Raw genomic sequence first — 71151 nt, forward strand, 5'->3', positions numbered from 1 at the left:
CCCGCATGGTACACGGAGGTGACTGGGTTATACTCAGTTTTAATAAATATTAGATCAAGCACTTCAAAGGGCCGATGTTGTCCTGAGGGAACCAGTGCCTCACCCTGATATGAGAGTCCTGTCAGGGAACAGACTCTGAGAAGTCATAGTTTTAAAGGGCACCAAATCAGGACATTTAGGGCAAATCTTAGTACAAGCACCATCTTTTGCATAACCTAAAACATGTCTCAGCATCTTTCTGGATCTTTACGTCTTCAGTTGATGGTGAACACCTGTGGTCAGGACGCCCACGCTTCATTCATTCAGCACAACGTCTACTTCACAAAAGGTTAATAGAATATGTGAGCTTGAACATGGAAGTACATGTGTGAATAGAATGAATTTAAAAAAAAAAGGAGGAATCGTGTCTGCAGTTTAAGAGAGGAGAGTCTTAGGAGAACCATGAACCTTGCTCTCACTTTCTAGACACTGACATCAACCCCCGTGCCCTTCTTTGAAAACCAGTGACTCTCATAACGGCCTAATCCCAAGGTTTTTAACAGCTCTGTGATTCTCTGATGAGAGCACATTGAAAGAGCTCATCTTATTTATTTTTTTCAGTATTTCCTAGCCAAACATGCTGTCTGTCAAGAATCAAAATAAACCACCTGTTGACCCAAGAGGGTCCTGAGGATTTGGCTGCCAGGATAGTACAGCACCCAGGAAACGCTTTGACATTTGCAAATGGCGTGGAACACTAACAACAAGATCCCCACACCATCGAGGGGGCGGGAGGTAGAGCAAAGCTCTGCAGGCTCTTTTTACCTCTTTGCAGTCAGTGCCCACAGGACAGGTGGCAGCTTGCTGTTGGGGAGGCCAGGGTCTCCAGAGTAAAGGGTTCTCTCTCTCTCCAGTGGCGCACAGACAGCTCTCACCTCATTGTGAGCCTCACAGAGGTGAGTGACTGCCACTTGACGTCAAATGTTCAAAACTGGGAATCAAGCAACTTACTGTAGGCTTAACTCGGGGTTTTTTCATGGCTTCAGTGTGAGCTGCTGAGGTAGGCGATAGACAGCACACATTTTCAAAGTCAAAGAATAGAGGAAAAACAACCCATCATCCTACTACCCGAAAGCAGCCACTATACATATTTTGTTAGTTGTATGCTCCTATTTATATCTAGTCTATTTTCTATAAATATTTTAAAATACAGTAGCAAATGTATTATATGGACCTATAATAGGTACATATGTATGTATCCAGCTTCATTCTTTTACCATTTATGTTTGTTTGTTTGTTCGTTTGTTTGTTTGTTTGGAGACAAGTCTCACCATGTCACTCTGGCTAGCCTTCACTACGTAGATTAGCTTGGCTGGACTCAACAGAGAGCCCCATGCCTCTGCCTCCCGAGTACTGGGATTGAGGCCGTGGGCCACCCCACCCAGCCCATGTAAATTTTTCAATGACAACCTTTCAGATTTAGTATTTTATAATTTACTTAATACCATTTCTACCAACCCGGTCATGACAAGACCTGTAGATTGTTTAAAGTTTTGCTATTTGATGCAAAGCTAACAGATATATTTCTTCAAAGATTTTGCTTTCCTGCATGTTCAATTACACCTAGAGCATAGATTCTTACAAGTGGGGCACTGGGTCAAAGGGCATGACTGTACTTTATGATTGTTGACACATGTGACCAGATAGGTTTCTGGAAAAGTCATGTTAGTCACAGAAGGACTCAGTCTCACAGCCTTTCTCCAAGAATTATTTAAATGTTATATATACAATGAACGTAAGTGTTGGTTCAAAGACTCGAAACAGTTGACATAGAGGTTGGTCGATGTGGGAAAAGCTAGAGGAGGGAAGGAAAGAGACACTTGACTTGAATAAGCTTTAGAACTCGAATCCACTGCTTACTGACACACAGCTAAAAACTTCTGGGTCATTTTAAGTCATTCTGCATATCAATGCGGTGATTGTCGGTTTACTAAAGGAGACACTGTGGCTAAATAACTGATTTAGTGTAGCTCCAATGGCACGTAGCCATATAAACTTGCGAAGTGGTCTTTGTAAACTATTTCCCTTTCTGGATTTTCCCCAAACATAGAACTTGTGAGAAAAAAGATGAGACTAGAATTGGGGGGGATATGCTTAAAGAATATATCATAGTTGTATGAAAAACAGCTTTATATAGCTCAGTTTGATCAAATAAAGATCAACCTAGAGGCTTTCCCCATTTAGACTATGAGGTTGTGTGGGGTTAATGAAGGGAAGCCCATGGTTGGGAGCTCAGTCCACAGCTCGTTTACACACCCAGAATTACAACTCTGATGACCCACAGTTCCACAGGAGTGACTGAACAAAACCAGACACTCTGCAAAGATGCTGAGGACTTTTACTACTTCAGCAACAAAGCCCTAGGTCCTGGGTGTCCCATATGGACTAGTGGCAGGTTCTCCGAGAGTTTTGTTTCCATGGAGGGTTTCCACAGAGAAGAGCTAAGCGTGTGGATTGATGAAAAGGCTTGGGTCATCTGCTCCTACAGCTCCACTTGGCCTTGGCCATCTCCCTAGGGTTCTCACAGCTCTTTATCTAGATGGTGGCACACAAAAACTATGTTGCTTTCAATTTAGGAGCTAGGAGAATAAACAGAAGACCTGGGTGAGATGGTTGATGGCTCTAGTCACAGAAGCCTGGGAGCTGAGGCAGGAGGATCATGAGGCCAGCCTGGGTTGTAGTGAAATCCTGTTTCAAGGAACTGAATGAATGAATGAATGAATGAATGAGTATATATTATAAACAATAAATAAACACCCTGTCCTGCCTCTATTTTGAGGGCTAATAAGAACTTATCTGAATTTGGTAGAGGCTTAATGTAAAAGCACAGATAAATATTCTGAGTTACAGGCTTTATTTCTAAGAATAATTTTGCATTAACAGAAAAGTGAGGAAATGGTCCAGAGAGTGACCCTGGACCTCGCTTCCCCTACTTTTGGTAATTAGTAACAGCACATTTCTAAACAGCATTGTCCGTTGCTATCATCGACTGAGTCTTGCTTAGGTTTCTCTTCTGACTTTTCCTGTTCAGTGATCCCATCCAGGATGCTCCTCTATTGGACTGCCATGTCACTCAGGGTGCTTTTGGCTGTACCACTTCCTCTAACTTTCCTTGTTTCAGACAACCCTGATGGTTTTGAGGACGCTGGTCAAGTGTTTTGTAGGATGCCTCTACTAGCATGTTGGATATTTTTCTTATGATTAGATATGGACAATGGAAAAACCCACAAAGATAAAACTCCACTTTCATCATATCATAGGAAGGGCACATAATATCAATACGACTTATTATTGTTGGCAGTGCCCTTGCTCACCAGGCTGAGATGGGGTTTCATCTGAACTCTCCTCTGCTCGTTTTTAGATACCGTATCTTTGGGGAAAGGTTCTATGAAATCCATACTTAAGAGAGTAGGGGTTTATGGGCCAGCAAGATAACGAGATGGATAAAGGTTCTTGCTAATAAGCCTCATGGCTTTTTGAGCCCCAGGCCCCATAAGGTAGAAAGAGAAAACTGACTTTAGCAAGTTGTCCTCTGACCTACACACACACACACACACACATACACAAATGAATGAATGAATAAGTAAACAAATGAATAAATGTCTATAAAGAGGTAGGATTCATACTTCCCCTATGTAAATTATTTAGATTTTTACATAGGGTATTTGTCTTTTCTCTCCCATGTATTAATTTTTAAAAATAATTTACTTACATTGTATGGACTTGTGGATGCTTATTCTATATTTTGGATAATAATCTGAAATGTTGTTCTATTTCATTGCCCAAATTTGACCATCTTTGTACAGGAGCTCTGCACCAGTGTCCGGTATATCCTGGGAAGTCTCCTGACTGTAGCTTTGTTTTCAGAATTATGTACTTCATGCACTCCACAATGTTTCATTTTTATTTAGTCTATTTCCCATCTTGGTTCTAAATGCAGCCCTCTCTCCTTCTTTCTTGCTTTCTTGTTATTAAGAAATATTAGGCTGTTGGGCAAGGTGGCCCTAATCCCAACACTCGGGAGGCAGAGGCAGGTGGATCTCTGAATTTGAGGTCAGCCTGGGCTACAGTAGAGACAGCCAGGGCTGCACAGGGAAAGCCTGACTCGAACACTAGAAGTTAAGGTTTGAGTACTAGGTACACTTGCTGCCGGTCATTGCTTCAAGGCCAAATACAGTTCAGATCTTACATTTTAAAGACCAACGCGCACAGGGTTGTGATGCAACTGCCTTTTCATAAGACGCCGCAGACTTGTTAAGAGTAGCAAATCATGGTACTGTGTAACTCTATGGTCCTGAGCATACGACCTGTGCATTATGGCCTTCTTTCAGGCTTGTGGGCACACCATTAACAGAACGCCACTAATGCTGACATGTAAAACAGCTTTTGTATACCGGACTGCCCACCCTATTCCTGCTTTCTCTACGAACACTGCAGTAAGCGTAGAGAGTTCAGGGTCCGAGCACGTGCTTTGGGTCCAGCTCTGTGACAATGTACACGGTGAATGCATTCTGTCCGAGGCTCAGCTTCTAGTCACAGAAGATCAGGGACACTGGCTTGGGTAATGGGAAGGACTCTTCCACTCTTAGCATAGTTCTCAATGGTCTTGGGCTGCAGGAATATAACTGGCTTCACTCCTCCTTACACACAGGTCTGGTATTCACATGGTCTAAGTGACGGAAGGTTGGTAGAGTGAGCATTGCTAAAAAACCGGGAACGACTTTCTTTTCTGACGATGACAGGAAAAGGTGACAGATTATTTAAACAATCAGGCCGAAGAGGCTTTAGGCCTTTCTTTTTAAAGACCGGAGAACAGCAATAATAATAGAAAGTGCATGTCATTCCTTTCAAGTTTGGTACAACAGCGTCTGGAAGCTGCTTGCTTGCTTGCTTGCCCATGCTTCCCAAAAGAAAAAAAAATAATAAAGAAAGAAACCCTGAAAGGCAGCAAAGCTTCTGGTGCCTGCCACTTCTGATCATGAGTGAGGGAGAGCAAGAGCATGGGGTCTCAGAAGCTGCTCCTTCTGATCCTTAGCATCTGAAACCTTCCCTTGGCTTTTGGACTCACCCAGCACCATCAGAGACTTTGGTCTACAACTGGTTAAAAATTGATAAGGTGAGGATTCGAGGACTGCCTTCCTTTACTCCGCAGCTTACACTTTAACCTCCTGCTCCACCCCAGACACAGACACACAACGGACCCTTTCTATCCCCCATTCTAAAGTGCCATAACTGCATGGCCAGATACAGCGCCATAGAAGTCACAGCACATGGGCGGCCTGTACATCACCGGGCTATTCTCCCTTCACATGGGCGAAGAAACTGAGTCCTGGTGGTGCCTTTGCCCCTCGCCCTGTGAAAAGTTCCAGGCAGAATTGTAATTAGGAACCAAGAGCTTTGGGCATCCAGCCCAGCCTTTTCTTCTTCCTCACTCTATGTACCTCAGAGCCAGGTTTGTGTTCTTTGTGTGTGCACAGGCTACATACGCACCGCACCGGCATGTAGGGCACATGCACCCAGCCTCGGCAGCCTGACCTCAGGGGACAGTTTAATGACTTGACTTTCAGGCAGCTGAAAAAGTTTCTGCGGGCGGAGGCTGAAATAAACAAGAAAAGCCACTGTGGAGATGTGAATGGAAAAGTACCAGCCCTCCCTCCCTCCGCACATTCTTCCTCTCTCCAGCCTTCCCTGCCACTAAGCCGGCTTCAGATAGGCTTGGGCACGGTCAGGTGTACAGAGGGTGGTGTGGGGAAGAAGAAAAAAAAAAAAAAGGCAGGCACAACACGTAAATCAAGTTTTTCCACTCCTAGCTTCAGGTAGTAGTGAGAGCAGCCTGGTAGGGCAGGAGAGCCGCTCTGAGTTTACAAATACTCAAGTCCCTTCCTCCCCACATCCCTCTCACTTTATGGTCCAGTTTCCGCTTTTCCTCATGCTAAGGTTTCGTAGGAAGTGAAAACCTTGCTATTCGAAACAGTGATCGAATGCAAAACACCAAGTGATCGCGTGTTCCCATCCCCAGCACTTCTCTATTTTAAAATCCAGATATTCACGGCCGTCTAAAGTGAGGAAAACACGGACACTCAGTACTGTGATGGAAAGTTCTAAGTCAGGCTGGAAGAGTTTGCCAAAGGGGAGAAGATGATGATGGTGACAAAGAGGATGATGAGGATGATGAAGGAGGAGGAGAAGGAAAAAGGAGGAGGAGGAGGAGAATAATGAATGAATGCGTGCATAAATGAATGCACGAACCTGCTTTGAGCAAGAGGAGAAAATGAAATGCGGCCGCATCCTCTTCACAAGGTGGTGGCTGGGAATCTGCCTAGGTCTTTCCTTTCCTGTCTCAGTATCTCTACATTTTTGCTCAATTTCCTGCTTTTCCCTCAGTCTCCCTGAACTCTACGACCCCTCTAGTCTTTAAAACGTACAAAAGCCTTCTTCTCCTGTGTTTAACGATAATATACAGAGATGCTTATAGCAGGTTGTTTTTGTTCGTTTGTTTAGTTTGTTTTTCGAAGATGGGTTCTCATGTAGCCCAGGCTGTCCTCCAACTCTCTATGTAGCCAAGGATGGACTTGAACAATTAATCCTTTCCCTTCCTCCTCCCCAAGTGCTGGCTGGAATTACAGATTTTTGCCTGGCTTGTTTATAGCAGTCCTAAATAAGGGGTCTGAAATAGAATAGAGAGGCAAACTTTGGCAAACACCATGCCCGACTCCTCGAAAAGCAGTGTTGAGTTCTACAGCAAAGGCTGTACACATAACAAACCCAAAGGACCAAACCAGGTCCCTTAAGCATGACCTGGAGTTGGTTCTCAGAGCCAGCTACAGTTTACATGGGGCCTAAGGCAGCCTTAACCTTTCTATGTTCTTCAAGAAATGGGGTACACACCCCTGAGCCCAGACCCACAGGTAGCATGAGCTTCAGAAATGGCACAGGGCCATCAAATCACACAGATTTACTGACTCTAGGTTAGCAACGAGGGCCAGTCTAGCCTTCGGGAAGAAGGACCCGGGGGAAAGATTATCGGTAAGGCTCCTTCTCGTTCTAAAATCTACAGTCCTGTGATATGACAGTTTAAGAGACCCGTGGAGGTCCCAGAAGGTCCTGACAGGTGGGATGCACTTGCAAGCCTCCATAACAAGTGGATAGGACAGTGTTTATCCCAAGTATAGGTTCCTTTTCAAATACGACTGAATTGTGGGAAAGGTTTTGTGAAGGGAACCCCGTATGAAATGTGTTCCGGTCTTTAAACGCATGTAATATTAGTACCAGGGTACTTTATTTTGTAATAAAGCTTGCATTTACCCAGCACCTGCGCTCAGAGACCCATTCCTATGCTGAGTCTGCGGGTCAGCATGGAAGCTGGCCTGGCCCTCTATTCTGAGCATTAGCAAGCAGGAATCATTAAATCATCGCATTAGTTGATACACAGTGTTCTCAAGTCTGCAGAAATAATTCTTAGGAAGTCAGGGCATGGGATCACTTGTGTAGGTTCCATAAGGATAATTTAAAAGAATCTGAATATATTCAAGTCCTTCTCCCCCTCCCCACCCCCAATAATAGCACTGTAGAGTTCAGGGAGCCCACATAGCTGGAAGTGATAGGGAAAGACTAATAATGAGAGAGGGACATTCGGGAAGAGATTAAATTGGTATAGAACTTGATAAAGTTACTTTCCCAGGAATTGAAGAAATTGAAAGGTCAGTGCACAATATTCTTCAACATTCATGCAGTAGAGGGAAGAGAAGCTCCTCTAAAAGTAGGCGCCTCCTTCCATTCTGGTCGTTTCTTCCAACACCAACACTTTGATGTGGGGTAGCAGTTGAGAGAGAGAGAGAGAGAGAGAGAGAGAGAGAGAGAGAGAGAGAGAGAGAGAGAGAGAGAGAGAGAGAGAGAGAAGGAAAAAACAAAAACAAAACACAACAAAAACCCACCGCAGTAATACAAACTGTGGCGCATGGTCCCAGAGAGGATGTAAGGCCTCTGGTGATGGGGACAATTATCGATAAGCAGGCCCGGTGGGCTCTTGCTCCAGAAACTTGAGAGAATCGAAGCGGGCTTGAGGTAGGAGAAGGGTAAATTTCTTCCCAGCCCCCACTCTGGCTGGCTCTACCGCCTGAGGGAGCACATTTCCCTTTGCTCTGCAGCGCCCCCATGGGGCTAAGAGTGGAGTGGCCAGGAGAACTCAAGATGCACAGGACAAAATGAGTGTATGTTTAAAGCTTGGGGGTAGGAGTCAGGGGAGGAGGCACACGTCACTTTGACAAGAAAAACAACCAAAATAAATAAATAAATAAGTAGTTCTATTTATAGGAACAACAATACATCAAAACCATACGATTGCTGTTGTAAAGCTACAGAAGCTGCTGAGAAACCTGAAGTACTTACTGCTCGGAAAAGGTAGACAGCTAGCTACACAAAGCAAATCACTTCAGCAGAACCGGGGTGTCATTTTGGTCCAATGGGATTTAGTTAATACTCTAAAATGAGAGGGAACGGGGACTCTGAATACAAAAACCAAAAGCAGCTACGGAGCTTCGCGGCAGCGTGGGCCCCATCTGACAAAGTCATGAGTCTTGGAAGTAAAATGTTGGTTTCCACAATAGTGGTAGGATTAGGCCTGTGTATATTCCTCAAAAATCCTTCACAAGACAGGCTTTTCCGCCGGGGCTGCAGTAATCCATCTGCCAATACGTATTAAAATATCCAGATTTCTCAGGGACAGACAAGGGATTTTGTAAGTTCCAACCCCTGTGGAAAACAATCAGCTCCTTTGGACCGTCTCCGTCCTAAAGCCTGTGACATCACCTTTTGAAGTGGTGGTGTGACTCCAACAACATAGCTGAAACTTCTCAAAGGACCGTTCAAGGGGGGCAGAGATCCCCCCGAAACCTCTAAACAATCAGCAGCGCTCAGAGCTCTGCTCACATCTCTGTTTTTAAGCCCAGATTTGGGGTTGTGGTCCACAGATAGTCATCAGAAATTAATATGTGAAGACATTTTGCAGAACAGAACCTTTCAGAAGTCATCCGTGATTTAACGAGCTGCTTGAAGGACATTCACAGCAAAAGCCCAGAACAGCCTGACCTTTGAAAGCCTCTTTTGCTCCAAACACTTTGGGTTAATTCTTAAGGAATCCGAATATTCTTTTCCCCTCACACCCTTCTTTCAAGAGACAGACATAAAAGAAACAAGAGTCTCCCTCATTCAGGGATGAGTAGGAGGGCAAAAAAAAAAAAAAAAACCCAACCAACATTTAAATAGGGAAACTGGCAGCTTTGAACAAACAAACCAGGGCCCACAGTAAAAGGATTCTGCCCAGCACTCGCCTTTTAAAATAAAGGAGGAAAGAAGGGAAGGAGAGATTTCCCCAGCTGCTCCTCCTCTCTGAGATATCCGCTCCAGAGCCCAGAGGACCCGGCTGGGCTGCGTGCAGGGCGGCTAGTTGTGGCATCTAGCTGTGGCATCTAGCTGTGGCGTCTAGCTGTGGCACAGCCTGTTCTCAATACACGCAGTATCTGCGATCCTGGCAGCCAGGCCTTTAGAATTCCCTCAGGCTGATCCCTTCAACACATACTGAAGAGGTTTTTTTTTTTTTTCCCCCAACGACCTTGAAACGAACCCAGGGGGAGGGGGGGGGAAGGAAAAAAAAATGTTCAAGACCTTAAGAAAAAGCAAAACACAAACATGTATTTGGCTTCAGAGAATTTTGTAGCAGACAAGCAAACACGTACCCCCATACACATTTCTAACATCAAGCAATTTCCTAAGAGTCAACAGTAACAGAAAGAGTAAACCCACCACTTGCTGTCCTGGAAAGAAACAAACCAAACCAAACCAAATCCTTTTACATCTCTTTCAAGTGCAGGAGAGCCCTCCCTTCAGTAAAAGTCCAAGAGGGAGAGAAAGCTACCCCAAGGGCGGTGTGTGCTGTGGTGTGGAGTGGGGGGGGGGGGGTGGGGGTGGGTGGGGGGTGGGGTGGAGGCTGAGGTTGTCATATGTGGCCAAAAAATTTAAGCTTCTGTCAATGGTATTAGGGTTGAAATAATGCATACTTTAAATGCCTGAACGGTTCAAAAGGGAAAGAAAAGAACACAGAGACAATAAAATCAACGGATGACGGCTCCTACGATTTACATAACACCACAAACTTGCAAAAGGCAAAAATCAGAAGCAAAAAACCCTCTAAATCATCAAAATACAACAAAAAGCAATCCCAAGCCACCACCCCAAAAGAAAAAAAAGAAAAACCCTCACCCCCGCCCCAACACACTTTGTCCCAAATAAAAAGAAAACAAATGAACCCACCGAAAACTGCTTGGCAAATATTTTTCTCGTGGTGCCTAATATTCTAGCTGGAAGGAGCTGTGGTATTTATTGTTTTCTCTTTCACTCGCCTCTCTAAACCTGCCTCTAACATACTTGTTCCACCGGCTCAAAATCTCTCGCTCCCTTTTGTGTATTTAGCTCGAGGAGCCGAGTTTATGGGTAGGAGAGGAAGAATTAGCCCCAGACCCCGGGAAAGCGAAGCGCACTCCCCCTCTTATGTCACCGAATAGCAAATTAGTTCTCAGAATTCCAGAGGCCGAGCTTTGCTACAGCGAAGACGCCGACGTCACGGAGGAGGAGCCCACGTGACGGCGGCGGAGCGGACCGTTCCATCGGCGGCCGGGGACAGGGAGGCTCGCCTGCTAGCCGCGCTCGCCCGCCGCGGGACCCTCGGCGTTCCGGGCGGCGGGGCTGCGGGGAGCCCGGTGCGCACCGGACGGTGGCCTGCGGCGTGGCTCCGAGGCCGTGCGCCGGCCGGGAGGGCGCCGCGGCGCGCGCCGTCCTCCCCGAGTCCTCCCCTGCTGCGGAGCAGTGGTAAAGCCCGCAGCTCAAATTCCGAGAATTGAGCTCTGTTGATTCTTAGAACTGGGGTTCTTAGAAGTGGTGATGCAAGAAGTTTCTAGGAAAGGCCGGACACCAGGTGATTATTGCTGTTGCTGCCGCCGCCGCTGCCGCTGCCGCCGCCGCCGCTGTTGCCGCTGGTGCCGCTGCCGCCGCCGCTGCTCATGATCATTATTTTACCTTTTAATTCTTTTTTTTTCCGCTTTTGCCAAATGCTTTGGCTCCAAGTTTCCTATGTGTATCTATTGATATAAATGTATCTATTTATTGATTCTAGCTGTCAGGTGTTAAAATAAATGCCGAAGATCAGCCCCACGTCTCTCCCACTGTAGGATCTAGCTTTACGCATACGTATATTCTTCTTTTTGCTGTCTTGGAGCGCCTCGGCCGCCTCGGGGAGGCTGTGCCGCCCTGCCCGGTGTTGTTTCGGTGTTTGGAGACGCTGGGGCGCGGGGCGGCGGGCGCTGGGCTGCGCGGCCTGGGAGGGCGGACCGCGGCGGCCCCGCCGGCTTCGCGCGGCTTGGCTTGCTTTCTCTGCTCGCTTGCAAACTGCCTTCCCCGCCGCTGCCTCCCTCCCCGCTCAGTTCTCCCGGTGCCCGCGTTGGCGGCTATCCACCGGCCCCGGCCCCTCACCAGTCCCTTGCCTTGCAGCCGAGCCGGGAGTCGGCATTGGGGGAATGCAAGCCAACTCCTCGGCTGGTTGTTTTATTTTCCCTTTTCTTTTTGGTCATAAAGCCAGATGAAGTAGCGTGTCTGCAGTTTCCTTTGAGAGCCGTGATCTTCCCAAGGAGAGACAGAGTGTTTTGGGGAGGCTTCGCTTGCACGGGGGGGCGGGGATGTTGAATACTTTGAAAATTATTCTTTCTTGGTTGTGAGTCGAGGCAGTCGGGAACCCGGGTGCGCTCGGTCTGCCCAGCCGGAGGAAGGAGGCTTGAAGGCGGGACAGGGATTTTGGGGGGTGGGCGGGAGAGGGGTGCGCGGTTTTTTGTTTTTGTTTTTTTTTGTTTTTTGTTTTTTGTTTTTTTGCACCTGCGGCGCTTTCAGCGTGCGGGACCCGAGGGATCTTGGCCAGCCAGCCCAGAGCTCCGAGGAGGTGGCGGGATTTCTGGCGGCCGCGGTGTTTGTATTTTGGGTGCTGCGTGACTGTGTTGGCTCTCAGCGATAATTCCCCTCCCTTTCCTAAATGTAATTTCATTCCCCCCCCCCCCCCTTGGTGCAAGCTGTGTAAAAAGGCAGCTATGGGCCTGGGCATAGCGGATTCCAGGCTTCAGATTCCCAAGGTCCTTCTTTTGGGCGAAGGAATTAAAACAGAACCCCAGCCCGCGTTCCTGATGTGAAAGACTAGGAGAGGGAAGAAGGGCACTTGGTGACTCTTGGCTGGGGGACCCCGGACAGGAGGAGCGGGTGCGAAAGGGAGATCTTTGTGAGTGATTTTGCAAAAACAGATTGCGAGGTTGGTTGGATTTGCAACCTGTGGCTCTCCTGGAGGCAGTAGGAACGGGGGAAAGCGGCGGCGGCGGCGGCCCGGGGCGGGAGTGGGTTGGGAGTTGGAACCTAGGAAATCGGCTGCCTGGGGGGCAGCAGGAGCTGGAGGCCAACCCTGCCGGAAACAGTGAACGTTAAATGTCTTGAGAACTGTGGGTTGCGTTGCCTTTATAATACCGTGTTGTTGGAGCCCTGGCGAAAATGGAACTAGTGTTGCAAAAAGGACTTTTAAAACTCCCCCATGAAAAACAACAACACCAACCAACATTTCTTTCTTTCTTTTTTTTTTTAAGAGTAAAATAAATAACCTCTGTGTTGTGCTCCCTCCCGTAGAGATTTTGGTGCTAGGGATAGTGAGGGATAACCTCAAACCCGGTGCTGGACGTCTAGAGCTGTTACAGGGTCCTTGATTGTAGTAGAGACAAGTACCGCATCCCACCCCCTAAAAAAATAAGTGACTTTATCTTTGTCTTTTTCTTCCCAAACATTGTATAGTTCCCAGGAGGAAAATATTGCTATGGATGCAGTACTATCCACAAAAGAGAGAGAGAGAGAGAGAGAGAGAGAGAGAGAGAGAGAGAGAGAGAGAGAGAGAGAGAGAGAGAGAAGAAAGAAAAAAAGAAAGAGGGAGAGGAGGGGGCAAGAGAAAGGGATCTTCGGAAGGGACTGTTTAGAAATACAGTTTGTGGCTCTGAGCTATGCCACTGGCTTCCTCTGCAGTTCGCTGGTTTCCCTTTTTCTTTGCGAGGTGTTGTGTGTGGTTTTAATAAATAACTTTAAAATAAGGGAGGGGGCAGCATGACCCATCCGGAGACAGGTATCTATTTTGCTCACTATTTACTACCAAGAGCCTTTGGCGCTTGAGCAGGACCTCGTAAATCTGCAGCCCAAGTTGAAGTTCATCTGGCCCTAGTCCACACGCTATTCCTGGAGGTAGCAAACACGAGCTCAGAGAAGTGAGGTGAAATCATAGTCTCCTTTATATACCGATTTTAATAAAAAGGAAAGATATTTGTCCCTGGGGGAAGAGGAAATGGAGAGAAAACACCAGGAGATGGACATTTCTCTTGCAAAAATGACTGCAGTTGAGTCCTGGGGCCAAAATAGAAACCTGTAGATGGACAACCCCCACCCCCACCCCCGTTTATAAATAGAAATTTCCAGTATCCTATTTGGAAGAATTTCTTTTCTAATACTTTGAGGCGTTGAGTGATTTTAAGGGTCTGTTTGGTGCCGACAATAAGGCTGGATGCTGTTCATGACAACTGAGACAGCGAGGAAAAGCGGGTATTCACTAATTACCCTGTTCCTCTCCTCAGTTTTGAAGGCTTTACAGCAGTATTTTCTTGAAAAGACTGATTTATTCTGGGCTTGGTGGTCAGGAATGGCATCCTAGATTTCTAAGTTGTCGTTTACTGAGCCCCGAGGAGGAGTTCCAGTTATGGGTTGAGTAAATGCCATGACTAGATGTCAAAATCCTTCCTTCCCTCTGTCCCCTGCTGGGGATATCCCACTCTGTTGTGAAAAGAAAAAAAAAAAAAAAAAAAAAAAAACCTTCAAGTTTCAGGGAGGTGGTGCGGCAGCGCCACCCCTTGGTGGGCAAAACTATTGGTAAAAGCCAAATACTCGAAAAATAATTGTGAAATGACCGTAATTAGGCATGTGGTCCCAACTCCCTCTGAGAGATTTTCAAAAAAATTTGAGAGATGAAACCTTTAAAGAAAATACTTTGCAGTTAACCTCTTAAAAGAGGATAGAAACACGTCGTTTTCCAAACCAGCACAGTGTCAATAATAGGCGATGCCCTTCCCGTAATTTAAGGACACCCCTGCAGGGGTGGCACCGGTTGGGGGGTGGGATGGAGTTGGCTCTGAGCAGCGACTTCTCGGGGGCGGGGGGGCGCTGATGCAGCTCTTTCCCGCTTCGGACTTGACGGCTCAGGGTGCCCGAGGTCTGCGGACGGTCTGACTTTGAGAAAAGGAGGAATGTGTTGGTGCGGAAAACCCGTGGGGCTGAACGTGCTGCAGTTTTTTTCCCCCGGGGGCTGTGGTTGGCGTGTGCCGGGGTGGTGGGGAGAGGTCTGTGGGGCGCAGGGTAGCCGCGGCAGGCTGGGCTGCAGCCGCGGGGGAGTCAGAGCCGGGCGGCGGCGGCGGCGCGCGCTGGTGTCCTTCACTGCGCAACAAGTGGGACCTCGGCGGCGCGCGCGCGAGGGCCCTGCACGGTGGCCCGGCTGGCTGGCCCTGCACGGTGGCCCGGCTGGCTGGCTGGCCTCCTTTCGCTCCTTCCGACCCTCCCTGCTCCCCATTTCCAGACCAGTAGCACCCCCTGGAGAACGTGTTCGGTTCGGTTCCCCTCCCCTGCCTTGCTCAGTGGGCCAAGGTCTTAGCTCCGATTTCCCCCTTTCTGGTGGGGATGGTTCATGAGCTTACTCCCAACCTTTGCCCCCCCCCCGCCCCGCCCTCTCCTCTCTTTCTCTCCCTCTCTCCTCCCATCCCTCCTTTCCCCTCCCTCAGGGTCTCTCCCTCCCTCCTTTTTGCAAGAATTTCTCTCCGTACTTTCAGGTGTCATTCGTTTTGAAAGTTGAGTGTAGCCAGCTTTGAGCGAGGGGGAGGAGGGGAACAAATAACCAAATAATACCTGAAAGCAGCTCCCCCCCCCCCCCCCGAAACAACGGTGCGATGTTACCTAGAGGCATGAGCACCGGGAGAACGGAATTACATCTGCTCAACCGCTAAATGTTTTCCGACTTCAGTTTGGGAAGCATCTCCCCTCACCCTACCCCCACTCCCCAAGAGACAGATAAAAACCCTCTAGTGAAGCGGGGTACCCTGTGTGGAAGGCTGTGCTGGCCGGGTGATTCTTGAACGGACCGAGTCCGCCACCTAGTGGTCGGCTGTGGTCAAGGTTCCTGCTCGGAGTGGTGGTCTGATCCTGATCAGATACCAGGACCGACGGGAAGGGCATTCTCCAATGGGGATGGCATCTGACCTCAAAGTGGTTGACAAGACAGATGAAACCCATAAGCCCCCGCTGTCCGCATCCACGATCGCCCAGCCTTAACTATCTATCCCGACTAAGAAACGGCCCTGTCTTTGAGGACGTCTGTGGCCTCTCCACAGAGAAAGTTGGTTAGCAGAAAGATGTCAACCCGAAGCGCTCAGGAGCTTTAGGATTTACAACTTCGTCGTTGCTGTTGTGGAATGAGGCCAAACAGTAAGTTTCTGAGTTCCAAAGAATTCATCCGGGGAGGTTGTCCCAGTGCACGGTGGACAGCAGTTTAACCTCAGGTGGCGGAGCCACCGCTGCGCACTGGAAACCGTTCCCTCCCAGTCTTTAGCGTGAGGCTTTTGACAGTAGACGTGGGAAGATTACCGAGGTGCCGAGGGGGTGGGGCATCTCAAAGCTGCAGCACATGCTTGCACGGAGAGTAGGGTGGCTGGGGGCGACTTCGTCTAGCTGTCTCCAAGTTTGAACTCTCTCTCTCTTTCCATCCCGTTTATCCTTTACTTAGTGGCAGGAGAGAGGAGACAGAGGGGAGCTGTGAATAAATAGAGCATTATTCTTTGAGACGTTATGCCCCATCCCTTGAGTGAAGTTCTTTCTCCACGCTCCTTCCCGAGATGGCCCGCTTGCCCTGGCGCGCTGGCGACCTCTAGCGGCGGCCCGCGTCCTCCCCGCGGAGACACAGCTGTCTTCCCCCGCCCCGGCCGGCCGGGTGGAATCCAGTTCATCCTCTATCACTGCGGGAGTTGTCCCAGGCCGCCGCGCGGAGAAACGCGCCTCTGTTCGGGTTGGAAACGAATCTGGGGACGTGTCTGAAGCGCGGTCAAGTTTGACTCATCGCTTTCCAAGGACAGTTAGTGCCTTCCATCTTCATTAACGTGAATAAAGACCTTGGCTGACTTCTGTCCAGATCGAATTTTAAAAGGCATTGTTTGCTTGGGGGGAAGATCATGCCTCTCTCTCCTGCCCCACAGTACTCCCCACCCCCACCCTACCCCAAGGCCGATCCCAGTCCGGTCAGGATCGGGGAGGAGAGCTCTGCTGAAGGACGTAGTTTGCTGGCCTTGCCTGCAGGCCTTCGGGAGGCTGTCTCGGCCAGGTTCTTCAGCTCTTCAGCTCTTGATGATAAAAACACATCCCTCTATTATTTTATTTTTATTTCCTCGAAGTTTGCAGCCTTGCAAGAGCTCTGAGGCAGGACACGTAACAGAAATGAAAGTCAGGACATAAAGTCCTCTGGTTAGCTCACGCAGCTGAGGAGGCCATCGCACACCCCCATCTCTTCTTATCTTAGGTTGTCACCGCCGCCCAGGGGCAGGAGCACCAATATTGTCCTCCCCTGCCTCCAGAACAGAAGCAACACTTTGACTCTACCCATTATCGCCAGAACGGGGTGGCTAGACCTAAGTAAGCGTCCTGTTAGGGAAGAGCGCTTCTGCTGGAGCCCAGAGGCAGATTTCAACGCGTCAGCCCCACCTCCCCACTCCGCTGTAGTCAAGCTCCTTGTCCCTAGACAGTGATTTACACTTTCAGGATCCTCTTTAGAGTCTTCGGCGAGCTATTGGAGTTATTAGATTACCAATAATCCAACAACCATCCTGGATAGAGAGGAGTGGAAAGGCGTTCTCCAAATCCAGACGCGGGCCAAACTAGGTCAATGGGAAGGAGGGGCGGGGCGAGCAGCCCGCTGCAGTTTCAAGCCTTGATGGAGGGCTCCCTCTAGCGGTAGGCCGAGGTAAATACACCGTTTGTGATGATGGCACTTCCAATAAGTGCAGTGACTCCTCAGATAACTCACTCCTGTCCCATATAAAATCCCCTTTTTGTCGCGTTAGCCCAGGGCGAAGGACGAGGAAAACCCACAACAGGATCTTAAGACCAGAGAGGCCCCCATCTCTGGGGTGCTAGGCTGACCCCGCCTCCGCCACCGAAAGGATGTGCGGTGCAGAGATGCAACCCGCTACTTTAGGACTGGACCCAAGTGGTGCAGATACGGCCCCCAAAGCGCAAGGCGACCGAGAGCACTTAGTGGGTGGCCACAGGGGGGGATTCATTCCTGGGAAGGCGAGGCAACCCTGCAGTGTATTAGTCGGCGCAGTCGGCGCCTTTACCGGGTCTCTATGGTTTCAGGAAAATAAGATTCTGGAATCCCGGAGCCTGTCTGGCTTCAGCCTGGTAGCTCTGGCTCTAAAGAAGACTGGGCGGAAACCTCCCCTTTCTTGCCAACGTAGGCGGAAGGGGCTTTCAGTTTAGTTTTCTTTCAGGTTTAGTGTGTTGGTTTTTTTTTCCTAATTCGGCCAGGTCTCGAAGGATGGGGATCCTTAGTCCCGGGGACTCCAACTTTTTGACCTTGACTTCTTACCTACCCATTCCCTTCTAAAGTAGAGAAAAAGGTAGCAAACAAGAAGACAAAAAGAAACCCCGAGGAATAACACCAAACCCCTAGGACAAACAATACAAAACCAAAGCAAACAAACACCAGCGCACCCAGTTGCCAGAATGGGGCAAACTGGAAATCAGGAGGCCAGCCTCTGTCTCGAGACTTGTCTCCCGGCTCTTGGGCTCCGCACTCTGCGTCTTTCAGATGGCTGGGGTCAGGGATGGGGACCAGGGGGACTCGGGCCTGGAAGCCGGAACCCTTGTGGATGGCAGATTTAGGGGAAAGGGTGGTCCGTCCCCGGCCAGCACTGCGCAGCCAGCAACCCGGACTGGGCTGTCAGGCCGCGGCTTCCTGGAAAGTTACTTCTCGTTGGAGCCCGCGCTGGGCAGGAGTGTTCTATGAAATCCTCAGAGCTGAGGTCGACTACGTTCCGGGAATGAGAGGGCTGTGCCATTCCCCTCGTGGCCCCCTGCTTTGACAGAGTAACAGGAAAAAAAAAAAAAAAAAAAGCACATAATACCGACGTGCACGAAAACATTTATTTGAATGTAACCAAATTAAGGGCCGTTACAGTCCTACCACCCGGCCCTGGCTGCACCTTCCGGGGCTTCGAGGCGGATGGGCAGCGGTGCCAGCCGATCGCCAGGGGGTGGGGCGGTCCCAAGGAAGACAGGTACACCTAGGTGCCGTGAGCGAGTCTGTGCAAGCTTGCCAGGTGGCGGGGCTGGGGTTTGTGCCGGTGCGTGTGAGCAGGCGAGTGCGGCTGCCTAGTGCCACCCCCGCCGAAAAGGGAAGGGAAAGGATGGAGTCTTTCACATTGGCTCCTTTGCTAGCTCTTCCCCTTGCCTCTCTGATCTCTCTCTCTCTCTCTCTCTCTCTCTCTCTCTCTCTCTCTCTCTCTCTCTCTCTCTCTCCCCCTTCCCTCCCTCTCCCCCTTTCCCTCCCCCATCCCAGTTCTGCTGCCTTCTTTGCCTGTTTTTTTTTTTTCTCTCTCTCTCCCCTCTCCTCCCCCCTTTCCCCTCCCACTGGAAGCTCCGTTCGTGAAGCTTTCTCATTGAATGCACACGAGGAAAGCGCCCAGGGAGGAAAGGATGCAGGGGTGTGTTAGTCATCATTTAATTCTTAGCTGGGGATTACTGCAGCTGGACCCGGAGTTAGAGCGGAGATCCAGTTCTGGTTCGGTTCTCCTTGCTGGCCTGATTCTCCTTGGGGTTGTTTGCGTAGAACATTGTTGTTGGAGAATGGTTTTTGAGAACTTGGGCAAGGACTTGTTCCTGGAGCCTCAGTTTCCTTCCTAGTGAATCCTGGCCGTTTTAAAGAGAAGGTACAATAAGGGGTGGGAAAGGAGTGAGTGATTTGTCAAACAAATAAGCCCAGTGCTAGTTTGGAGAGCTGCCGAATCGGCGGCGGCGGCGGCGGCGTCTGGAGGGAGGGAGGTGGCATTCAGCTCAAACGTTAGCCCCCACCCGGGCAGCTGTGTCTCCGGAGACCTGCCGAGATCTGGTTGGCTTACAGAGAAGTGAGTCCTTAGAGAGGAGTGACTCCATAGAACTCAGGCTGCCCCTGTATGTGCGTGCGCTGTGTGGAGGGAGAGACAGGCTTAAGGCTAAAGAACAAAAGCCCGAGACCAGCCGGACAGTGGACATAGCAGGACTGCCTGTTTTGTTTGCTTCGGTCTGTCCTCATCTGGAGTGAGTCACTGCCACTTGTCATGGTGAAATGGCAAATCTGGGCTTCCTGTGGTTCCAAAAGTCTGTGACTGGAAATCCACAAGTGAGCTGGTGGTTATGGCTCAGCCCAAGTATTCCAGAAGAGGTTTGTGGATCTCTTCTTCCGTGGGGAAGCGGGAGAAAGTTAGTAAATAAACTTCACGTGTCTTTAGCATTTGTTTTCAAAAAGAGACTGTTCACTGAACTTGGGTGAGGTTCAAGTGAAATCTGTTTCCTCACTCTGAATTCGGATGGGCTCAGGAAGAAACCGGCTCTTCTGTCTTTTTCTGTCCTCTCTCTTTCCCCATTTCCTACCCCGGACCCACTCACTCACACGCACGTATTAACCTTGACACTGATGAGGCTGCCTGACTGGCACTGGGGACCACAGAGAAATAGCTGAGTGGTCACAGACCCCAGGAAGCCTCTCATTGTAGAGTGCTCATTTGGTAAGACTCAGCCCCATGGAATGGGGCAAAGTTTGTGTGGGGGAAGGAGCTTGAAACTGAGATTCACCCACCTCAGGGTGCTGCTGTCCTGCGTGTTCCACAGCACGTAGGCCGACTTGGAAAGGGGACAGGAATCTGAGCCAGAAGACCTAGGGCCAGGACATCAACTATCTACGTGGCCCAACATGACCTCACTGGCCTTAGGCTCCTTTACCCGGAAAGCAGCTTTGGAGGGCTGTGCTGTTTAAATGGGAGAACAGAGTTCCAATATATTATTGTTCTATTCCGCAGCCCACATCTGATCATAAAGGAGAATCTTACACCTATGCTCCTAATGATTTTTGTTTAAGAGAAACCAATTTGGAAAGAACACATACTTCATTAAATCTCTTTAAGGCTCCCTGGCCAGTTCTCAGCTAAACCACACAGCTAAATCTTTCACCAGCCAGGAGAACCCCAAACTTGGAAGCTATGGTCAGTCCTCTGCCTAGTTTTAGACCTGGAAACAGAGGGAGGGGAAACTTTGAAAAAGAGGGCAAAGATACTCAAGGAATGCGCAAACATGATGTCTCGGGCTTTATTCTGTAGACTTGGTATTCAGCCTTAAGTGTTCCAGGGAATCAGGAGATACTGGCTGGCTGTTTGTCCTGAACAAGTCATTTGAACTCTGAGTCTCAATTTCATCACCAGTGAAATAAGGATAAAGATATTGGCCCTATCAGCCTTGTGGAATCATTCTAAGACTTGAAAGATAATATTTTTAGCAAGGGTTTGAATAGCATCCAGTGTTTTTAGGTCCCTGAAGAATCATTATCATGAATATTGAAAGAACTACTTATTTTTTTTTTGTTTCCCATAAACTCAAATGGACTTTTGACGTGTATATTTTTTTTAGCCCGGGGAAAGGAAATATATGTGTACAGCTATATGTAATTAATGTGTGCAGTGGTATTCCCAGCACCAAGGCTAAGGCATTGTGACCGGCTGGCTTTGAGTTGTTTCTATAAGCACAGAGATGGAGTGTGTTTGCTAGCTTGTGGGAAAACTGCACCAGCTGGCAGGCCACAGCTATCAAAGCAAAGCTAACTACGTGTGTCCTAAATTAAGACCGGAGTGGACAATCTTACACTCATTTAGTCAATCTCTGTTTGCTCTCTTCTCTGCAGTTTTAAAGCAAAATTTTGGACTGTGAAGCAAGGCATTGGGTGAGTGAATTAAATTATATGCTATAAGATTTGTAGATAAATTATTTTTTTGGATTTTACCCGTGCATGGTTTTTTGTTTTTTTTTGTTTTTGTTTTTTGTTTGTTTGTTTGTTTTGTTTTTAAGCTTGCCACCTTTCACTCGATGAACAAAGGATAATTAATTCTCTCCATAGTGGTCTCAGTCCTCACCCCTCTGTCCTGTGCTAACAGACTTAACACCATTGCACGGTGTTACTCACTCATCCCCTTGTTCCTTCTTAGTTCGGGCTAACCTGATCGCCAACTCTGCCAGTGCTGGGCTAGTGCTAAGTTTTCAAACTATTGAACAAGACAACTCACAATCCCAGAGCATGGGATGGATAATGAAATGACAGGCTGATAAAAATAGCTGCACCTTTTTTTTTTTTTTTAAAGAACCTATTATGGTCTAGGCACATATTTCTAATTTTAAATACCACATAGGTATTGCTGTTCCTATTTTGGAAAACCCAAACCCAGAAACGGTAACAGCATGCTCCACGGTACAGAGCTGGTGAAAGGCAAAACGAACTGGGTAACTCTCCAAGAGTGGTTTTCTCCGTTGCAACATACTCACGGCCTCTCAATGCTTGGCAGCGTCTTTAGTGTGTGGGAAAAACACTTAACAAACAGTCCTTCCCTTCCCCTTTCCTCTAAAGAGCTTTCTACCCCAGCGTTTATTCTGCCCATTTGACAGCTATGAATCGTATTGTCCAGAGATGGGCTATGAGTTGTCCACTAGATACCTGAGTTGCACTCTACACCTTAGCATGCTCAGCAATCTGTTCGGTGCTCTTGAGAAGCAGGGAGTAGGTTCTCGAGGACTAACAGGAGTTTAAACTTCTGTTCAGGCGAAGACAACATGGCCTCACCGGCTGACAGCTGTATCCAGTTCACCCGCCATGCGAGTGATGTTCTTCTTAACCTTAATCGCCTCCGGAGTCGGGACATCTTGACTGATGTTGTCATTGTGGTGAGCCGTGAGCAGTTCAGAGCCCATAAGACAGTGCTCATGGCCTGCAGGTGAGTGGTCTTGGAGTGAGGGGTGACTGCGGAAAAGGGGGCGCTGGAATTGGCAGCCAGCGAGATGAATATGTAGGCTGTTCCCTGTGTCTGAGGTGACATTCTCCTAGTCTCCAGATCTCAGCACATGGCTTGGTGTTCTGGACTCTCAGAAAACAGATGAAGGAACACACCTTTAGAAGAGAGTTTCTGTTTCAAAGGCACAGTGGGTGAAGAAATGCACTCTCAAAGACACGATGTGTCTGAGGCCAGCAGGGAGACACGTGCTGGTTACTAAAAGAAATTCAGTTAACTGGTGTGAGGATGCAAAGCAAAAGAGAGTTTCTAAATGGTTTAAGCAAGCTTGCCATCTTTTGTCCTTCTATGTCATAACTGTGTTTTATTAAACAACTATTTTTTGAAGCAGGATTTAATATAGAGCTAGCCTTGAACACATTACCTAGCCAAGGCTGGCCTTGAAATTCTGATTCTCTCACTCCAAGTGCTGGCATTATCGGTATGAACCACCATGCCCCAATTACATTATTAATTTATACTGAACTATATTTCCATGGTTTAAGCACAGAGTGCATAAGACAGCTAATTTTTCATAGTTTCCCAAATTTCAAGATTCCTGGGTGACATCATATTAAGTCATTTCTAAGTTCTCCCTGCCAGCTGACTCCTGTGGATGGCACTACGTCTCCATTTTGTAGATAATGAAAGCAAGGCACAGGTCTGTGTAATGATGCACAGCTCAGCGTTGCAACTAGAGAACGTAGCCAGTGTCTAATAATAGCACTTAAAAAAATAATGTGAAGGGCTGGCTGGTGAGATGGCTCTGAGGGTGAAGGCATTTGCTGCCAAGCCCGATGACCTGAGTTCAACCTCAGGCCCAACATAGTGTGAAGAGAGAATTGACTCTCACATGGTTGTACAGATAGAAAATAATCAGTGTATACTGCTAACATTTTTCATTCTTGCCGCAACCCTATTATTCTCCCCTGACTTGGCAGATAAGGAAACCAAGGAACAGAGGAGTTAAGGATATTAGCCAAGGTTGAAGAGTTGCTTATTGGGGAAGGGAGGTCTGGCTCATTTCTGTCAACCCACCCAGAAAGAGTAGAGTTGAGATGACAATCTAGTCTAGAATTCTAGTTTTAACTGACTAGACAATGTGACCTAAGGCATGGCTTGGATTTGACTTGAATCTTCTAGGAATAATTGACATTCTGGTAATCCTTGGGCTTTGAGAAAGGTGGTGGAATATATATGGACGTGTTATTATTTGTTACCCATCCCTAACTCACTCCTCGTGTGGTAGTAGACTTTTTAAAATAAGGGTATTGTGGTAAAGGAAGGGAAATACGAACCATAAAGTCAGATTACTGACTGCAGATGAGTGCTAAGTTAGACAAGAGGAGAGCAGGGCTGTGATTCTGAGAATACCTCCCATACTCTGCTACCTCAGTTTCCCCATTTATAAAGGTGGAACTTGGTGGTACATATCTCACAGGATTAGGGAGGATACAGGTTAATGTAAACATGCAAAATGCTTAAAGAATTCCTGGGCTTTCTACAAGTAGAAGTTATTAGTAAGTGCCGTGGAGCTTCGGGCTCTGGGCTCTGGGCAGACAAGGCGCACAGGTGCTTTGTGACCACTACAGTGGCACCTTTGTTTGCTTTACAGTGGCCTGTTCTACAGCATCTTCACCGACCAGTTGAAATGCAACCTTAGTGTCATCAATCTGGATCCTGAGATCAACCCTGAGGGGTTTTGTATCCTCTTGGACTTCATGTACACGTCAAGACTCAACCTGCGGGAAGGCAACATCATGGCTGTGATGGCTACAGCCATGTACCTGCAGATGGAACATGTCGTGGACACATGCAGGAAGTTCATCAAGGCCAGGTGAGCTGCTACCTAGGTAGACGCTGTGGATACAGAAAGGGTAGTTCTGGATCAGAACTCATGCGTGCCCTGACAGCCTCTATGACACACTCTATCCACCTTTCTACAATGATGCTCATTTCTACCTTTTATTCACCGACTCTAGCCCAGATGTGCTTATCCTGGGTACCCCCTGCCTCCCACCTCTGCCACATTTTCTTTTAGTCTCTTTCTTTCCACTCACCCTGCAAGGCTAGAACTGGATGCCTTTGCCATAGAGGTTTTTCTGACTTCCTCAGCTCATTCGTGTTTGGCAGGCAGCATTTTGCTTTTCCTGATGACTTTCTCTTAACATTTTTATGCCTATGTTAATTCTCCTGTAGGTTTCTATTGTAACTGTTTATATATATATATTAGTTCCCGACCAGAGCATCAGCTGCTGAGTTTACGCGGCTGCGCTTCTCTTCATCTCGGTCATTACGCTCCTATTGGGAGGGCACTTAATGAATTGAATTGAGTTCACTTGGTCTAACCCTTACCCAAGGGGTAGGAGACATGAGCATCACCAGAGGGTGAGGAGCCCGAGAGCCAAAAAAGTCGAGAGACTTGCTAAATGGAGCAGCTACTTGAGGCCAAACTGTTTCAGAATCACTTGACTCAGCAGCTTTAGGGAAGCCGCCTTCTTTCTTAACAAAGAAGGGATTTCCAGTCTGTATTTGAACATTTCCAGGGACTAAGAACTCCTGTTCTCAGAGCCATACGGTCTACCTTGGGTAGTTGGAAAGTCCCCCTTTGCAGCCTCTTGAAATCTGGCTCTGGTAGCCCTCACTTTCTGATCTAGCTCTGCGGAGAAGGAGCATGTTGAGCTGCCCTACTTTTTCACCCACATAAGTCCCTTTAAGTATTTGCAGCCAATGTTTTTGTCTCCAGTGGGTGATAATGGCGGCAAGTTCATCATTGCCATCATTTGGGAGTACTTTATACAGGCCAAGCCTTGTGCTCCGAATGGTTAAGCAACTTGCACCGGGTCAGAGCTGGGTTTGCAAACCAGGCCAGGCTGCTCCGGAACCAGGGCTTCTGCACTCCTCACTGCCTCCTCTCTTCCTTGAACTTCCTGGTGAATCCATTGAACCTACAGGGCAGGACTTTTAGTGGATATCCTCCGAATGTATAGTACCGACATACACACACCCTCCCCTCCTTCTTTCCGTGTGTATAAAATGTCTGCTTCTCCCTGCAGGATTTTGCTCAAGCAGTTTATCTCCTTCCTCCAAATGAGATAAGGACTTTAAAAGCTTTATGTAATCCATAAAATTCTAAATCATCGGAAGAATTATAGTTTCCAAAGACATGCATACGTCTGTGCCTCACACTTACAAGGTCATGTCCAGTCAGACACAGAGTATATGAGTAGCTCATCTTCCTTGGTTTCCCCAACTGTCGCTCGGATTGCTAGACTGCTGAGTGTTAATGCCCTGTAATTGGGTTTCCCACTCCAGAGTCACATCTCCCGTGTCTGGCTGACTCAAGCCCAGATGGGGTTATACAGCAGCGTCACCAGAAGGTCATTTGTTTAACGGTTCTAATTTTGGCTCTCCTTTTTTTTTAAACCCCCACAGTGAAGCAGAAATGGTCCCTGCACTTAAGCCTCCCCGAGAAGAGTTCCTGAACAGCCGGATGCTGATGCCCCATGACATCATGGCCTACAGAGGTCGTGAGGTTGTGGAGACCAATCTGCCTTTGAGAAATACTCCTGGGTGTGAGAGCAGAGCCTTTGCCCCTAGCCTGTACAGTGGCCTGTCGACACCACCAGCCTCATATCCTATGTACAGCCATCTCCCACTCAGCAGCTTCCTTTTCTCTGATGAGGAGCTACGAGACGCCCACGCCCGCATGCCTGTGGCCAACCCCTTTCCCAAGGAACGGACCCTCTCCTGTGACAGTGCCAGGCCAGTCCCCAGTGAGTATAGCAGGCCGGCCATGGAGGTGTCCCCCAGCTTCTGCCACAGCAGCATCTACTCACCCAAGGAGGCAGTCCCCGAGGAGGCACGGAGTGATATGCACTACAGTGTGGCTGAGGGCCCCAAGCCAGCTGCCCCTTCTGCCCGGAATGCCTCGTACTTTCCCTGTGACAAGGCCAGCAAAGAAGAAGAGAGACCCTCTTCAGAGGATGAAATAGCCCTGCATTTTGAGCCCCACAATGCACCCTTGAACCGGAAGGGTCTGGTTAGTCCCCAGAGTCCTCAGAAATCCGACTGCCAGCCCAACTCACCCACAGAGTCCTGCAGTAGCAAGAACGCATGCATCCTTCAGGCCTCCGGCTCCCCTCCAGCCAAGAGCCCCACTGACCCTAAAGCCTGCAACTGGAAGAAGTATAAGTTCATTGTGCTCAACAACCTCAACCAGAATGCCAAACCGGAGGGCTCTGAGCAGGCAGAGCTGGGCCGCCTGTCCCCTCGAGCCTACCCTGCCCCGTCTGCCTGCCAGCCACCCATGGAGCCTGAGAACCTTGGTCTCCAGTCCCCAACCAAGCTGAGTGCCAGTGGGGAGGACTCTACCATCCCCCAAGCTAGCCGGCTCAATAACATCGTTAACAGGTGATTTCAGAGTACTCATGGGTCTAAGGTCAGGGGTTACCTGAGCACAGCTCTGAGGTTCATAGCCTCTGATGCATGCAGAGTGCAGGGCTGTTTTCTGTCTGAAATGCTGAAGGGGATTAGGATCAGAGTGAGTTTAGCCTGAGTCAGGAAGCGCATTACACTGAAGTTTGTATTTTTGTTTTAGTTTTGTTTTCCGTAGCAAGAGAGAGCATTGGTTTGTGTAAGAGAAAAGCACTCCACAAATCCCAAAGCACTTCCTGTGGTGTTGGTGGAGCAGGGAACCCCTCTTTTAGACTGAGGAAGGCTGTGGGCTGCAGGCCTGGGAGAAGCAAGTGGGCCTGGAAGTGAAAATGGGTTATTCGTTGACTCAAGCCAGTAGAAGAGGGGAGGGCTCTGAGCCTCAGAACTGCACATGGTAACTGGTCTCTGGGCTTGCTCGAACATACAGAGAGAGGATAGCGTGGAGACCACGTGGACCACGCTTCACTGCTGGGTGCTGATGCCCCGTTTTTCTGTCCACAGGTCCCTGACAGGCTCCCCCCGAAGCAGCAGCGAGAGCCACTCACCCCTTTACATGCACCCCCCAAAGTGCACGTCCTGTGGCTCTCAGTCCCCGCAGCATACAGAGATGTGCCTCCACACTGCTGGCCCCACGTTCCCCGAGGAGATGGGAGAGACCCAGTCGGAATATTCAGATTCTAGCTGTGGTGAGTCCCTTTCTCCTCCTTCCTCTCAATGTCTAGGAGAAGGGAGGCCCCTCTGCTCCATGGGATTTGTGTTTCCATTTTATTCGTGATGCTGTTCCTGGGACATGGCCTGGATTAGAAGTCCACTGGTACTCACCATCACCAACAATAGATACTCCTCCTCCCCCCTCTCCATCTCCCAGGAACGGGGCTGATCCAGACAAGCCATCAGATGGAGGTGTTGAACTTGGGTAGCTGCAGTGGCTGAGAAATCTCCAGCTTCACCCCAGCATAGGTGGCCTACAGGGCTGCTGGAACCCCCAGAGCTTTCTCAGCCTGTCTGCCCAAACTACTGTACTGACCTGGGTACATGGCAGTGTTTCTTGGAAGGCTGTAGATTCTCTGTGGAGAAACATAAGGCCTTAGTCACTCATGTATCTTTCACGGGCCTTAGTTGGTTCCTAGCGTGGAGGATGTACTTAGAAAATGTTTGCTGGATTAAGTCAGTTGAACTAAATTATTAAATTAACATTTCCATATAGTCAGTCTTGGCTCCCTCAGTGTTTAACCGGATAGAAGGTCTCACTCTTTACCCAGCTCTAGCAACTATGTTTTGTGACCAAGGAACTACATAATCAGGGTTAAATTGCAGCGATATACCATTCTCAAATTGTTGTGACAAAATAAAGAAGTTGTTGGCTGCAAGCAGTTTGCCCCAGGGTCACAGATCAGAGGGAAATTAGAGACTGTGCCTGCCTGACCTCAGATGACTGTTCTGCGTTCCAGTTCCTGTCTCTGGGCCTCCATTCCATCTTTAGTGTCCTATCTTTGTGTGAAGATGACCATGGAATCTTCATCATTAATCCCTTCTGTAGGGATTTAAAGAACCTATGTCCCATGTCCCCATAATTTATTCTTTTTTTTTTTTTTCATTGTATAACGTGCTCTTGTGAGAGGGCAGGACAGGATTATTAGCCTGACTTTGGAGAGGGAAACAAAGAGAGGACCTTAGAGGGTCTTGCCCCGGGGCTGCTGTGTATGAATACAAGTTGAACTTTGAACTGATGAAACCTTCTCAGAGCTCCAGGAGGACAAAAAAAAAAAACAAAACTAAGGTGTCCTCAAATTGGTGAGGCCAGACGAGAGCCCTAGAGTGAGTGTCTGGACCTTGGGATTCAGTCCGCCTCCTGTCTCTGTCTTCCATGACTGAGACTCTGCATGCTAAGAAAAATGAAAATCCCACTGGTCCCGTGGGTTCCCCTGAGTGCTGGTTAGGGAGCCTGGGGTCCAGCGTAGCGCCGACATGGCTCCGACATGGCTCCGGAGGAGGGAGGCTTTGGGGCTCTACCCTGCCTTCTCCTGCTGACCCGGTGTCCCCCCACCACTCTGCAGAGAACGGGGCCTTCTTCTGCAATGAATGTGACTGCCGCTTCTCCGAGGAGGCCTCGCTCAAGAGGCACACACTGCAGACGCACAGCGACAAACCCTACAAATGTGACCGCTGCCAGGCCTCCTTCCGCTACAAAGGCAACCTCGCCAGCCACAAGACCGTCCACACGGGTATGGCCTTGTCCCACAGTGAGTGCCCCAGTCAGGGATTGCAGACAGTGATCTTAGGAAAACAAGCAAACAAACAAATAACCTGAGGACTTTGTGGGAGTGACGCAGGAGGCAGGCCCCGCATCCTGGCTTCGCCTAGTACTGTGGTTCTCAACCTGTGGGTCGCGACCCCTCGGGAGCTGAATGGCCCTTTCACAGGGTCGTATATCGGATATCCTGCATGTCACATGTTTACATTATGATTCATAACGGTAGCAAAATTGCAGTTACGAAGTAGCAACGAAAGTAATTTCATGATTGGGGAGGCGGGGTGGTCACCACAACATGAGGAACTTTATTAAAGGGTCTCGGCATTAGGAAGGTTGAGAACCACCGAACTAGGGGCTTAACCCTGCCTTGTCCCTTCCACCTCCCCTTATGCTTTGTGTTTCCTCTGAGATTTTTGTCCTGCTTCTCTGCCTTTGCTGGGGTTAGAAGAATTAATCCCCCTGGTTGCAGGAGGAGACTAATGCTGATAGAGGCAAAGTGGATTGGGTTTGGGTAAAGCCAGCTAAAACTGAAAGCCGCTGGATGTCCCTCAAGGACTTATCAACCAACTTACGTTCTTTTTCCCGGGACACTTCTCACAACCTCATTGTTGTGGGCATTAACTAGCTCTCAGACCTTTCAGTGGCCCCATTATCCCTGAAACTTTCCACGGTGGAAGGCTCAACTGTAGATTGGTTTCCTCTGCCCGGCTTCTGCTCGGCCCCACACCCCGCCTTGCTTGCAAATGGAATACAGCTGTACTTGCCACAAGCGGAAAAGTATGTTCTGGGAGAAACTGGAGCAGCCTGATTGTATCTCCCTGGTGACTGAGTGGATTATTGCATCAGTCTGTCCAAGGGAAGAGCCCGAGGAGTCTGCCCAGGTCGCCTGGATCAGCCCTTCCCATTCAGAGAGGGAAACTGAGGCCCAGAGAAGGGCAGTGTCTTGCTCAAGCCCTACAGGCAGATGACCCTAGTGACAACACCTGTTCTGCAGGTCGGGCTTCTTGAACCCTTCCCCACCGTGTTCTGTGCATAGCATTGACTTCCATCCCAACCATGCCATCCATGCTGGTTTCTTGGCCTTGTCCACTGCTGGCTGTGCTGGTGTGTGTGAGCAAGGATGACAGGTCCCTAGATCAGTGGTTCTCAACCTGCGTGCGAGTCATGATCCCTTTGGGGGTCCAACGACCCCATCACAGGGGTCACCTAAGACTATCGGAAAACACAGCTATTTACTTTACGATTCCTAATAGTAGCAAAATTACAGTTATGAAGGAGCAGTGAAATAATTTTATGGCTGGGGGGTCACCCCACCAGGAGGAACTGTATTAAAGGGTCGCAGCATTAGGGAGGTTGAGAACCGCTGCCCTAGATCCTCCCTCTGACCTCCCTGTAGAGAAGGGGAGGCATTAGTGGCCTTGGACAGGAGTAGTTGCTTTGAAGTTTAGGGTCAGTGTGGTCCTCCATCATAATGGAAAACACGTATCTTGGCAATAGGTGAGAAGCCCTATCGCTGTAACATTTGTGGAGCGCAGTTCAATCGGCCAGCCAACCTGAAGACCCACACTCGAATTCACTCTGGAGAAAAGCCCTACAAGTGTGAGACCTGTGGAGCCAGGTTTGTGCAGGTGAGCAGGGCAGCATGGAGAAGGGACGCTGTGGGGATGAGGACCTGGGCATAGGCTGGCAGTGCACCCTGGCCGCACCCCTCACCCTGTGCTCCTCGTCCAGGTGGCCCACTTGCGTGCCCATGTGCTCATCCACACTGGAGAGAAGCCGTATCCCTGTGAAATCTGCGGCACCCGCTTCAGGCACCTTCAGACTCTAAAGAGCCACCTGCGCATCCACACAGGAGAGAAACCTTACCATGTATGTAGACCCTGTGGCTCCTGGCTGGCCTGGGAGGGAGGGATGTGGAGCAAGTGGGCAGCGGAGCTATGTGCTCCAACCTCTAGCGTACAGTGGACTAATAATGTTCAGGAGATCTAGATCTGAGCTTGATTGTCAAAGTCCAGTGTGCTCATCTTTGAAATGGAAGCACTGGTCTGGGTGACCTGTACCTTAGGAAAGAAGACATAGATTTGGGCCATTCATTCTTTCCATCAATACTTGCTGAGTGTCTCCATCATACCTCTACACTACACCACACATGTGGTGCATGTATGGATGAGTACCTAAGATGATAAAGCAGAGCTTAGAAGTAGGAGAGCAACCAGAGAAAGATGGCAAAGAAAAACACCAAAACCAGAACCCAAAGAAAACCTGGAAAACATCGTTTCGAGAAAGAGCAGGCAGGCACTGGAGGGTGGTTGGGCAGTTAAGAGCACTTGCTGCTGTTGCAGAAGATGTGGGTTCAGGTCCCAGCACTTGAATTGGGTGGTTCACAACCACTTATAATTCCAGTTCAGGGGATTCATCACCCTCTTCTGGCCTCCCTGGTACCTGCACACATGTGGTGCACATAAATAAGCCCGCACATGCATAAATAAAAATAAATGAAATTCAAAAGAAAGAGCAGGTGCCTAAATGCTTTGCGCCATGTTAAGAAGAGGCTGTTGGAATGGTTGTGTCGCAGAGCAAAGTCTCAGCAAACGATGGCCTGCTGGTTAAGTTTTGAATGTTGTGTAAGCCAAAACTGTGACGTTGTGAGTCATGTGAAATTTAACTTTCATAGGACATAATATATAATTGGAACGCAGCCACACTGATTTGTTTACATAGTGTATGAGGCTGCTTTAAGGCGTCAACGGTAACATTTCAGGTGCTGCTGGGCTAATCAATGAACGGTTTGCTCACACCCAGATGTTGAGCGGTAAAGCGTGCCAATTTTTGTTCACTTGCCTCTAAGGCTTTGGATGAGTATCTTTGTTTCTCTCTTGGCAAATTAGTTAATTTTTCACCTTTAGTGCCTTAGTTTCCCTGTGTGTACATTGACCCAGGAAGTACTGCCTACCTCATGAACTGGCTCTGTTTAGGTAACTAATTCATCCAGTGCTTTGAGTTGGTCAAGCTCACAGCTATGGCGTGACCTCTCGGAATTTTAGTCACAGAGGCTATAAGAATTGAAAGGGACATTTGGCATTGATTGACACAACTACTTACAGAAGGAAAAGCCAAGGTCTTGATAGATGGTATGGCCAGGATACACAGCAATGTTTGGCATAGTTGCAGTGGACCTGCGGCATTTGAAAAGAACATCTGTCAGACTCGAGAATCTCCATAAATTTAGGCCATCTAATCCAATTGTGCTATTGCATTCAGACTGATTTCAGTTTTCTGAGGGTGCCTTCTGCTAGAGAGTAGGGAGACTACAAAGTTTGGATGAGAAGTATTAACTTCAAAGTATCAACCACCTGATGAGGACGTTAATGCACCAGGATGATTGTGGGGCAAGGCTGTAAATCTGAGGTCTAGAAAGAGATGGACTGTTCTATCTTAGATTCAGAAATGCGTTACTAATTAGGGGAGTTTGCATCGGAATTTATTTTGGATAAGACTTGTAATCATGCAGTTAAGTCAGGGAAGGGCATCTCAAGCCCGGTGAACAGGAGTAACACATTGGAAGGGAAGGCAGGGACATTTGCTCAATGTATACTTAACATCCAGTGGAAGCCAGGATTCAAATGGGTACTGAACCCGCCCTTTTAGAGGGAGGAGATGCCTCCACCCCACCCTCACAGGGACTTCTCTGCTCTGCTCTGGGTTTTTGAGAAATGACACGGTCTCTCGAGTCGATGACGGCTAACACTTTGCTTCTGGTGTCTCTCCAGTGTGAGAAGTGTAACCTACATTTTCGTCACAAAAGTCAACTGCGACTTCACCTGCGCCAGAAGCACGGCGCCATCACCAACACCAAGGTGCAATACCGCGTGTCGGCCGCTGACCTGCCTCCGGAGCTCCCCAAAGCCTGCTGAAGCATGGAGTGTTGACTCTCCCTAGCCCTTTCTCTCAGAACCTCCCCCAAAGGATGCTGTAACACTTTACAAAGGTCATCCCATGATGTAGTGCCTCTCTCATCCACTAGTGCGAATCATAGTTGGGGTGGGGGGTGGGGGTGGGGCTTGCGGACCGGGAGCCAAGGTAGCTCCCCTTCCCACACTGCCATAAAACATTAAGAAAATACTATTGCTTCTTCTCCTATGTGTAAGGCAAACCATGTCAGCAAAAAGCAAAATCATTTTCTGTATCAAAGTAGGGAAGGATGCAAAAGTTCTGACGTGACAGGTTGCAACATGAGGAATGTAAACGTTCTGTGGGAACAGAAATCTCTTTTGTATGTAAATGTATTGTTTTAAAAGACAAGACTTCAGTATGTTGTCAAAGAGAGGGCTTTAATTTTTTTAACCAAAGGTGAAGGAATATATGGCAGAGTTGTAAATATATAAATATATATATATATAATATAAATATATAAACCTAAAAAGATATATTGAAAATATAAAACTGCGTTAAAGGCTCGATTTTGTATCTGCAGGCAGACACGGATCTGAGAATCTTTATTGAGAAAGAGCACTTAAGAGAATATTTTAAGTATTGCGTCTGTATAAGTAAGAAAATATTTTGTCTAAAATGCCTCAGTGTATTTGTATTTTTTTGCAAGTGAAGGTTTACAATTTACAAAGTGTGTATTAAAAACAAAAAAAAAGAACAAAAAAAGCTGCAGAAGGAGAAATGTATACTTTTGTTCTAGTTTTCAGTTTGTATATACCTGTAACGTGTCCTCACGGTGCCTTTTTTCACGGAAGTTTTCCATGATGGACGAACGTGCGCCATCCCTTTTGGAAGTGTTGGCAGACACAGGGACCTGAAGTTGTCACTGACTCAAGTCTCTTTGGGAATGTTTGACTCCTCCCACATTCTGCGTCTTGCTTGTTCTTATAATTACTCCGGAGACAGGGTTTGGCTGTGTCTAAACTGCATTATTGCGTTGTAAAATATAGCTGTACAAATATAAGAATAAAACGTTGAAAAGTCAAGGGAGATTTCTCTGAGGATCTATCATTGCGTGGAGATCCATCCGGGTGGGTCCAGCCTCCTGAGTTCATGTTCCAGTGGGAGATGTTCGAGGAGGGGAGGGCCTGCTGGCCAGGGAGATGTTGAAAAGGCCAGATGGGGGTTTGTCCTCTTTCTGCTTGTTTTTGTCCTGAGCACAGGATCAGCTGCAGACCCCAGACACAGGGCCTGTAGGTCAAGTGGAGGATTGGAATGGACCCTTCTCCAGCTCTGGGCCGCACTCTGCATTCCAGCCCTTGCTCTTTAGACGCAAACGTTTCCTGGTCTCTTCCACACGGGAGCCTCAGTTGATTATTCTTTTCTAAAGTGAGAGGTCCCATCGTGGCCCTGGCTTCATAAGCAAGTTCTCTTCACTTGGCTACCCAGGGCAGGTCAGAGGCATCTGGCTTAAGCCACACATTTCTCAGCCTCAGTACATTTGGTGTCTCCCGGGTGACTGACAGACATTTATAGACTTAAAAGCTTTATGATTGGCCAGAAGCCAAGCAAGCCCTACAGCCACCCCTCCTCTGTGGGTTGAATCACCATTTTTGCTAATCTTATCTAAGAGGAGACTGGGTTAACCAGACCGTTTATGAATCCATGATTCAGATGTAAGTTCACACTGGCCTGCTTTGGCATCCATTTTTATTTTACCTCAGAAAACCCCAAGGACCAAGTCTGATTGACAGGCTCCGAGAACTGGGAAGACAAGTGTGGTTCTGGTAATGGGCCCAGAAGAGAAAGCCCGCATCCCCTTCCTGTTCCTGGGTGGCGATGGAGAGGGGACATGTGCCCACTGACCAGCTCACGGCAGTGACTGCAGCAAGCTCTGAGCACGTGTCGGGAAGCCGGAGGAGCTGACCACCCAAAGCCCCAGAGAGAGCTTCAGAAAGTCACGCCACCCTCTGCCAACCGCACGGCCTTGCAGCTCAGGTTTCCTTTGAAAATGACTTTAAAGGACTTGCCAGCTCAAGGCCTCAACTCACCCTGGTCTTTGAAAAGGGAGAAAATGATCCCTCTGCTCCCATAGAAACCTGGCAGAAGAACTTACAGAAGAGACAGCTTCAGGAATGACAATTCACAGGCCTGAGAGAGGCTGGCCCCAGGCTCCTTCTGCTCCCGAGAGTCTGTTTTTGTATCATTACTATTTATGAGGGAGACGCAGGAGCAGACAGGGAGGGTGGTGTTCCAACACAAGGGAGATCAAAGACAGAGCTACTACAGCCAGCTGATGATTAATAATAAGTAAAAAGAAAACATCTCTAAACAGACTTATTAAGAGTACAGCCCAGAGCAAAGGGAAGAGAGAATTTTAATACAAAAGCATGGAGTGAATCCATTTTCACATTAAAAAAAAAAAAGGTGTCTCAAAAACCAGGCTGTGCTTGATATTCTCCACATCATGGATGTTTGGGGGGCGGGGGGCAAAGATTTGTCAGGACCTCGAGTTGAGGCGTGTATGGAGGTAGGTGTATTAGCTTTTTGTTATAGTTAGCTTTCTGTTGCCATAATAAAACACAGACCAAGAGCAATTTGGGGAGGAAAGGGTTGATTGGGCTTACACATCCTGATCACAGTCCACCTTTGAAGGAAGTCAGGGCAGGAACTCAAGGCAGGAACCTAGAGTCAAGAACTGAAGCAGGAACCATGGAGGAACACCGCTTACCGGCTTGTTCCCGGTGGCTTGCTCAGCTTGCTTTCTGATGCAACCCTGGCCCATCTGCTCAGGACCCTCCCATATCAACATAAATCAGGAAGATGCCTCAGAGACTTGTCTACAGGCTGGTCTGAGGGTGGTATCTTCTCAGCTGAGGTTCTTACTTCCCAGACGACCGTAGCGAGAGTGGAGTTGACAACTGAGCAGGGCAGATTTCTTTCCGCTGTGGCCGAATGCTCAGCACAGCAAGGAAGGGTTGATGTCCCTAAGCTCACAGCCTCAGAGGTTTCTGTTCGTAGTCCCTGGTTCTGCTAACTCTGGGCCTGTGGAGAGACAGGATATCACGGCGGACAGGAAGCAAAGAGAGAGAAGGCCAAGACACAGTCCCAAGTGACCCATTTCCTCCAGCTAGGTCTCAACTTCTAAAGTTTCCAGAACCTTCTAAAATAGTGCCACCCACTGAGGACAAGCTTTTTAAAACAACAAATAGCTTTTGGAGAGGTTGGGGGCTTGACTGAATATCTGAATCACAGTAGTAGGCCTATGGATGTGAGTAGACACACGCAGAGCTGTTCAGGAGTTGGAAGACACAGACTAGAGGGAACCCTCTAGTTCAAGTGTCTCTTCTGATCCATGAGGTGACTAAGGGAAACAGGTCTGGTGCTATCCAGTGACTGGGCAAGTAAGGAGACCAGGCTCCTCCTTACCCCAACCCTTGGAAAGAACAGGTGTGTGTTCTGATTTAGGAATGACGAAATTGCAGGTCCAAGGTTACACAGCTAAGTGCCCGGCTTGCCTGAGTTCCCACACCCAGCTATTTGTGGAACTTCATGTTCAGTCAGTATTTAGGGCTTTGGAGTCTTGTTTTTATTTCTTTGTATCCCTCACAGCAGTAATGAATACGAGCTTGTCTCCTGTTCTCTCAGAGGCATGCTCGGGAAAACGTTAAGAGAAGTGGGGAGGAAAACCAGGGAAGAGCTGACCCCTGGGCACTAGTCAGGCCACAGCCATGGCAGAGCCCCAGAGTGAGGCTCTCAAAGCAAAATGATCTTCCAGTACTGGGTTCTGTGGATCTTGCTATCATTTGGAAGTTTCTGGACTTACATTTCTATGAGACTCAGTATCTCTTACAACTGCTTATAATTGGGTACCTGTGTCCAGCACCTTCTCTTTACATGGGCTAGTCTGTGTGGGTTTCTGTTTTCTGGAACCAGAGCACAGTTTATGCCAGCAGCCAGACTTCATATATATTTCATATTTCATGTTTGATATAAGTATATCTTTGGGTTTTAAGTTACTTATTTACAATGTTCTTATTAATATAACTACTTTAAAACATATAAAAAGGGTCATTTACTGATCTCTGAAGTGGCAAAGGGAAAAGTATCTCTAGTCAAACTATTAAATGAGATGACTGGAAATTAAGCAGTAACATTGCTCCCCCTTTTGGCTAAAATCAAGTGTGAAATTGTTAAGTAATAAAACTTTTGCAGTACTTCCTCAAAAGTAGCAAGTCAAAATACACATTTATTCCTAGCAACTTGATCATTTTGCATCACTGACTGTAAGGAGCAGTAACACGAGGGGCTAGAGAGAGGGCTGGGCAGAGAGCGCTTGCTGCTCTTTCAGAAGACCTGAGTTCAATTCCCGGCATCCACAGCAGGCAGCTCAGGGGTTAAAAAAAAAGAAAGAAAGAAGGAATGCCATGAAGGATAACGTTAGACTTTGGAGACTATTTTACAATAATTAAGTTACCAGTTTTACATTTAATTATGGCACCACTATAAAAGCTTGCCCAGTGCGTTTCACAGCTGAGCAGTAGAGCTGAGCACTTTGTGACTTTCATAAAGATCCACACACTTTTTTTTTTTTTAACCGTAGCTTTCCCACAGCTCATGGCCTTTGGAGTAAAATTATTTCAGTATTAAACTAAACCAAAATTTATAACTGGTTATAATTAACAGAACAGTGACTGCTGTGGCAGGGTCTTTGTGTGCATGTGTGTGTGTGTGTGTGTGTGTGTGTGTGTGTGTGTGTGTGATATGTGTGTGTTTGCCTACATGTGGGGACCCATGTTTATATGGGTGGAGGCCATATGCCTTACCTTAGGTAACTTCAGTCTTTTTTTCCACGTTATTTATTGAGGCGAGCCCTCTAACTTGAACCCAGAACTCCCCTATTTGGCCAGTCTACCATGCCAGCTGGCCCTAGGGATCCTCCGTCTCCACCTTCCAATTGCCAGGGATACAGGCGGCTGCTAAGACACCCCAACATTTCCGAGGTTCCTGGAGACCTGAACCAAGCTTGCCGCACTCACAAGCCGAGTGCTTCACCAGCTGACCCATTTCCCCGCTGCATGCCTAAACCTCTTAATGGTGGCTGACATTTGCTGGATTCCTCCAAGGAAAGACACAAACCTTGGTTTATCCAAGATACTGTGACCAGTGGGGAGGGCTGAGCTCCTCTACTCCCCGAGGAAGAAAAAGGGGGTTAGGGTACCTAGCACGACCAATGTAGTGATGAGGGGCACTTTCATCACAAGTGAAGAAGTCTTCAGTGGGCACTGGGAAAGCAGAGTTCTAGGAAGAGAGGTGGCAATTCAGAAAGGTCTGGGATGCTTGGAGGACCACTGGACCACCCACCTTTGGATGCTTAGCACACTTAACAAAGGAGTCAGGCCTCCCTCCCTTCTGCTTTGAAGATGGAGTCTTACTATGTAAGTAGCCCAGCCCTGTCTCAAACTCACTACATACCCAAGCTGTCTTTGAACTTGCTGTCTTCTTGTCTCCGCCTCCCTAGTGCCGGGATTATAAGTGTGTACCACCATACAACGTTTCTCTTTTGCTTATGTATTCTAAGTAGCCAGGCTGGTTAAGTAGCAAGCATGCATGGAGTCAGAATCATTGGCTATTGTAACTGAGGCTCTTTAAGGATTATGGTAATTTCACCTAGTCAAGAAAACCAGGCACAGAAAAGGAAGACCTCACATTAAGGGTCACAGCAAGAATTTTGATCAGGGAGATCACTTAACTCCTGAGTTTCTAGCATGATCCAGGCCCTCAAGACATTTGCAGTTAAGTTGGAAAACTATACCATAAACAGTGTAGAAAGAAATACCAAAAGGCATTAAAGTTTTGGCCAATAAATGATGTTATTCTAGGACTTAGACAAGAACATAGCTGGGATGGCACATTGCTCTCTGGAGGCACTATGTAGCGGTCAGCCTTGCTGTCTGTTAGGGTTTTTATTGCTGTGAAAAGACACCATGACCATAGCAAGTCATATAAAGGAAAACATTTAACTGGGCCTGGGTTACAGTTCAGAGGTTTAGTCCATTATCCATTATCGTCATGGTGGGAAGCATGGTGGCAAGCAGGCAGACACGGTGAAGGAGAAGGAACTGAGAGTTCTATTATCCGAATCAGCAGGCAGCAGGAAGAGACAATGCCACAGCGGGCCTGGCTTGAGCATCTGAGACCTCAAAGCCCACCCCCAGTGACACACTTCCTCCAACAAGGCCACACCCACTCCAACAAGGCCACACCTCCTAATAGTCACACTCCCTGAGCCTATGGGGGCTATTTCATTCAGACAACCAGGCTTGTTGAGCAGTTGAGCTGGAGATAAGTATCCTGGGGGTCTCAAGAGCCCCAGCCTTCTCCATGGAATGTCGGGGTTCCTCTGTTTGGAAAGAGCTGTCTCTCTTGACGTGACCATCTCTAGAGTTTGTGAGGGCTACTGTATCACAGTAGCACAAACTGAATGGCTTCAGCAACAGAAGGTGGCTGCTCCACAGTCTGGAGGCTGGATTTCTGAGACCAGGTGTCAGGAGTGGTGGGTCCTCCTGAGGGTAGTGTAGAAGTCTTCTCCAGGATTCTTGCTGATACGCTAGTGGCTTCCTGGCAATCTTCCATTTTCTTTGGCTTATGAAAACATTGTTTTTCTCTCTTTTTCCTCAAGAAATCTGTGTGTGTGTGTGTGTGTGTGTGTGTACTCTTATGAGTCTATGTGTAACCAACCTCTTTTACACCACACCAACTTAAAAGGGTCTGTACAGGGAACATACTGAAGAGACAACCTATAGAGTGAGACAAACTGTTTCCAAACTATACAGTCAGCAAAGGGTTAGTACCTAGACCATATATAAAACTCAAGCTCCTCAATAGCAAGAAAAGATCAGACTAAAAGTGGTTATGGGGGCTGGTGAGAAAGCTCAGCGCATGGAGGTACTTGCCACACAAGCCTGGTGAGCTGAGGGTGATCCCAAGAGACCATGTAAAGGTGGAGGGAGAGAACCGAATCCACAAAGCTGCCCTCTGTATCGGCAAACACACTGTGGCCCAGGTGCCTGCACACATAGATACACTAACAACTGATGATCATGATAACAATTTTAAAATGGAATCAACATGAATAGACACTTATCAAGGTGTGTGTATAGTTCAGAGAAACATGAAATAAGTGCTCAATACTATCAATGGTTAGGGAAATGCAATCTACATCACAGTGAGCTATTACTTGACTCTGTTAGAACGGTTGTCATCAAAATGGCAAAAAGTACCAAGTACTGGCATGTGTGTGGACAAAGGGGAAATCTACACACCATTCTTGGAAATGTAAATTAGTATAGTCATTATGGAAAGCAGTATGGAAGTTCCTCAAATATTAGAAATACAACTATCAGATGATCCTGCAATCCAGCTGCTGGGTATACACATCCAAAGGAAACAAAATCATAGACCAGTACCCCATAGTCACTGCAGCGTGAATCACAGTACCCAAGAAGTGGAAATGACCTAGTATCTATAAACATATAAACGGATAAAGAAAGTGTGGTATATAAAGGCAGGAATCTATTATTTGCAGTTGCATGGTTTCAGCAGAACCCAGAGATCACTCTGTTAAGAATAGCACAAGTATGTGGCCAACAGGCACAGGGCAGGTAGGAGAAATGGTTTGTGGTGTTGTATTGCACAGGACAATAGCTATTTTTTAACAATATGGTAGCAGATATTTCAAAAATGAGTAAAAGAAAGGACATGGAATGTTTTTACTGTGAAGAAGTGTTACATAAAGTGAGGGACATGCAGATCTGGTTATCACAAACCTGTATGGACCAAGGCACACATATACCCAATAAGTGTGCAGAACTACTGTATGCCAATTAAACATAAAAGTAAAAATTAAAAGGCTGAAGAAAAACCGCAATAAAAAGACAAAGACCCCTCAGCTACATTGGGTTAATGCCTGTAAATCTTAATGACCGTGTACTGATTAATATTGATTGTCGATGTGACAAGGTTTACACTCACCTAGGAGACAAACCTCTGGGCATGTTTGTGAGGGAGTTTCTAGATTTGGTTAATGGAGGTGTGACGACCTACCCTAAGCATGATGGTGTCATTCCATGAACTGTGGTCTGAGACTGAACAAAAAGAGCTGGGATGTAGCTTGGAGACAGAACACTTACTTAGTATGAGTAAGGCCTGGGTTTGGTCCCTAGCAACACCACACACACACACACACACACACACACACACACACACACACACAGACAGTGACAGAGACAGAGACAGAGAGAAAGAGAGACAGAGAGAGAGAGAGAAGGAGAGAGAGAGAGAGAGAGAGAGAGAGAAAGGAGAAAGTCCATGGGGCACCAGCCTTTTTATATCCTTGTATACACACATACACACAGAGAGAGAGACAGAGAGAGACAGAGAGAGAAGAGAGAGAGAGAGAGAGAGAGAGAGAGAGAGAGAGAGAGAGAGAGAGAGAGAGAGAGAGAGAGGAAAAAGTCCATGGGGCGCCAGCTTTTGTATATCCTTGTGTCCTGAGGATACAGAATGACTAGGCTCCTCCTCCTCCTGCCACCATGCCTCATGAGGTTTTAGGGAGGAGCACAGTATTTATCAGGAACTGGGGTAGAGGCCATTTGTGTTATATTCTGGCAGAATCTGACTTTATTTTGTTCTGAGACTATGAATGAGGTTGAATTAAGAAGTAATGGACTAATCTTTTTGATGGAGAAAAATTTCCACAAAACTATATACGATAGAAAGGATTATCAAGTATTGTCCAGGAGAGGGGACATAAACAAAATAGAAATACAACCAACAAGAATGACATCAAGCAAGAAACACATGTTCAGAAATGTCCTGATCATAGGTAAATGGCATGTTACAGAGATTACTTCAATAGCTGTCCTATCCTAAAGATTCTAACTTTAGTATCTAAAATGTTCTTAGCTAAGATATGAGAGGATTATAACTGTAACTATTTAGTCTTCAACTCCATCAAAGACCTGAGAAGGAAAATAATATTACCTGAGAAAACAGTAAGTGCAAGCCGAAAAATCGCGAGAATAGACAGAGACAGCTGGCAGCCTAAAGTTTCTTAGCCCAGTATCCATTTTTAGTTACAGGCCTAGAATGTCTGACAGACCATTTTCAGAAGCAGAAATTTCAAAAGACCATCTTGCTCTGTCTTGGTAGGTTTCCGTAGTCACTTTTCTTGTGTCTTGCTTGTCTGGAAAGGACAGAGTTCATACTGTCAGCAGTTGAGGTAAGGGCAGTTCTTTGCTCAGCAGGCCATTTTGTGCTATGAAGAAGACAAACTTCCAAACAGAGTGTCTTAGCAGCCCAACATTCTTTTGGGAGTAGATTGGTACTGCCAGAAGCAATTCTGTCTCATGTCAACAGAATTCTAAGTTGTCAAAACATTTAAATGCCATATTCTCTAGGTCTATGAAGTGTTTGAAGATTACCTATTCATCTGACATATGTTTCTGTAAAACTGGAAAACCTAACTAGCATAACTATAGAGACGACAAGCATGAGTGACTATTAATCTGTAAGTCTTATCTACCTAAATAACCTAAGGACTAAGGCTTCATCTATCAAGGTAAACAGTCTGTAAACAGATGTACAGTATAAGGACAATGACTCAAAATTGCGACAATATAACAAAATATCTTAAATGAAGGTAGAAATGTATAGTGCAATATAGTAACAATATCCTTAATATGTATCAATATACAAAATATCCTAAACAAAGGTAGAACATACTATTAGTATGACAAATATAATTTTATATCTGTATCAATATACAAGATATTTCAAATAGGAGTAGGAATATGTGTACAATATGATAATTATAGTTTTAAATTTGTATCAATATATCAATTATCTCAAATAGGAATAGAAAAATAGTTCACATTTGTATCAATATATAATAATTCATATCAGTGCAAATTATCTAAGGCTGATAGTTTGCTAAATTAGTTTATGAGTAGATACAATAATCTACCTTAATATAATATACCTATCTAGTCCCCCTTTTTCTTTTCCAAAAGAGAATCTTGAGTCTAAATTTTATTGTTACATCCCCAACCCTGTAATAACTTATCCATAACCCTAAGAAAAATGAAACTTTTTGGGAGAGGGGGCGTTGTTTTCTTAAAATTGCTTTCTGCTGTTTAGGGGGTGACAGTATCTCTGTGGGATCCTGTAAGAAAGCTAAATGGTTAAGTATCAATAGCACCAGTTGTAAAGTCTCAGAGTGATGGGTAAGGTTATCTGAGATTCTGGCTAGAAGTGTAATATGATGGACCATCTCATCTTGGAATTGTTCTGAAGAGTTTACAGTCTAAAGCTGATCATTGAGTGGTGTTTTTTTGTTTCAATGACATTATTAATGACTGGGTAGAGTCGTTGTTGTGGGGCCCCCATCTTCCTTCTGGAGACTTTAGAGATTGCTTAAAGACTTATTTTTTTATTGTGGAAAACTTGAACATTACGAATATAAAAATGGAAAGTTTGAATTTTAGGATAAGACAGCTATTGGAGTAATCTTTGTAACATGCCATTTACCTAAGGTCTGGACATTTTTGAACATTTAGTATGTGTTTCTTGCTTGAAGTTGTTCTTGGTTGTATTTCTATTTTGTTTATGTTATTATCTTTACCCTCTCCTGGACAATATTTAATAATCACTTCTATTGTATATAGTTTTGTATTATGTTAGAACTTTCTTATTTAGATAAAAGGGGGAGATGTAGTGGATATCTGTTCTACATATGACCTTGAGGTACAGCCCCTCAAGATGTAGTAGGTAACTGTTCTATCTGTAATTTTGAAGTATCTGCCCCTGAGGTGTGGCCTTGGGGCTACCCTTAAGACGAGAGATGCATTTACACTGGTCTCTTCTGTAGCTCATAGGCTTGGATGGCCTGGCTAGCTCAGTTGGTATAGCATAAAACTCTTAATCTCAAGGTCGTGGGTTCGTGCTCCACATTGGGCACAAGGTATAACGAGAAATCCACAGGAGTCTGCTTAAAAGATAAAAGGAATTTATTAGGAAAGAACTCACTAGACAGAATAGGAGAATTGTCACAGGGTCTGGATAGGCTGAGGTACAGTCTCACACTGTACTGCCACCTGAATCAGTCTGCTCTTCCAAGCCCATGAGTGAGAGAAGAGACTGATGTACATGCATCTCAGGTCTTAAGGGTAGCCCTGAGGCCACACCCCGGAGCAAGCACTTCAAGGTTATAGGCAGAACAGTTACCTGCTACATCTCGAGGGGCTGTACCTCCAGGTTGTAGGTAGAACAGATATCCACTACAGGATAGTATCTAGGCTACAGCTCACTGCTCTGATCCAGGTCTACAGTGAGTGGAAGCAATAATGGAGTCAATAAATGTGAAATGGTACTGCTTGATGGGGAATAAGGAGAGTTTAAAGTTCTAGAGAAGGTGGGTGGTAAGAAAACAGTTGTAATAAAGAGATCAGTAACACTAAAAAGAAACCTCCTGCTCTGCATTGGGTTATTAGTAAAAATAATATCCCAACGGTGAGACCCCACCCATCACAGGCTCCTTCCTGTGAATGAACAAATATCATTTGGAAGAAAAGAGTCTGAACGAGAATGCTGCATAAGAAATTTCTAGCTTAAAATGACTGCCCAGGAAGATGTTTTCACAGATTCAGCCGTCATGGCACACAGAGGCCACTACAGCTTTTTTTCAAGGGGAAAAGGCTCCGTCCTTCTTGTAGTAGAACTTGGAAGCATACTCGACACGACTCTGATTTTGTAGGCATGAAAGATGAAAGAGTAAAAGATTAATGCAGTCTTGCACTAAGGTCTCTAAAAGCCAGTCAGGCTAGGCAGTGTGCGGTCAGGAGACCTGAGAGACCGTTACATGACACTGGGAAGAAGAAGGGGAAGAAGGAGAAGGAGGAGAAGGAGGAGAAGGAGGAGAAGGAGGAGAAGGAGAAGGAGAAGAAGAAGGAAGAAGGAGAAGGAGAAGAAGAGGAGGAGGAGGAGGGGAAGGAGAAGGAGGATGAGAAGGAGAGGAAAAGAAAGAAGAAGAAGGAGAGGAAGAAGAAGGAGAAAGGAGAGGAAGAGGAAAAAGAAGAAGGAAGAAGAGGAAGAAGAAGAGGAAGAGAAAGAGGAAGAAGAAAGAAAGGAAGAAGAAGAGGAAGAAGGAAGAAGAGGAAGAAGGAGAGGAAGAAGAGGAAGAGGAAGAAGAAGGAGGAAGAAGAGGAAGAGGAAGAAGAAGGAGGAAGAGGAAGGAAGAGAAGAGAAGAAGGAGGAGAGGAAGAGGAGGAAAAGGAAGAAAAAGAAGGAAGAAGAGGAAGAGGAAGAAGACGAGGAGGAGGGGAGAGGAAGGAGGAAGCTAAAGCTGCAGCAGAGCCCCCAGAACGATGGAGATGCCAGGACCACAGAGCTCCTGCTAAGGGAAGGGGCAGACACAGAATGGATTCCAGAGTGTGTGAGTGTTACAGGCGGCAAAGCTGTAGCTGCAGGACTATTCAGCTCTTCACTGCCCAGATGATGACATCACAAGCTCTAATACTGAACGCAGAGCTTCATGTTCGCCCTGAAAGTTTTGGTCTTGATCTGGTTTGATCACTCTTTGTTATGCCCCCCATTTCTCCATTTTGAAATGGGAATGCTTACGCGGTACCATCATGTATTAAAACTATGTAAATAGTTGGTTTTTCTTTTTAAAAATTTTATCTCCTTTTATTGACTGGACAGATGGTTCAGCCATTAAGGGCTAGGATCACAACCAAAAATATAGGAGTTTACAGCTAAGGGGTTGCCTTGAATCTCAGAAGAGATTCGGACTCTGGGCTTTTAAACAGTGTTGTAATTGCTAAATTGTGGGGACTGTTAAAGTTGGACTGAATGCATTTTGCACTGTGAAATGGCCTCGAGCTTGTGGGGACAAGGAGTGGAAGGCCATGGATTAAAAATGATGTGTTTGGGTGTCAAGTTGACAAGGGGTGGATGTGAAATAGTTAATATTGATTATCAAGTTGACTGGATCTGGAGTCACTCAGGAGACAGCTTTCTAGGCATGTCTATGAGGAATTAGCTAAATTAGGTTAATCGAGACAGGAAGACTCACCCTAACTGTGAGTGGCTGGGGATCTAAACTGTGTAAATAGGCCCCTCTTCCCTTGTTAGGTATGTTTGTCACAGCAACAGGAAAGGTAAGTGTGACACTAATGGTGTGTACAATAAAAACTGTTTGGAAACAGTGTTGAATTCTCAGGTACTTGGGATTAAAATCTCAACCTGTGACCTTTGAAAGGGACACGATTAAACTCAGAATAGAGGCAGCTCAGGAGGGAGACACGGTGAAACGTTTTCACAAAGGGCACCAGCATCAATCCTCTTTCTCATGTTCTCTCACGCACTAGGGGTCCAGGGAGTTGAGGTTTGAATTCCTTCTCATGGCCAGACTCTGTTCACGGGGTCCCAGGGAGCTCCCAGCAACTCATCAAGGAGACTTGGCCTTGCTTCTTGCTCCAGAGGATGGGGATGGAGGCAGTGGTGTTGGCTCAAGGCCAGTAGATGCTTCTTTCCCCCTTCTAAACAGTTTTGTCATCCTTATCATTGGTGGGTCTCGCTACAAATAAACATCAGTGAACAGAATGGTTGTGCTTGGTGAGCACTAACCCTTGGGTTATACAGATGTGAAGGCAAGTCAAAGTCAGGTAGGTATCTATGAAACAGAAGCATCGGACTTTTATAGAATAGACTATCAAGACTGGTGGAAATCCCTTGACATGATCTGTGGAGGACGGTTGCTCATGGTATTTGAACTTGTGAAAGTTGTCACAGTCAGAGATCTTTACCCCCAAGAGACTCGCTATTTGCTCATGGGGTTGTAAGGTGGCCTGCCAGAGGAGACTCTGTAAGTCAAGAGTACAGTGTCTGGCCATCCTGCATGAGGCCTGGCTTGCCTCATTCTCTGCATACCCTTCCTTCACACACCTCAGATCCAGCCCAAAGTGGACTGAGTGCTGGGCAATGTGTTCAAGGATTTCAGTTTACTTATTTACTCATTCACTTACTTTTGAGACTAGATATCACTTTGTATCTCAGCCTGCCCTATAGTTCACAGTAATGCTTCTGCCTCAACCTCCCCTGATATTATAAGCATGTGACGCCACTCCCAGATCTCTGGTTGGTTTTTACTTGTATTTTATTTATTTTTTTAAACATTTCATTTTTAAACAGATGTGCAGTGTTTACAACATTTTCTCTTTCCTTTTCCTCCCTCCAAGCCCCCCTCCAAGCCCTGCCACTCTTTCTCAAATTCATACCTTCTTTTTCTTTATCATTCTTACATATGTACGTGTATACACAGATAAATACATAAACACAACCTTCTGAGTCCATCTCAGTGCTGCTAGTGTGTGTATGTTTGGGGGGCTGCTCACTTGGCGTGGGATAACCAGTTGGGGGCTCATCCGAAGCTGATTTTCCCTCTCTCGGCTTCCTATTTTGAGACTAATTTATTTGTACAGCCTGAAAGACAGCCACAAGGTGGCAGGGTAGGACAAGCAGTGGCTTTTTTACCATTTCCACACCCCACCCTCCCATCTGCAACTCGCCAGCCCCCTAGGAGAATGTGACTTAGGTCAGACTGTCTTCTGCAGCTGGTTTTCCACAGAGGTCTTTTCTATCCCTTTAGTCCCTTTCACCCCACGTGGTTAGTGGCCTATGGGGTGTGATCTGAGGGCCTCCTCGAGAGTGGAAATTTCCACTCTGGCATTCTTTTGAATTGTACATTTCCAGTTTTCCTTAAAAAAAAAAAAAACGAGGAAATCGGAAGTCCCGTCCCAATTTTCAGTCAAATGAGGCCGATCTCTACTAGAGTCCGTCAAGAGCCTTCAAATAATACTGCTAATGAATACAGTGCAATTTCTAGGTCAGAAAAGCACGTTCAGATCTGAGGGCTAAAAACAAACCAACCAGCCAACAAACAAACCCCCCTTATTTGAGAAGCAAATGGCGAGAATGAGCTAAGGTCACTGGACTGGTAAGTGGCCAGTCTGGAGCTCAGGTAGCACAGCTACTCCTTGGAACTTGGTGCCCCTGTCTCTGTGCAGTCCTGTGCACGCCTTTCCTATTGCATAGCATAGTCCTAGAAGAGAACCAGTCTTTCAGAATTGGAAGGTTTGCGGGGAGGGATATTGCAAGTTTTGGGTGGAGTTAGGAAGCCACTGGGACACCCAGAACTCACCCACTTTATTGTTACTGAGGCTGTGGAATGGGCATATTCCTACTCTCACGTCTACCCCTCAGTGACAGGCAGAAGTGCCCCTAAGCATTGCCCAGATTATGCCCCCAAGACTGTGGGTGGCTGTGGAGGCTTACTGAATCTCTGCAGAGCAGGGCCCCACTGCAATGAGATCAGGTGAACAGCCCTGGCTCAGGATCCAGCTCCTCTGTGGACCAGCCTCTGGCCTTGATGGGACCGCTCATCATCCCTGGGCTTGGGGTTCTAAATGAAAAGACCACAAGGTGATTCCCAAGACAACCCCCTACTCCCAACTTCTCATTGTCTTAGTGTCTCTTTTCTGTTGCTGTACTGAAATACTCTACAGAAGAAACTTCGGGGACAAGGAGCTTGTTCTGTCTCACACTTCCAGTGTCTCTCACAGTCCACTGTGGCAAGAGCTTGAAATAACCAGTAACACTACATCCATAATTAGGAAGCAAAGAAGGATCCACGAACGCACGCTACTAGGGAATGATGCCACCTACAGTGAGTGTGTGTGCGCGCGCGTGTGTGTGTATGTGATGTGTAGTTGGTCTCCCCATGTCAATTGACAGAATGAAGACCATCCCCCCTCCCCAGGCATGCCCAGAGGTTCGTCTCCCAGGTGATTCTAGATTCTCTAAAGCTGACAACACAACCACAGGACTCTGACTTTTCCACTCGAAGTAAGTGGGAGCTGAGACAGGAGGCTGAGTACTCGCTGGAATGTTCTGGGAATGTCAGCCACTCACTGAGAACACAGACTTCTAAGGACTGGAAGCCAGGTCTTTCATCTACTGTTCCCAGTATTCCTTGCCCACTCAGCTACCCAAGACTTGAGTCTTCCCTGGTCATGGGTCGGAATGCCACTGAAACTCCAAAGGCACTTGCAAATGGTACTAGCTATCCACACTAAGTTATTTGACAGTTCGCAACTCAAAGTCCTGGATAGGGAACAGTTTGTAACCCTACTGAGATATAGTTTTTTTTTCTCAAAAAGGAACATGCTAAATATTTCTTTAATTTTTTTTGAGGCACAGTTTCTCTGTGTAATAGTCCTGGCTGTCCTGGAACTTGCTTTGTAGACCAGGCAGGCCTTGAACTCACAGAGATCCACCTACCTCCCTAGTGCTAGGATTAAAGGTGTGCGCCACTACTGCCGGGCATCTTTAACTTTAGAATAATATATATTGAATGCTGCAAAACAATTATGAAATAGACAATAATACTAAAAATATTTATGGAGCACTCAGAAATGTACCAGAATCATTTAAATAATTTTTAAATCCTGAAATTATAACAGGGAAGTTACAGAAAGAGAACAGAGAGAGTCAGCATTTCTGTCTCCCTGCCTCCCAGTGGTAATATGCTGCATGCCCATAGCACAATATCAAAGTGGGACTGTTCATGGTACCATTCAGAGATCTAACCCACATTTTACCAGTTTTACATGTGCTTGTGTGTATGTGTGTGTATGAGCATATGTTTGTGTATGCATGTGTGTATGTTTGCGTATGTGTATGCATATTTGTCTATGGTGTGAGCATTTGTGTTTGCATATGTGTGTATCTGTGTTTGTATGGGTATGTCTATGTGTATATGGGTATGTTTGCGCATTATGGCTGTGAGTGTATGTGTATAACAGTGTATGTGAGTCTGTAGGCATACGAGTGATATCAGTGTATTTGAGTCTGTGTTCATATGAGTGATGTGCATTTTTATGCATTTTCTCTGTGGAGCGTTCCATGACAATCACAATACATAGCTGTTCACCCCCACCAAGGTCTCTTTTTACTTTTCACCTCCACCCGACTCTGCGCTCCCTGCTTTGTTCTCTGTGTCCATAACTGCTGTGCATTTGAGAGTGCTCTGTGACTGAAATGACACTGAGCACTCGCTGTGTGTCAGGAGCTGCTGTCGGCACACTTGGCCCTGTCCCTAGTCCACTGCTCCAGTCTCTACTAGCTTCCTCTATGTTTTACGGACTCGGAGGCTGAGCTCTTCACCCAACTGATGTGATCAGCAGCTGGCACAGCTGGGATTCACCTCTAGATCTGGCTCTACGGTCTGCAGTTTTAATTATAAATACAATTTTTTTTGAGACAGGGTTTCTCTGTGTAATAGTCCTGGCTGTCCTGGAACTCGCTCTGTAGACCAGGCTGGCCTCAAACTCACAGGGATCTGCCTGCCTCTGCCTCGCAAGTGCTGGGATTAAAGGTGTGTGCCACCACCACCCAGTTAAAATATAACCTCTTAAAAGGTTTTAAATTTTAAAAATTCAACACAGAATGTTACAGTTATGAGGTTTGTAATAGCCTCAAAACATTTCCATGGGTTAGTGCCACAGAGTACATTTTTAAAGAACAATAAAGCATTTATTTAAAAAAATGATAGTAAACACATAAAATTCTATTTGTTTTTAATTCAAAAAATTTAACTCATAGCTGGGCGGTGGTGGCATGTACCTTTAATTTGATCCCAGCACTTGGGAGGCAGAGGCAGGTGGATCTCTGTGAGTTCAAGTCCAGCCTGATCTACAGAGCAAATTTCAGGATAGGCATGGCTACACAGAGAGACCCTGTCTTGAAAAAAAAAAAAACAAGACAAACAAAACAAAAACAAAAACAAAATAACTTATAAAACAATTCACAGGTCAGAGGTAGGCAAGACAGCCTTGGTCTCCCTTACACTGTGGCGCACCAGACACCATACATTTCCCACAGTAGTGATAGATGTACTGCCAGCTCCATTGTAAGCCACGTCCCTGAGAGTAGGCACCGGCACCATGTCCCAGGACCCCCACATCCTCAGAGCTGTATCCCACACAGACTCATAGACCTGTCACAGGCTGTTGGATTCAAGTTTTGGTGAAAGTCAAACTCACCCCCGGGCACACACTTACCTTCTCCGAATCATTTACAGCAGACACAAAGCTGGAAGGTGCTTGTAGGCCCTGGAAACAAGACCACTCCAAACTAGGTAGAGAGGCAGAGGGGCACTAAGTGAGCAATACCTGTGTAAGGATCAGTGATACAGACTTCACGTGCTCTACATGACCAGTGAGTGGGGCTTTGGGTCTTAGAGCCTATAAACTTGGGACAAAGAGTCATCAAGTTTACATGAGATCTGTAATCCAAAGATGTAGAAACTTTACATCACATGACAATTTTGTCTAGAGAGGAATCTTCCAAGTAAGACACAGAAATATTTGCAAAGCTGTTTTTGTTTGTTTGTTCGTTTTTTGTTTTTCACCAAAGTCACATTTAGAGAGAATCATGATGTCAGTCAGGGCCTTCCAGAGAAATAGAACCACTAGGACCTGTCTGTCTGTCTGTCTGTCTATCTATCTATCTATCTATCTATCTATCTATCTATCTACCTACCTATCATCTATCATCTATCTATCTAACTATAAATGCACAGGTATTTCATGTGTTAACTAATTCTGCAAGAGCACTGACTGATTAGAACCTTGTGATTATAAAGAATTAGAATGTTGCAGATCCAAAGCCAAACTATCCTGAACTATCTTCAGCTCCATTACTAGCCATTCACTGTCCACTTGTGTCTTGTCCAGCACCCTTGTGACTATCACATGAAACCTCTTGGAATGTACTTTAGACCACCAGCTTCCACCAACCTGCAAGGCAATAGTGTCATCAGACAAACATCTGAATCCTACAGTGGAGATTCCCCTGCTTTGCTCTAAACACCTACCTGGGGTCCCCACCAGCACATTTGAAAAGCACTGTGACTTAGGGCTTTTTAACTTCTTTAATTGTCAGAACTTCACGAACCTAAAACATTGGAATATGGTATTTGGGGTAACCTAAATCTGTGTTTCTGGGTCATGACTCATCTTCAGCTCCAGAATAAACTAGCTTGTTCCCTTCAAGGTGAGCGTTCTGCCTTCGTACTGGTGACTGTAATATATGAATAACACATCCTTTGTTGAAAGGAGATATGTGGCGCTATCTCGTGTACACACACACATATATATGCCATATGGTTCCTATATATCTTATGGTTCCCTTGAGAAACAAAAACAATGGGGGAGATTGGTTCATGTAATTATGGAGGGTGGAGGCCTGGGTAGTGTCTGTCAACTTGACAGTAGCCACAGTTATCTGGAGACCTCAACTGAGAAATTATCTCCATCAGATTGGCCAATAGGCATTTTCTTGATTGATGATTGATGGGGAGTACCCAGCCTCCAGCCCACCCTGGGTGGTACTGTATCTGAACCAATGGTCAATAGTTGTGGGAGATAATAAGAAATCAAAATGAGCTGTGTGTGGTGCCTTTCATCTCAGCACTCTGAAGGCAGAGGCAGGTGGAGCTCTATGAGTTCAAGGCCAGCCTGGTCTACACAGTGAGTTCCAGGACAGCCAGTGCTACATAGAGAGATACTGTTTGACAAAACAAAAATAAAAAGAAAGGAAGCTGAGAATGTTACCAAAGAGCAAGTCAATAATCAGCATTCCTTCATGGGCTCTGCATTAGTTCCTGCCTCTAGGTTCCTGCCCTGTTTGAGTACCTTGGCTTCCTTCAATGATGGATTGTGACCAGGACGTGGAAGCTAAATAACCCCTCTCCTTCTCAAGTTACATTTGATCAAGGTCTTTATCATAGTAACAGAGTACCAAACTGGTGGAAAGTCTCACACTCTTCAGCAAGGTGGAGAGCCAGGGAAGCTGGAATGTGGTATGTAGGCTGATTAGCAAGGAGCAAAGGCAGGAGAGAGCTAATGCCCCAGCCAGGCAGTCAGGCAGAGTGATCTCCACCCTCCTACAGTCCATTTTTGTTATACTCAGGTCCAGCAGATTGGGGGGGGGGGCACCAGCTATACACAGGCCACTGGTTCAATGCTAACCTCTTCCAGAAATACTCTGTCAGCCAATGCCCTGTGTTCACCAGGTTGACATAAAATGAATGATCACTTAGGGATGCCAAGGCATGTCCTTGTCTTATAGGTTATCTACTGTAATGGAATTGTAGTGGAGTTCCTTGTAGGCTTTGGTAATCCTTTTTCACAGCGAAGCAATATTCAATGATGTCACAAGGTAGGCCCTGTGTGGTGGAGTGTGCAAGCTGCCATGCGGTGTGATTTCAAGGCACTGATGGCAGACTCCAGTAGAGTGTGTGTGACGTCACTCACCTCATTGCTGCGGCAAAGCGTCTGAGGAGAAGCAAAGCTAAGGGACAACCGGTTGACGTTGTCTCAGAATTCAAGGGAACAGCCCATTGTAATGGAGGAGTCACGGCCACAGGAGCTTGAAGAAGCTGGCCCCATTTGCCCATGATGTGTCAGGAGCAGAGAGTGAAGGATGTGAGTGCTCAGTGTACCTTTTCCTGTTTGCTCAGTCCAGGGCGCCTGCTCACGGAATGTTGACACTCACATGCACAATGGGTCTTCCTACCTCAGTCAGCCCAATCTAGAGACAGTTTCTCAAAGACATTCATGGAGGCCCGTCTTCTAGGTGATTCTAGGTCCTGTCAAGCCGACAATCGCTATCAACCATCACATCATCTGTTGTTGACAGAGGCTCACAAGGTTGATTTCTGGGTCTCCCAGATCATTCTGTACTGAACTGGGAAGGTGTCAATGCTAAAATATTTCTAAACTCTCTGTATACTACAAAATGATATGATACCTCTTAAAAAATAAAATGAGTTCTGTCATTAAAGACTTTGAACTTTAATGTATTTTTGAATTGTTTATAATTTTATAGTGATCGACCAAGGAAGCTCCATGTTGAAATGCACACAGGTGGGGGGCATATGACACGGCTTCAAATCCCAGTGTGACCAGCCCTTCTGTGAGCTCTGGTGTATCATCTGACCTTTGTGAGCCCCAGTGTCCTCGTGTGTAAAGTGCAGAATGTCATTACAACACACACTACCTCAAAGGGTTCATGTGTGTTGGATGCCATGACGCATGTTCACTCAGAAAAGCTCATGGTACATGGGCAGCATGGCATCATTATTAACTTTTATCCTTGGTGCCCATCAACACCCCCACACACACTTGCTGGTATTCGGATGAGGAAAGAGTCTATTGTTCTATTGTTTCCTTGTCTGGTTCCTGGTGCCTCAGGTTGCAGTTTCTCCTATTTCTTGCATCATACAAAGTGTTTTGGAAGAATGACCTGGATTCCCTGGTTGCGAATTGCAGCTACCCAGGAGTCCCCTGACCAGTTTCCATCAATAGGTCCCCTTGGACATGGAAGCCATTCCTGATTGGACCTTAGAGTTCCCTCAGCCACTTGGACATTTCTTACTGCCTTTCAGGGCACCTCACAGATTGAGTCACTGTGGAGGCTCTCGCACCTCAAGGTTCTATTTTAGGATCACCACATTGACTCTGTCTTCTAACTTAGTTTCAAGATTCTAATTTCCCCTATAGCCAGGATAGGTCTACCTCAATATTGTCCTGGTCAAGGCTGGAGAGATGACTCAGCAGTTAAGAGCACTAATTGCTCTTCCAGGGGACCCAGGTTCTGTTCCTAGACCCGAAAGGTGATTCACTGTGGTTTATAACTGTAGTTCCAGGGGATCCAATTCTGTCTTCTGGCCTCTGTGAGCACCAGGCACACATGTGGTGCTCGTAAATACATGTAGGCAAACACACACACACACACACACACACACACACACACACACACACACACCACATACCCTACATGAAATAAAACTAAATAAAAATGTAAAAGATTGTCCTGTTCTTTGTCTACATCATCCCTTTCTAAAACTAGTTAAGGCAACAATTTGATGGATGTGTCCTGTAGGTTTCCTTCTTAGTCTGAGGCTATAACAGAGTGCCAGAGGCTGGGTAATGTATAGATGGTGTAAATTATTTTGTCTCATAGTTCTAGGAGACGGGAAGTCCCAGGCACGGCACTGTATCTGGAAAGAATCTTTGTTCTACCTCATTCCAAGCTAAAAGTCAGAAGGGTAAGAGACAGTGAGAGCTGGAGAGCAGGAGGGAGCTGAACTTGATGTCTTGCTTTGTTTGAGGTAAGGTCTCACTATGTAGATAAGGCCGGCCTTGAACTCGGTGATCTTACTGCCTGTCTGAGTGCTGGAATTGCAAACACATGCCACCATGACCAGACAAAGTTTTGGGTTTTGTGTGTGGGGGTAGATGGGTGTGTGCACGTGACTGCAGTGACCACAGAGGCCAGCAGAAGATACAATGTCTCCTGGCTCTGGACTTAAAGGCTGTGGTGATTGCCCTATGTGGGTGCTGGGAATTGAGTTCTCTTCCTCTGCAAGAGAAGTGCACTCTCTTCACCACTGAGCCATCTCTCCAGGCTCTGAACTTTTTATAACAAGGCTCCTCTCATGATAACTAATCTATTTATTTACTCTCATAAAATTAGTTCCTTCAAGAGAACAAAGCCAGATGACCACCCAACCATCTCTGATTTGGCCAGCCTCCCAACATTCTTCCTCTGTGGATTAATATTCTAAGACATGACTTTTGAGGGACAGGTTCCAATCATAGCACCGTCTTTGTTCATTTTATAAATGTGGTATACTAATACAGACTTAGGAGCATACTGGGTCTATTTCTAGACCACATGAACGCCACTGGGGAATAGGCCACAAAAATTTGTAAAATCTCATTAAGAAATTTAATATTCTGACTCTGACAAGTAATTTTAATTGCTCTCCAATGCAAACATTGTAAACTATTTCTCCATTTCCTCATAACACTTAATGTCATAAGTGTTAACTAAGAGTGAACAAAGAACATTCCATGGAATTTTATTGGACAATGGAGTGGGGTGTGTGATAAATTCACCTTCTTCACAGGAGCCCAAAGTTTCAAGGAATTAGACCAGAAATCAGAGTGAGTGTGTCAAGGAAACATGGCAAGTACCAGCCAAGACGGGAAACAATGGACCAACTCAGCCTGTTATCGACAGGCAGATGGGGTCATGTAGCTGAGGTTTAAACCAATTCAGAGACTTCATGTCACCTTTAAGACATCTTCTTAACTCTTGTGTGCTGTAAAAAGGAATGGTGTCCCATATTTCTTCCAGGTCTCGATTTTGATTGTTTATGTTTTAACCCAGCATACTGAATGATAAAGAATACAAATGGTTCTAGATTATTTCACTTGCAGCTCCCTGCTCGGGATGAATGATTATCTTCTCTGTTAGTCTGTTAACTTCTCATTCTCTAAGGGTAACCCTATGTCTCAATCTTCCAGAAGCATCTTTAGCTTCCCCACCAGCCGTGACAATGTGAACCACCAGAAATAACCACAGCATTGTTTCCTGACTGATGTTTTCTTCCTCACATAACTCTGCCTTTCTGTGCATGCCGATATGGGACTCTCCATTCCTTTGGCTTGACTCTGGGCAACAGTGGATGTGGCTTCTGAGACTAGGTTGTAAAAGGAGGCATCGCTTCTGTGGGAGACGTGCATTCTCTTGGAACACTAGCAGCTAGAACCCAGGTCACATGGAGAAGCCATGTGCAGGCGCCATCGTCCCTTGTCCTGGTGGGGTGCTAGCCAGCAGGCAACACTGACCAACAACAGTGTCGATGAGGGACTCTGCACCTGAGTTTTCCAATGGCTCCTAGTTCCTTAACTGGAGAAACTTGGGTGTGTGTGGAAAGTAGACTCATTGCTACTGGGGTCATATTGGAATGAAAATTCACTATGCTTGTGGTAAACTCGGGCCTGCATTGGTCACCCGCACCCCACTCTATATCCACATTTGCATATACCCATCTGACGTTCTGCCTCCTACCTGTAGCTGTTTCCTGTTTAATCGACATCGGGTGTTCCTTGCTTGTCTTTTGTTCTTCTCGGGAGTTTCTTGTATAATTCTTTCTGTCCAAATTTTCTTTTTTTTTTCAGCATAATTTTTTATTGATTCTTTGGGAATTTCACATTATGCACCCCAACCCCGTTCCTTTCCCAGTCCCTCCACCTCTGCCCTTCACCTCCACAGCATCCTCCCCCAAAAGAACATTTTAAAAAAAATTAATTAAAAATAAACAAACCAACCAACCGCTTGACTCCTCCGTCTTTCCCTCCTCTCCAGCACCTCTTCATCCATCTTAGTGGCACTGGGAGCTGCAGTGTGTCATGCAGTATATGCTTTTGTCCTCCCAGCTTGACTGGCAAATGTTCATTGCAATGGGTTTTTGATCTGGTTCAAGGCCTCTGGCTTCTGGTACACCCTCAATACTGGACCCTCACTGAAACTCCTCCGCAATATCCTGCTGTTGTCCCAGTCATGGAGATCCTGCCGATATGGTTCCACAGGACCAGTCTTTTGCCACACTCCGGCAGGTCATAGATGGGGTAGATGTTGGGGTGGGCCTACTCAAAGCCCTGGATGTGGTTCTGGGTAGTAGCTGATTTGGTCAGTCTGGGCTGCTGGGACCACTCCCCCCAGGCAAGGGGTGGAGCCAGCTCTTCTATGTCCATGCCATCAGGGTGAGCTCTCTCCCCCTGGTGGTGAGTGGTAGGGCCATCTCTCCTGAGTGTTGGACCAGCTTTCCCATGAGAAGCAGGACCAGCTCTCCTCTGCAGTGGCCAGTGAGGGGCAGGGCCAGCTCCCCTGCTGCAATGGCCAGTGAGAGGCAGGACCAGCTCCCCTGATGCAGTGGCCAGTGAGAGGCAGGACCAGCTCTCCTGCTGCAGTGGCCAGTGAAAGGCAGGACCAGCTCTCCTGCTGCAGTGGCCAGTGAGGGGCAGGGCCAGCTCCCCTGATGCAGTGGCCAGTGAGAGGCAGGGCCAGCTCTCCTGCTGCAGTGGCCAGTGAGGGGCAGGGCCAGCTCTCTTGCTGCAGTGGCCAGTGAGGGGCAGGGCCAGCTCTCCTGCTGCAGTGGCCAGTGAGGGGCAGGACCAGCTCCCCTGATGCAGTGGCCAGTGAGGGGCAGGGACAACTCTCCCAGGGTCAGTGAGGGGCAGGGCGAGCTCTCCTGATGCAGTGGTCAGTGAGGGGCAGGGCCAGCTCCCTGGCTGCAGTGGCCAGTGAGAGGCAGGGCCAGCTCTCCCAGGGCCAGTGAGGGGCAGGGTCAGCTCTCCTGCTGCAGTGGCCAGTGAGGGGCAGGGCCAGCTCTCCCAGGGCCAGTGAAGGGTGATGCCAGCTCAGCATGGCCCTCAGATTTCAACATGCACATTTCTTATGGCTCCCTGTGGTAACACGAGCCATGGAGATCAACAAAGACCCCAGATGCAGTTGGACCACTGGCAGTCCCAGACATGGCCCTCGGCAGCAGTTTGAGCCCAGAGGTCACCATGACCCTGATGGGAGTGCAGGCCACCCAGATCAGCATAATCCTGGCATCACGATGGCTCTCAGACACCAACATGGTCTCAGGTGGCTGACCAGACCCTGGGCATCTGCATGGCCCTTGGTGGTAACAGGAGCCACGGACATCAACTCAGATCCTGGCTGGTATAGAGACCCAGACCCAGACACATGACCCTTAGCAGCAGCTCCAGCCCAGATGACACCATGGCCCCAGGTGGCAGTGCAGGCCACGCAGATCGGCATGGCCTTGGCAGCAACATGGTTCTCAGACACCAGCATGGCCACAGATGGTGGCCCAGACCCTGGGAATCCATGTGGCCTTTGGTGGCAACACAGGCCACCGACATCAACACAGATCCCAGCTGTGGCCCAGATGTCACATGGCCAGAGACGGCAGCTCAGGCTACTCAGATCAGCATGGCCCCAGAAGCAGCATGGTCCTTGGACACTACAATGTCCCCAGGTGGCAACCCAGACCCCAGACATCTGCACAGCCTTCGATGGTAACAGGATCCATGGACATCAACCTAGACCCTGGCTGTGGTAGCTCAGGCCCGGATGTCAGCCTGACCCTAGGTGGTAGCACAGGCCACTAAGATCAGTATGGTACAGCTGCAGCATGGCTCTCGGACACCAACATGGCCACAGGTGTTGGCCCAGACTCCGGACAGCCTTATGTCCTTAGGTGGCAACATGGGCCATAGATGTCAACACAGACCCTGGCTGGGGTAGGGCCATGGACCCAGACATGGCCCTTGCTAGCAACCCAGGCCTGGACATCACCAGGGCCCTGAACAGCAAGCAGGCCACCCATGTCAGCCTGTTGCTCACTGCTGCTTCTCCAGTTCTGCCTCTTTCCACAGCACATGAACCAGTCCCCTTCCCTTTCTCTCCCATTTCTCCACCAGGTATTTGCCCATCATAATGGCACCTACCCACCCAGCACCTTGCAGCCTATGGGTGTCTTCAGCCGGCCTGGGTCGTGAAGCCCCTGGCAGGCCTGTGGGTGTCTTCCACCTGCCTGCCCCCCCCCCCAGCTTTTCTTATAACAGGCTCTGGACTTTACAACGAAGGCAGCTGCTGTGGTGAATGAGTCCCCCCAAATTCCTATGTTAGAAACCTCCTCCCTAACACTACACGTTAACCACTGGGATGGTTAGATCATGAAGACTAATCACAGGGATTAGTGGTTTTCTCTCAAAACTGGGTTTGTTGCTGAGAGTGTGTTTGCTCTAAAAGGGAGATCTACTTGCTCAGCACTAGACGCTAGCCCCTTGACAATGAACTTCACAGCCTCTACAATGGCGGAATACATCTTCTTTATTTATGCCTATCATGGTTTGTAGCATCCTTCCAGCTCTGTGGTGATTCATTATGATGAAAACATCTCTCGCATTCTACGAGACTGGAATTTTTTTTTTTTTTTTTTTTTTACTGACCTCACAGCCAGAGTTGTTAATGAACCTGAGGTCTCTTAAGACCTAAGACTGTTCTCCTACTGTATGTTCAGCCTGTTTGTTTAACCTGCCTTTAAAGAGAACAATTTGGGGTTGAGGATGTAGCTCAGTGGTAGAGTGCTTGCCTAGCAAGCGCAAGGCCCTGGGTTCGATCCTCAGCTCCAAATTAAAAAAAATAAAATAAAGAGAACAATTTAACAACTCACCTGACTTCCCTTTTATGCCCCATGTAATCAACTTTTACAACCTAAGCTAACGCATAGCTGTAATCTTAAATTATGTTCTCTTCCACACCCATGACGAGAGTAATGCATGCATGTTCTAATCATTTGCCAAAAACAGCAAAAATAGAGATTAAAAAGCAATCATATAAAATGAATATCCACTATGGCTGTTGAATATAACATACAGATGTTACTTGATAAACAACAATGTTTGTAATATTGCTTATTATCTGGGACAGTTGGAGGCAGTGACTTCACCCCCTATAAAACTGCTACTGATTTCTGTAAAGAATCTCTCATTCTCTCCCCAAGTGATGCGTTCTATGCTGTTTGATAAATACAGACCAAAGCCCTTTGTTAGGGACACACACAGACAGACACATAGATACAGACAGACACAGACAGACATGGATGTGGACAATGGACATGGACGTGGACAGACACAGATATAAACAGACATAGACACAGACAGATAAAGTCGCAAACACAGACATAGACAGATATGGGAGAGATTCACAATATGGCCTTCTATCAGGCACAGACTCAGACTCGTACAACAGACAGGTGGAGGACAAAAGACGGGGTAGGTGCGGGGTTGGGGGCAAAGCAGAGACTTCAGACCTGGGCTGTCTTAGTTAAATGACCCCAAAGGAAAATGATTTGATCTCTTTCCTTAATGTGACACTGGCACGTTATTGGTGACTCAGAGTTTATCGTTAATGCGTTCAAACCGACCATACATTCCCTTTTATCTGGGCTGCCACCAAAATGTGGCACTCAGAGTTAGGATGGGCCTTCCCACTTCAAAGAGTCTGATCCAGAAGTTCCTTACAAAAGTGCCCAGCAGCTTGTATTTTAGTTGATTCCAGATCCAGTCAGGTTGACAAGCAAAATGAGTCATCACAAGTCCACCCCTTACCAAGTTGACACCCAGTCACATCTCCTTATGTCATATTTAATTTCCAAAGAAAACAGTAGCAAGATCATAATTTCACCAAACCTAATATCATTATTCTAAATACAACCACAGGCACACTATGTATTTTAGAAAAAGTGGCCAAGTCCCTTGAGGAATGCTTAGTCCTTTAGTGTCTCATAACTTAAATGTGATAATACAGACTTGCAACATTTAACCACTGATATTAGCTGTGATTGATGTTACATACCACAATAAAGAAACATAAAAAAGAAAATACAACTATCAGGCTAATATATGTGTCTCTATGCAGAAACACAAAGTAAGACAGAAACACTCGTGTGAATTACTATCTTCATTTTTGCATCTGGTTGTGTGACTTCAGTTGATATTTATGTAACTACTTTCCTCTACCACCCCTTCAGTATTCCCTCCATCCTCAGCAAGAACCTCAGCAGGTCTTGGTTCTTGTCCTGGAGGAGTGATCCAGACCTTCCTTCCTGAAGGGTGTGAACACTTTGTCATCCTGCTTGGATTGGGTTGCTGTAATTCACCCAATTTAATCACAGGATACAGTAACACCAAGGGATGCCCTAGAGGATTTCCTATACTCCAGACATAGTCTTCCTTCTCTCCACTTTGGAGAAACAGTCCAATTTCCCCACTGTCGTCTAGATTAATCACCTCTCCTAACACTGTTATTACTTTCTTAGTCTGTTGGCTTAAGGGCATTAGAAGCCAAAAGTGGCCAGGAGGAAGTCTCGGCTTCCCGTTCAATGGAATGCTGGTTCCAGGCCAGCAGAATGTAAGTTCAGAAAACAGAAATTTTCCAAGTGGGTCACCATTTACCTGAGTGGGGACCATTTCCATTTCTACTCAGTGATTCCTGAGCCTATGGATCCTGGCTATACGAGAAATATTACCATGTACTGGTTGCTGATTCAAAGCACATACCACTTTGTGGAGGGCCCAGCCCCAGACACACAGGGCACTGCCACCTAATTGGTGCAGTAACTTCATCTTTAAAAGGTCATTCCACTGTTTTGTCAAGCTAGCCGCTTTTGGTGGAGAACTTTTTGGTTGCTGTGATAAAATACCATAGTAATAAAGGGTTTATCTTAGCTTGTGATTCCAGAGGGATAGAGTCCATCATTGGTCAAGAAGGCAGCACAAGAGTCAGGGAAAGTGTAGAGGCAAGAGCAGCAGCTGGTTGATGACAATTTCACTTATACATATACGAGAGAGAGAGAGAAAGAGAGAGAGAGAGAGATAGAGAGAGAGAGAGAGAGAGAGACAGACAGACAGACAGAGAGACAGACAGAGACAGAGAGAGGGATCAAGAAGCACTTAGACCTTTAAAGTCCTTCCCCAGTGCCATATTTTCTCCAGCAAGACTGCATTTCCTAAAGCTATCAACTAGGGACCAAGAATTTAAATACATGAGCCTATGTGGTATGTTTCTCATCCAAATCAGCACAGGAAGTGGCTGGTGTCACTTTAGAATGAATGCTTGAAAAGCTAGCACAAGCTACCCTGTGTTCCCTTTCCCTATGCCACGATGCCTGGGATTGGCCCAGAGTGGGATCGTAATTATTTGTGTGTATAATATCCAGATCAACTAGCAGCATCCGAATATAGCCCAGGAAACTTAATGGAGTCCCTCAACTTAGAACCAGCTGTACCTGCTCAAAGTGTCCTTCTTCTCATTCAACTCCCGCTCCCTGTCCTCGCCTCGAGCTTCCCATTCTCCCTCTCTAACCTTTTGTTTACACTTGTAAGTAGTGCGATGATCCTTTACTGGGTCTCTGCCTAGGTAAGTGATTTGGTTTGGAGGAATGAGGCATTCCCCCATAGTCTCAGGCATTTGAACACTTAGTCCCCAGTTAATAACACTGTTTCGGAGGGTTAGGAGGTGTGGCCTTAATGGAGGAAGTGCATTACTGGGGGGCGGGCTTTGGGAGTTAAAAGGTTTGCGCCATTTCTAATTCTCTCTGTGTTTTATGCTTGAGATTCAAAATGTTTCCGGTTCTTGCTGCCACGCCTTCACACGGCCATCAAGTCTGGAACTGCAGGCCCAAATAAACCCTTCCTCTTCGAAGCTGCCTTGGGTCGTGGTGCTTTATCACAGCAATAGAAACCTAACTAATACAGTTAACTAGATAGATTGTGGCCGCTCTCTTTTTTGTAAGGGTCCTAGAGCTCAAGCTCGGGCCTTATTTATCTAGGCAAGTGTTCTGCCACTGAGACATATCCATAGACTAGAAAGTCTGTTTTTTTTAAAAAAAATTTAAATTGATTTAAATAAGCACATGAAAATTAAAAAATTATTTGAGGGTATTATATGATTTTTAGATACATATACGCTTTGTAATATTAAAATTAGGACAAACATATCTATTTCCTCAAGAATTTATTACTTATTTATGGTGAGACTATTCAAAATAATTTTCTAGCTTTTGAAATATGCAGTATAGCATCATTATCCTTAGTCACCCTTACTTGTAAGTGTCCACCAGAACTCTTGATTCTTATCTAGTCATAAGTTGTTATGAGCCTCAGGGGGCTGGAAGAACGCAGGAGGAGCTCAAACCCTGGAATATTAGTGGTGATCGAATGCAGGCAGCTCAGGTTTGCTCTGGCTGTTGCTCACTGAAGAAAGGACAACGCAGGCAACATGACTTCTTCCCTAGGCAACACTGTTGGACAGCCTGTAAACTGCTCTGATCGGGTGACCTAGCCTAAGACTCAACAGTTACTTCCACCTGAAGAGCGGATCGTGCGTGGACCACAGTGAACTGAGTGCTGGGGTCTGTGGATGGGGAAGTCTTCCAAAATCACTTGAAAAGCATTCATCAAGGACCTGCTAAGGTTCTTTGAACTTGGAGACAGGAAGGTATAACACAGCTTTTGTTTCCCTGGATTTGTTTAGAAGTATCATGAGCCACTGAGTTATTTTACTTGAACTTTGGGTACACCATGGCTTATCACCTGCCTGTCAGTAACAGTGACCAGCTGTGGTGGGATTCAGCCCAGCACGGAGCTGGTGGAGGGAGATTGTGTTCCCTGGAGAACGTGTGCTGAAATCTCCAGAAAGCGGTTCCCAGGTGATTCTGCTTTACATATTTCCCAACTCTTTGTCTCATTTGGTTCCACACTGATGTGTCACATAGTATTCTAACAAGTCAAATCTGAAAAATGAACCTTTCGCACAGGTATTTATTACTTGACATTTCGTAGAAGAATACAAGGAGTGGTGTGTTTTGCTTGTGGGGTATAGGTGGACAGTGTTATTTTATGAAGGCTGAAATTAGTTCATTTTAAAGATTATCACCTGGAGTGATGCTAAGGTGGTTCTGAACCGTGGGCTGCCAGTGAGCAATGTGCCCACATGGAGAGCTTCTTAATGGTGCAGCCCAGCACCACACTGAGAAGACTGAGGTAGTAATTGCTACACTCATTGTATAGTAATTGCTACACTCATTGTATAGTAATTGCTGCACTCATTGATGAGATCCCAAGCAGGACTTTCCAGAGCAAAGAGCACTGCTGTCTGGAAAGATGAATGACGTTGGTCCCTGCTTAGAGAACTTCCTTCTAACTTAAGTGTGATCCTGTGCCTAAGGGGATTGCATCATCTGAGAGAAAAACAAAGCAAAGCAAAACAGATGAACCCTGGCAGTTCCCACTGTCCTTTGTTTTCCCTTCATCATTTGGTCTGGGAACAACAGCAGAATATACCTCAGACCATGGCATGCAGCTCTAGGCCAGGACAGATTTGTCAGCTTCCTTCAGTTCCTGGGAATTCATGGGTCCTGCAGGTCGCCTGCTCTGTAGCTGATTACAGGAGAGTCCTCAGTGAGCCTGGAGCTCTTTTTGGGAGTCCTTACCCCTTTCTAGACCCCAGTTGTCCTGATTTACTATGAAGAGATTTGGGTTGGATGCGGTGGCCCAAGCCTTTAATCCCAGCACTTGAGAGGCAGAGGCAGGCAGATCTCCATGAGTTCCAGGCCAGTGTGTTCTACATAGTGAGTTCTAGGCCAATCAGGGCTACATAGTGAGACCTTTTCAAAAAGAAAATAAATAAAAATAAAAGTAAGAGGCAGGCGGATCTTTGTGAGTCTGAGGCCAGCCTGGTCTACAGAGGAAAGGCTACACAGAGAAACCCTGTCTCAAAAAGTCAAAAAAAATAAAAAGATAAAAAATAAAATAAATAAATCAATAAAAGTAAAGGTAAAAAGAGAAAGGAAGGAGGGCTGGGATGTAGGGATTTGAGTTGGAGCCAAGAGAGAAACTGGAAGTCAGTAGTTCTTCGTGGCTTTGCAACACACCTTTGTCCTTTCTGCAGTTAACACGGAACTAGGGAAGGGACACTTCTCTAATCTGAAGGACACCCGGTGTCACTGCTCCCAACCTCACCCCACATGGAAACCATATGGAGGCATGTGACAAATCTGGAACCCTGTAGCAACGATAATTTCCAGCTCCTGCAGCTCTTTTGAGTTCTGCCCACTTTTGCCGTCTCCATGGCTCTAGGGAGCAGAAGCTTCAGGTTGAAGAACTGACAAGTGATGGACAACAGGCATCATGGAAACCTCACAGCGTTCTGGGCATAACACCACATCCTTTGAGGGGGCGGGGCCACCCTCCCTGGATTATGCAAATACAGAGTTAAGTCCCCTCTGGTCTCTAAGGAATTTAGCTTGGGCATCAGGGAGCTGAGGTGCTCTGTTGCCTGCTCTGCAGCAGCTGAGGCCGCCCGCAGCCTGCAGCTCAGAAGGAAATAGCTCCCCTACCAGCAGCCTCAGTGAGCCTGGGGAGCAGGGAGTGAATGCTGCAACCGTGTAGCCTGAATTGCCATCATTGTGGTTTTCCTGGTGTATTACCTTACTTCTCTTTCACCAATTGGACTGAGAATTCTCTAGTGAAGGGCTGCATGTCACTCCTTTCTTAATCACTGTTAGGAGCTTAATACTCTTGCAGTAATCAAAAGGATAGGTATCATTCAGGAAGGACCGGATCTGAATTGTGGGTGAGCTCTTGGAGGTTACCTAAGCCTGTTTTCTGGTCTGTCTCGGCTAATGCACAGGTCAAAGAGCGTGTGCCTGGCACACGACGAACAGTGGTCACAGTGCATCAGGAGTGTGGGAGCATCAGGTCCCTCGCCTCCATCCTGTTTCTCCTGGGCTCCCTAGGGTGTTACGGTTGCCATAGCACATGGCTGGAGAAAATGTGGAAGAGCAGTGGGGTGAACAGGGCTGCCACATAATCTTTGTCCTCTGGGGACCTCTGTCAGCCCTGGGCAGTTTGGGTTGGAGCTCACCTCCTACTCACTTTCCCTACTTGGTCAGTATTACTGCTCAGTTTAACTCTATAGTCTAGCTCAGGACCCTAGACCTCTCACTTGGGACTTTCCTCCTCCCTAGCTCTGGCTCCTGGTACCTGCCTGGCTGTCATAGCAACAGCTTCCAGGGTGACAGAAGAGGGAGCTGGGTCTTGTGGGTAAGGCTTTTTGGACCACAGAGACTGCCCAGGCTGCATCGATCTATCCAAGCTTTCTGTGTTCTTCCTCAGACTGAGCTCACATTTCCATCCAGGCCAACGGGACCATGTCCACCAGCCTGACCACTTGTGAGTGGAAAAAAGTCTTCTATGAGAAGATGGAGGTGGCAAAGCCAGCTGACAGCTGGGAACTCATCATAGACCCCAACCTCAAGCCCAATGAACTGGGCCCGGGCTGGAAGCAGTACCTGGAGCAGCATGCCTCAGGCAGGTGAGAGATTGATGAGAGGGTCATGCAGGCAGTGCGCCCCCCCTCCCGCCGCCGCGGGGGGGGGGGGGGATGGAAGGGGTCACAGACTTTCCAAGTCTGGGCTGAGGAGACCAGAAGAGAATGGACTGCCACAGAGCCTTTGCTTCTAACCACAGTAGTTCCGATTTCTCGGTTGCTCCGAGTAAATTGTACTCTGGCCGGGCTGTGGTGGCGCACGCCTTTAATCCCAGCACTCGGGAGGCAGAGCCAGGCGGATCTCTGTGAGTTCGAGGCCAGCCTGGACTACCAAGTGAGTCCCAGGAAAGGCGCAAAGCTACACAGAGAAACCCTGTCTCGAAAAACCCAAAAAAAAAAAAAAAATTGTACTCTGCATTTTAACTTCAGTCTTTCATAGAAAATCAGGAGTGGGAAGGCTTCAGAGCCCCGAAAATTCAGGTGCTTGGCGTAGCTGGAATGGAGAGGAGATGCAATGGGCATTGCCAACCTAGGAGTTGGGGGACTTGTGCTCTGGGGCTCTGGCATCCCTCTGCTCACTTAAATGGAACTAGACTTGAAGACAGGATACGTTATTGAGCACATGGTATGTTTGAGAACCTGGTTCCACAGCTCTGTGGACTTGGGCATGTCCTCTTCTTTCTCTGGCTCCCAGTTTTCACATTTGCAAAACAAGGGGTTCACCTTAGTTCTTCTTAGCACATCACTCTTCCAACTTTCCTATCTCTGGACGGACAATAAAACTGCTGACCCAAGGCAGGACGGTCTCTAGACTTTCTACCCCTCCTTCCTTCCTTCCTTCCTTCCTTCCTTCCTTCCTTCCTTCCTTCCTTCCTTTTTCTTTTTGTCATTTTATGATGTCTTTTTAAAAAATTTATTCTATGCATCTTTTCATCATGTATTTTGATCCCATTCATTTTCCTGTTCCTTTGCATCCATTCTCCACCCCTGTACCTGCCCCCCCCAATAAAATAAAATTTAAGAGAAAAATGAATAAAATAAAAAAAGGAAAAAATTAAAAATCTCATCATGGAAGCTGCAGTGTGACACAGTGAGTCATGTAGTAACCTCCTTAGTCCATATATCTTTACTTGTAGATGTTCATTGCAAAGAGTCTGGTCTGGTTTGAGGCCTCTTGTTTCTACTACACCTCCTAGTGAGGCCTGCTGGGTCACTAGGACTCTTCCAGGGTATCCCGTTGTTGCCCTGTGTTGTGGAGATCCTGCAACTTTGGGTCTCTGGGTCAAGTTCCTTCACGTACTCCAGCAGATCATAGATGGGGTGGATGTTGGGGAGTGCCAAGTCATCACCCTGGTTCTGGGCCCGCACAGCTATAGCATTGGCCCACCAGATGAGAAATGGCGACAGCTCTCCCATGCTCACAACTTCAGGGCTGGCTCACCCACATCTCTGCCAACAGAGTCAGCTCTATTATGCTGCCTAGGCAAGGTGCAGGACCTGCTCTTCCAAGTGCTACAGCTGATGAGGGGCAGGGACAGCTTACCTGTTCTTATGATCACAGGGCCAGCTCTCCTACCTGCCCCAGGTGTTGATGGGGGGGGCAGCAACTGTCCCCCGTCCATGCTGCCACAAGACAGATGGGTAATGGGGACCACTCTCCCATGCTCACAATTTCAGGGCTGGCTCACCCATACCTGAGCTAACAGGGTTGACTCTGTTAACCCTGTTAACAGAGTCATACTGTCCTGGTGAGGTATAAGGTCTGCTCTCCAGAGTGTTGCAGTTGGTAGAGGGCAGGGATGGCTCTCCCACTCTTATGACCACAGGGCCAGCCAGCTCTCCCACCTGCCTCAAAGAGACTTTCCACTTTCTAAGTGTTCCTCACCTCCCATCATGCAAAGTGTCCTTTCAGCTTTCTAAAGCCGACATCATTTCCCTCTTACAGTCTGGTGACTTGGGACTGGGGCCACAGTTTCCTGCTCACACAGCCTCCAGCCCACCTGCAGGAGCTACCCAGTCCTCCTCTTTGGGCATTTGGATTCACAGGAGACCAGCTGGCGGGTGTGTTGTGGAGGTGCGAACAAAACATGACAGAGACTTGGGTTGCCCATAGTGCATGGGTGTGAAGCCTCTTGGGTAGAGAACAGCACGAGGGTGGGAACAGAAGAGGCAGGCTATGGGTGGGGACTGGCCATTTGGAGTCTCACCACAGGCCTTGCAAACAATAGATGGAACCTGTATTGACACAGGTCAGAGAATGGGTTGATTGGTTTGTGTTGGCGCCCACTATGGGCACTGGGTGCTGGCTATCCCTCTAAGTAACTGCACGCTCTCTTATTTTCTATGATTCAGCCTCATCTCTCCCAAAATGCTCGTCCAGGTTGGATACTTTTGGAGATATGGGGTTTGGCTTGAGAGAGAGGAAATAATTCTGGACTGGCTTATTTAAAACAATGAAGGAGACTGAAAACGCGAAGCATTTCAGTCTCTTGGAGGACAATGTGCAGAAGGCTGGGAATGGGTATGTGGGGCTTCTGGAGTTTAGGGACAGCTGCAAAGGCTCACAGAACTTCGAACCTTGGGGCTTAGTTCCAGCTGGCCTCAGGAAGAGCTGAAGCACAGTCATTGTGCACATAGGCTCTTTTAATCTTTCAGATGTATTAAATCTCAGGCCCAGCATCACTGGCCCTGTGCAGGGATGGGGAGGAGAGTGGAAGCCTTCCAATCCAGGACCAATCAGATTCCTCCTCACTTTTGACCATGTCTTGGGTGGCATTGGGTATTGTTCTATGCTCATATTGTCGGTGGCTTGCAGGGGTCAGGGGCTGGCTTGCTGTCACGGCTATTCCACAGTGGCTGAGTAGTGCTTGGAATACAGTTGGTGCCTGTTGGATTGAACTGAGTTCTTCATCAGAGGTCCTCTGAAGCCATTGTGCAATGGACTTAGGCAGAAACAGCCCAGTGGACATGCAAATGCCTCCAAAGCCTTTGTAACAGGGGCTTACAAGAGGTCATTTCAGGGGCACAAGGGGCCTCACTGGAGTTAAGGAGAGCCTCATCACAGGGTACATAAACACTATTGGGAGGCTAAGAGGAGCTGGGTTTGGCAGGTGAGCCCTAGGCCACCTCCCTCCAGGCTTTCTGAGGCTGAGGCTTTAGGAGTCCAGATTAGACAATGTGGCCTGTGTCAAGGTCAGGTTGGGGGTAGGTAAGCGAGGGGACACAGTCTACTTTTCCCTTTCTCACCCAGGACTGCTGTGGTCCCTAGAGAAAACTGGTTAAGGGGGGGGGGGTGCCTCTGTGAAGATATAAGAACTGAGCTTAGCATTCTCTCTGATCCAGTCTGGTGCAGGCTGCCAGTCTACCCTGCTTTCCTGGCTAGCTTGCTGCAGCCCTACAGTGTGCTAGGGTCTGAGCTTTCCTGCCATCTCCTCAGAGCAAGCGAGATTCAGGAGTCAGCCGGTGACATTGCCGCCCCTTTTTCAGAGCAATGTCTGAGCACAAAGTCCAGCGTGGACACCATCACACTGCAGCTAGCAGATGAGAAACAGAGTAGCAGAGAAAGGGAGCCATACTTTCTTTGCAAGTTGACCAGATGCAGTTCCGTAATAGGGTGGGAGTAGGGCAGAACTGTGAGAGGGCACACAGGAGGCACCTTCCAGATGATCACTGGCTGGTTGACAAGTGGTTTCAGTGCTAGGCTCCTAAGGATGCTACTCTGGTCCCCAGGCAGAGGTGGTAGCTGGTGACCTCCAGTGATAACGAACCCACCAACTGGTAAACATCGCGCTCCCATTTCCAGCCTCCAACGCCTCCGGCCTTTTCTTTCCTGTGCTCCCCAGGGCTGGCGGTCCGTGAGAGTCTCACTTGGTCTCTTCCCCCTTCCTTTCCTGTCAGGTTCCACTGTTCCTGGTGCTGGCACACCTGGCAGTCCGCTAATGTGGTCATCCTCTTCCACATGCACCTCGACCGTGCCCAGCGTGTTGGTTCGGTGCGCATGCGCGTGTTCAAGCAGCTGTGCTACCAGTGCGGCACCTCACGGCTGGACGAGTCCAGCATGCTGGAGGAGAACATCGAGGGCCTGGTGGACAACCTCATCACCAGCCTGCGCGAGCAGTGCTACGACGAAGACGGTGGCCAGTACCGCATCCACGTGGCCAGCCGGCCGGACAGCGGGCTGCACCGGGGCGAGTTCTGCGAGGCCTGCCAGGAAGGCATCGTGCACTGGAAGCCCAGCGAGAAGCTGCTGGAGGAGGACGCCGCCTACACCGAGGCCTCCAAGAGGAAAGCCCAGGCCGGGTTTATCTACAGCTTCTTCTCATTTCGCTGGTGTCTGTTTTGGGGTGCCCTCTGCCTGGTTATTGTCTATCTGCAGTTCTTCCGAGGCCG

The 71151-nt window shown here is 47.1% G+C and overlaps 2 protein-coding genes across 2 annotated transcripts in view; both read left to right on the top strand.

The window, feature by feature from the left end:
* Window positions 1–10958: 10958 nt before the first annotated feature.
* Bcl6 (BCL6 transcription repressor) lies at window positions 10959–33923 on the top strand. The gene is made up of 10 exons (XM_059277119.1): window positions 10959–11008; window positions 21122–21160; window positions 22031–22202; window positions 23872–24093; window positions 25692–26669; window positions 27195–27379; window positions 28751–28918; window positions 30445–30575; window positions 30679–30816; window positions 32718–33923. Exons 3-10 carry the CDS (start codon window positions 22042–22044, stop codon window positions 32859–32861), a joined length of 2127 nt encoding a protein of 708 aa, XP_059133102.1. The 5' UTR covers window positions 10959–11008; window positions 21122–21160; window positions 22031–22041; the 3' UTR covers window positions 32862–33923.
* Window positions 33924–66613: 32690 nt separating this feature from the next.
* Rtp2 (receptor transporter protein 2) overlaps window positions 66614–71151 on the top strand; it is a 5067-nt gene continuing 529 nt past the window's right edge. Inside the window, exons 1-2 of the mRNA XM_059277600.1 lie at window positions 66614–66807; window positions 70660–71151. The exon at window positions 70660–71151 is cut by the window's right edge and continues 529 nt beyond it. Coding sequence (XP_059133583.1) covers window positions 66644–66807; window positions 70660–71151 — 656 coding nt within the window. The 5' untranslated portion in view covers window positions 66614–66643. The remainder of the gene's footprint in view (window positions 66808–70659) is intronic.

This window comes from Peromyscus eremicus, chromosome 12 (genome assembly GCF_949786415.1).
Source record: "Peromyscus eremicus chromosome 12, PerEre_H2_v1, whole genome shotgun sequence".
NCBI classification, from domain to species: Eukaryota; Metazoa; Chordata; class Mammalia; order Rodentia; family Cricetidae; genus Peromyscus; species Peromyscus eremicus.

Coding starts and splice junctions, on each gene's coding strand:
- Bcl6 (XM_059277119.1), top strand. CDS start 22,042: ATGGCCTCACCGGCTGACAGCTGTATCCAGTTCACCCGCCATGCGAGT. Junction 26,670..27,194: donor CTCAATAACATCGTTAACAG/GTGATTTCAGAG, acceptor TTCTGTCCACAG/GTCCCTGACAGGCTCCCCCC. Junction 30,576..30,678: donor GTGGAGCCAGGTTTGTGCAG/GTGAGCAGGGCA, acceptor CTCCTCGTCCAG/GTGGCCCACTTGCGTGCCCA.